At 47.8% G+C, this 69881-nt stretch overlaps 3 protein-coding genes across 6 annotated transcripts; 1 reads left to right on the top strand and 2 right to left on the bottom strand.

Annotated features, from left to right (window-relative positions):
• The first annotated feature begins 14102 nt into the window (after positions 1-14102).
• LOC118222974 (fibronectin-like) lies at positions 14103-45800 on the top strand. Of its 3 annotated transcripts, none has more exons than XM_035408975.1 (47): positions 14103-14477; positions 14973-15098; positions 15398-15535; positions 15644-15775; positions 16145-16282; positions 17295-17453; positions 18172-18369; positions 18563-18745; positions 19207-19383; positions 20710-20865; positions 20981-21109; positions 21385-21528; positions 23537-23658; positions 24852-25020; positions 25262-25438; positions 25718-25846; positions 26180-26269; positions 26399-26593; positions 27328-27606; positions 27856-28116; positions 28763-28857; positions 29151-29319; positions 29692-29778; positions 30300-30491; positions 31936-32208; positions 32713-32796; positions 33158-33349; positions 33493-33582; positions 33732-33998; positions 34138-34254; positions 34580-34744; positions 35586-35741; positions 36251-36364; positions 36813-37082; positions 37788-37975; positions 38452-38539; positions 38712-38891; positions 39813-39902; positions 40046-40234; positions 40924-41013; positions 41736-41863; positions 43007-43145; positions 43550-43708; positions 44168-44293; positions 44713-44819; positions 45085-45198; positions 45684-45800. In XM_035408975.1, the coding sequence occupies exons 1-47, from the start codon at positions 14321-14323 to the stop codon at positions 45750-45752; spliced, it is 7197 nt and encodes a 2398-aa protein (XP_035264866.1). In that variant the 5' UTR covers positions 14103-14320; the 3' UTR covers positions 45753-45800. The 3 variants fall into 3 exon arrangements, with proteins under 3 accessions (XP_035264866.1, XP_035264864.1, XP_035264865.1); XM_035408973.1 differs by having other exon boundaries at positions 41421-41863; XM_035408974.1 differs by lacking the exon at positions 32713-32796 and having other exon boundaries at positions 41421-41863.
• Positions 45801-47583: 1783 nt separating this feature from the next.
• On the bottom strand, positions 47584-58833 carry atic (5-aminoimidazole-4-carboxamide ribonucleotide formyltransferase/IMP cyclohydrolase). 2 transcript variants are annotated; one of them, XM_035408963.1, is made up of 15 exons: positions 58707-58833; positions 57593-57719; positions 57145-57288; positions 56073-56161; positions 55376-55527; positions 53320-53476; positions 52726-52851; positions 51921-52028; positions 51177-51262; positions 50534-50623; positions 49975-50100; positions 49760-49852; positions 49438-49620; positions 48499-48654; positions 47584-47915 (listed from the first exon to the last, which is right to left on the bottom strand). In XM_035408963.1, exons 1-15 carry the CDS (start codon positions 58723-58725, stop codon positions 47796-47798), a joined length of 1776 nt encoding a protein of 591 aa, XP_035264854.1. In that variant the 5' UTR covers positions 58726-58833; the 3' UTR covers positions 47584-47795. The 2 variants fall into 2 exon arrangements, with proteins under 2 accessions (XP_035264854.1, XP_035264855.1); XM_035408964.1 differs by lacking the exons at positions 47584-47915; positions 48499-48654 and adding an exon at positions 49087-49187.
• A 1747-nt stretch (positions 58834-60580) lies between these two features.
• Positions 60581-63737, bottom strand: LOC118222973 (motor neuron and pancreas homeobox protein 1-like). The gene is made up of 3 exons (XM_035408972.1): positions 62843-63737; positions 61977-62137; positions 60581-61478 (listed from the first exon to the last, which is right to left on the bottom strand). Exons 1-3 carry the CDS (start codon positions 63261-63263, stop codon positions 61104-61106), a joined length of 957 nt encoding a protein of 318 aa, XP_035264863.1. The 5' UTR covers positions 63264-63737; the 3' UTR covers positions 60581-61103.
• Positions 63738-69881: the final 6144 nt, after the last annotated feature.

The following is a 69881-nucleotide window of genomic DNA, read 5'->3' as shown; positions in this document are numbered from 1 at the left end:
GCCCAATCTCAGAGATGATTTGGTCGCCCCTTCGCTGACAGAGAGAGAGAGAAAGTTTCCTCTGTGGGTAATGGTGGGGCCACGCCTCAGCCACCGACTCGATTCTCCCTGGGCCTGGAGAAGTGATGCAGTCTGACTGGCAAATATGTCATGGGTGCATACTACAACCTTAATAATAATAATAATAATAATGCCTTGCATTTACTGTATATAGTGGTTTTCTGAAAGTAGATTCAAAGTGCTTTACAGTGATGAGGAAGAAAGCTCACCTCAACCACCACCAGTGTGTAGCACCCACCTAGCTAATGCACGGCGGCCATTTTGCGCCAGAACGATCGACACACATCAGCTGAGGTGGAGAGGGAGAGAAACGTTTTTTTTTTCTTTAGCCCGTAACACACAGGGGGATGATTTGGTGGCAGCTGGGGGACAGACAGATCGGGAATTTAACCAGGGAACGCCAGGAAAAACCCTTACTCTTTTGACAAGATGTCACGGCTTCTTCAAGGACCAGGGTGAGTCAGGACCTCGGTCTAGCGCTTCGTCCGAAAGACGGATTTAGCTTCTGCACGGGTTCCAAACTGGAAGGGGAAATATGAAGACTTGGTGAAAAACATATTTCTGCTCCCAGCGTTAACATTTTAAAAAATTATTATTTTTTTTAAGCAGTGCAGGTTTATTTTGAGACCACTTGGACGCGCTGCGTGAAGATGGCCGTCGGCATGGAGTTGTCACATACCCGCATGCCTTACTTCTGAACTTATTTACTTTGACGGAGGCGATATATGCCAGGACTGTTCAATGCCAAGTTACTGTGGGCACAAACTGCTCTGCAGGAGCCAAACTACCGAGTGAACGCAGATCAGAACAAATCCCCCATTACTTTAACGTCCTTTTCACCCACTTTGTTTGATTATGAAGTTTCCCATCACAGACGTCACCTCCCTGCAGACACCGCCTCACTGTAAAATATATACAGAACTGGACAACTACGAGTGGAAACACAAACTGCTGTTTATTTTTTTGTGCGTGAGACAGTCGACTCATTTCCGTCGCCAAATGTAAACTTTTATTTCCATTTGATCTATTTATCATCTGTTTAAAATCCTTTAATTTTAGTCTGGCTGAATTCCAACGGAAACTTTATCCCTTTGTAGTTTCAAGCAGGCTTTTTTTCTGACTCTCTGACCTTTTCAAGTTTTTTTATTTATTTATTATTTTTGCATCCCCAAATCCCAAAGTCATTCTTTATTTGCAAGGTTGTGCAAACAAGCTCTTAATGACCCTGTGTGGGAGAATGTGCGCTGACACGACTGTAGAGTGTTTTCAATAGATGTTATTTGTACATACCCATGCAGTTGGCATACACTTTCATCACCATAGCTACTGATATAATGATTATCATGTAGTGCAGGACAGTTCATCAAATTTGCATACTTGTGTTGAGCATTGCATTTCTTTTAAACTGACAGATGGTGGAAGGAGATTTTTTCTCCTGAATAATGTTAATTACACTACAAAGTTAATGTCACTTCAAATCATTGACTACTAATGATGTTTTAACCCTTTTTTTTGAATGTTTATTCAAAATTCCAAGTTATTGTTATAGAACTCCATTGCTTTCAGTCGCCAGAAGTGGCTGTAACATCAGCATTAGAATGTTCAGTTAAGAACGTTCCTGTCACATATTGGTGACCTTACACCTTGAAGGGTTAAAGATTGGTGTTGGCGAAGTGATGGTAATTAACAAACATAGTTCTGGAGAGTGTCTGCTCGTTGCTGGAGGGGGGGGGGGGGGGGTGGATGTGAGAGAAGGTGAGCAGCGGCATATTTCACAGGAAATCATTAAAGTGAAAAAAAAGTCCTTTCTGGCACCGAAAGGACTTGGGTTACCTGCGAGTCTCCGGGCAGCCATCCTGACCTGTCGGTAACACGCCCGCCCAGACACCTCAGCAAACAGCGACGGTCGGGTCGGGACGTCTTGCTCAGCACCGCCTGGCGGGAAGACTCCGGAGCCCGGTATACTGAGCACAGGCGTTTTTTGGGGTTTCACAGACGCTACTCAGACTTGCCAGTGCTGGGCGAGGGCTGGCAGACCATTTGTGAATGAAACCGGGCGTTTTTTTTTTTCATTTTAATTACCGCTGGTTCCTGGGCCTTACTGTGACACCCTGATTGCTGGGTTAAAGAAAGATCACCCCGCCCCCCAGTGAAGAAGGGGTTGGTGCTGTCTCCCATTACTGAATTAATCTGCAACATGCACCCTCCTGCCAGGTTACCCCCTCCCTGTGTGTGACAGGAGCTGTTTGAATTTGGGGTTAAGCACCGGGCCCCCGGGGTTCTCTTTCGCTCGTCTTCTGGGAGAAGGGAAGCGCTCCCCATCTCCTCAATGCCCCTACCAGAGATCCTACAGGCCAGACCCACTGTCTAGACAGGAATGTATGACTAATTCAGGAACACACGCGCACCACCGTACCAGCATAGCTCTACAAGACCTTCTAAGTCAAGCGTGTTTTAAAATGTGTTTATTTATTTAATTTGTTCTTTTTTTTTGCTTCTCTTGGAGAGAGAGCTTGGAGCTGTTTATTCCAAGTTCGTGAGTAAGAACATTCACGATGTTAATGATTAACGTTAGCAGGCAGCCCTACTTACGTTACGTGACAATGCTAAACCAACATATGTAATCTACTCACGTGGATCTCCGGAAGACTCATTCGTCCCAAAAGCATGTGGAAAGTGATTATCTTATTCGCAATATGTTATCCTGCATAGTAAGAAAATATTGAAGACTGGTGTAATATTTATCATCAACTAAAAAAGGGGGGGAAAGAGGTGGAATAAAATGGAGTGGAAAAAATTATTCAAATTGTACATTTTTAATCTTCGGGGATCAAGCCAAATTAGATTAATTAATGTGCTGATTTAGTTCTAAAAATACTGCGCTGCAATTGAGCTTTCCCCAGTTTCCATTTATGGCGCCATTGACAGACACTCTCAAGACTTCCGGCATAGTTTGAAAGTATATCCGAAGTGCGCTGCTTTCGGTTGCTACAGCAACATCCCCTCCCACGTTCCTCGGCGCTCGTGTCACCGTACACGCTTACTGGTTTACGAGCCCCGCCTCCTAACCGATCCCGGGGCAGTAAGTTACCATCTGGAAAATGTATGCCTGTTTCCACTGCGGTTATTTTCACTCAATAAACCTCAAAACTTCGCTTCAAACAGTGATGTGTCTTGTGGCCGATTTGCGTTGGCTTATTTTAATTGTGTCTCATACATTAGGCTATAGCTAGCAGCTCATTTAAGTCTAAAGTTTTCAATAAAATTACGGCTATGTGTTTAGTTAACCCGTAGTTTTATTGACAACTTTAGACTTAAATGAGCTGCTAGCTATAATGTATGAGACACGATTTAAAATAAGGAAACGTGTCTGCATGTTTTTGTGTGTCACACTGCCGGTAAAACACAATTACAGCCTGGTCTGTTTTTTAAGGATCCAAAACAAAAATAATTAACAACAAACACTCAATTTTACCCGGACACATGTCAGATGTTAGAAAATTGCTTGAAGACAAAGCAGCATGACATATCAGTAAAAACTTTGGTTGGTCTGGGAATAGATTTCCACCAAAAAGGAAGTTTGAACAAGTGTGTTTTTTAAATAATTTCTAAAAGAATATTCCACTACTGATAATGGCTATTCTATAGATCAAGGCCTCCTTAAATGAATTAAAAAGAATCACTTTCTTTTTTAATTTACATCACCTTGGTTTTGGCTCCTGTCAGAATTACTTGTCAGACAGCTTCATTACACATATTCAGTAGACAAATATGTTAAGAACTGTTTGCAGTGGGGTTTAGTAGACAAACAGATACTCGTGCATAGAACGACTGAATAATGTGTGTTGTTTATTTGATTACATAAACAAGTTAATTTCTTTAGCTAATATCCTTATTCATGGAGAATGTTTTTACAGCATTACATCACACATATCTTCACTGGACTGGTGCACAGCGGGAGAGTACTTTTCTCGACGTCTCGCTGAGCTCGAACTCCGTGACCAACGCCCAATGCTCCTGCAGCCGTTACTCTGAGCTATCTGCGATGTGGATTTACCGTGTAGAGGTGAACTGTGGTGTGAAACCCAAAAAGCGTTTGGGAGGACCTCACTCTTTCTGTCGCCAAAAAATAGGCAGCGGTTTACAGGCCCAGGTCTAACAAAAGTAAAACTGCCAGTCAGCAAAGAGCTTGTCCGCAGTTGCTATTTTAATTCGTTCGAGTCAGGTACTGCAGGTAGTGCAGGTAGTGCAGGTAGTACACCTGCGCCTTCAGTGTCTGGGCCTGAGAGAGGCACCTGTGACTGATCAGCTGGGGTCTCCTTTGATTAATGTCTTACGGGCCTGACTCTGAGCTATGAAAGAAGCTCTCTGTTGCCAATTCCGTCCACCCACCCCGCCCCACCTCGCTCCACCCCACCCCACCTCCCCATCTCAGATCGCAGACTCAATGTAATGTCAGAGATGAGGGTGGGGGGGGGGGGGGGGGGGGGGGCGAAAGGCTGTGGGTGGGGTGAGGTGGGGGTAAGGGTGTGGACGGTTTAGATTCAGCCAGCAGACGAAAAAGCGGTGAGTAAGCGGAACATGACTGAACATCCTTCTCATCCCTGTCACCGAAAAACCTTCGACCGCACACACGTCCCCCTGGGAGTGCTGGAAACGGGCGCAGCTGCCCGCCCCCCGATCACAGTTCCCTTTGTCCGAATGTGCTGATGACACAGTCCACCTGCGCAACCCGCTCGCGTTTTTGACACGTACCTCACAGAAAGCATCACTCCGTGTTTTTAAAAAAAATATTTTTCGTTTTAACGTGAGAAATGTTATGGCCTTGTCACAACGCTATTCAAAACTAAACAAAACAAAAAAAAAAACGAAACCTATCGAATGGTTGACGAGAAATGTTTTTTTTTTTTCAAAATACCAGTCCTTGAGGCAGTGTGCGTTTTAGAATGACCACACAGTCGGTATTCTCTTCAGCACGGATTCTGTAATCTTCCATGCGGCGTGTTCCAGGGTCATTAAAAGTTGCACCATTTTCAGACGTGTTCATCGCCCTCGCTAACTTATTCCTATTGCGCTGAGAGGAGGGTAAATATTAGCTTTCTTGCGTATGAGTTCCCGATCCTTTCCTTTCCTCGCAGTTCCCTTCCCATGACCCTTTGCGCCAACATCTGTCCCGGAGCGAGGTGGCTCCTCGCACCTACAGGGACAAATGTGTGGCCAAGCCTTTGATCAGGCCTACGACTTCCAGCTTACGGAGGGGGGAAAACTACACCTGTGCCTCCACGAATTTCACAGTGTAGACAGCTGACCCAATGCGCTTGAATCCACACTGAAGCCTTTTTTTTTTCTTTTTTTTTTACACCTCTAATTTTTAGAAAATTACAGACAATGTGGAGACCATGAACTGACCACTGACAATGAATGATAAATGTGAAATCAAATAATAAAGCAGGTATGAGCGTAAATAATATGAATGTACATGTCCCGGGGGAGGGGGGGGGGGGGGGGCTACTGGGACAAGGGGCGAAAGACTGAAATAGGGCGGGGTGGGGTTGGGTGGAGGCGTGCAGGCTGGCCAGGGAGCGTTGGTCAGCAGTATAACACCCTGGCGGTTTAACACAGCCCTGCAAAAACACACTTCAGCAGGACTCAGTATGACTCCTTTCAATGCTTTGCAAAACGCGAGAACACATCAGCCTGCGGAAACGATGCAAAAACTTTGGGGGTGCTTTGAAGTTAATACCTGTCATTTTTTTAAACAATCTCATCAATAACTCCAGCATGCACAGACACATGCATAGCAGCAATAACATTGTTCAGCCCCGATCTGGAATGACTGGTGTGTGTTTGTGTAACATAATTGGCCATAATGAGAGGTTAATTTATTCCTCCTTGAAGTCTGGCTTTAAACATGTTATTCGCTGTAATTATTGCTTCCTTCCACCAACACCCAGATCGTTAATGATGTCATCAATTCCGTCCATTTCATTTGGGACAACTTCGCTGTCTTACTCTTATATAAGACACTATTTTAGGCGGGAGGGAAGAAGTAGGTGGGGTATCTGTGTTGCTTATGTAACAGTATCATTTGTAATGCAAGGGTAAAATGAAAAAACCCGAGTGTTTTTTAAATTAAAAAAAAAAGTGCATCCCTTGATTTTTGTCTCCATCCTATCAGTGCTTATCAGCAATGTTTAAAGTTGATTTGAAAACCCTGGTGACTGTTTACCATTCCAGTGTTCTATAATCATTTCTGGGGGGGGGTGGAGCGGGGATGGGTTGGCGGGGGGTAGGGAGGGGTCTGCTTAAACTCCAGGCAGATGACGGTTGGAATAACAAAAGGGCCCCCCGGGATCTCCTTATCAGCTCCGCTGGGTTCCTGCAGGACACACTTTGGCCTCACTTGATCCGTCTGCCCCCCCCCACCCCCACCCCCGCCCTCTCTCTCTCCAGCTGTGAGAAGCCCCTCTGGTGTTAGTCTTTGTGGCGTCCGCCACCCCCGCGGAGAGAGAGAGAGAGAGCCAGAGACAGCCTCGCAACCGCTCTTCGCAGACGGTGACATCATTGTCAAGACGGTTTTTTTTTTTTTCTTCGTCTTTAGCCTGAAGCTCATCGCAGAAGCCCATCAAAGATCGTCATAATCATTAACGGTGATGCTGGCTGAAAGATGGCTGTCAGACGGTTTGACGGTCTTACTCCTTCTGAGATGGATATCCTCCAGCATTATGATGGCAGTGAAGTAAAAGCATATAGTGTAATGTGTTATGAGGACGGCATGCCCCGTATGCTGTGAGATAAAGCATAATTAGCATTACTCTGTTAGCGTGATTCTGAGCGGGACTGCGGGGGGCAGTGCTGGTTCTGGCTGACGGCGTGTGTGTGAGAGTGAGCGGGTTCTGGCCCGAAGCGAGGCACTGCCGGGCCGGACTCGGCGCAGACCTGGCCCGGAGCCGCTTGCCGTCCGGGAGAGGATGACCCAAGGAAGGGAAAAAAGAGCTCCCGGAATGTTTTTTTCCGTTTTTTTTTGACGGAGTCCCAGATGGACCGTGGCGGTGAGGTTGCCTCACCGCGGGGGCACTGGAAAGAGTCCGCGTGCGGGACGCATCCCGCCCCCGCCCAGCCGCCCTCGCCGTGTTCCTTCCCTAAAGATGGACTTCCACAGGCTCGGGGAAGCTCGTGACTCAACTGTTTCGGAGACGCTCCGGGTGCTCATTCGCCTGGAATTCTCTCCATCTGTTTTGAGGTAACCATGGACACACGCGGCTTTTCCCGCTTTTCGCATTACGTGCTCGCGCTTATGGAATCTGGCAGGAACGGCCCGGTCCTGGGGAAAAAAAAAGAAAGAATCTAACTCTTCTGGCTCCACGTTCCTCCCGTCGAAAAACGATCCCTGGCCCAGGTTTCCCCATCCTGCTCAAAAACCCACAGCAGACGTGCTGTGATTCAGAACCTGTTTTTTTGTTTTTGCAGTGGTCCAGTCTCTGAATGATGGTGCAGGCTTGGAGAAATACGCTAAGTCAGCATATAAAAATTTATGCTCGTGCCTAAGGCTCGAGCTTTGTATTCAAGTCCAGGTTTTGTGGACCACATATTTTTTTGCCACCCTTTTCTACTTTAGTTCTTATCTTTTAAGGTGTTTCTGTACTGTCCAAGCAAAAAATGCATACAGGCCCCTGCTTTATTTCTGTAGAACTTCCCAGTTTCTTAAGAGTTGCATTACAATAAAGCTGTTATACATTTGCCATCAGAAAGCACCTTTTAGCATTTATTTGTCTCAACAGAAGGTTCCAAATCTAAACAAGCTGTGACATCACTAGACAAGCTGTGACTCCGCCCCCTTCCACTCCTTGCCCTGCACATCACACTGGGTTGACTGTGCTGCTTTGAGAGGGAAGCACACAATGTTCTAGGCGGTCCACTGCCCAGTCCGTGCAGGTAAATATCCCCACCCAGCCATCCGGCCTGCACCGGCGTCTAACCTGCGCGTCACCTGGCCCCAGGTAATAACCCAGACGTTACGCTGGGAGCACCTGAGAGAACAGTGCAGTGCATTGTGGGGAGAGACACCAAAAATACCTCTCTGAGGACTGCACCTGAGGGGCACTTTATTCAATTAAAATGCCCCCCCCTCCCCCACCAAAAAAAACAGGGTTATTTGTGTGTCTTTTCCACAAGGCTAAATGGGGCTCTGTCTTTGGAGAAACAACAGCAGCAAACAGCATTAATAGAAGCCATCCCGTTAATGAAGTCATACGAATAAAATCAGCTGTTTAGTCTAGAAGTGGCTTAATACTTTACGTCAAACCCACATTCATGTAGTAAAGTGAGTTCTAAGGCTTCTACTTTGTCAGCTTAAAAAGAGGCTGATGCACACACACAGACACAGACACAGACACACACACAAATACAGCCCTCCAAATTAAAAAGCAAAAAAAACATGGTTCACCTTGAAGAAAGATAAAGTAACATCCAAAATGGACCGCGGTTTTGGTGTGGGATCACTTCAGTCGGAGAGAGTTATCAGATAATTGGGAAGTTCAGGAGTTCATGTTCCCCTTTGTTCTCTGGCCAAGCCCAGAGACTGTGAGCTCCAAGGGCAGGGATGCACAAGATGGGCTGATCCGTTTTGGGATGTTCTGCCGTCCCGTGTTTCCGCTTCTATTTATTTCATTAGCTCAGTCCCGTATCTTGATCTGACATTGGTGTAAGCACCAGCAACAGCCACAGGCTGCAAGTGTGGCCTAAAGATTTTAACTGTGCTCAAGAACAGCATAGCTGATTGAGCTGTCAGAAAACAAAAAAAAAAAAAAAAGGTAATTGTTTGGAAGAAAAAAGCAGCACACAAACTAGTTTGGGGGCGGGGGTGGCTCGGGGCCAGATCTGGAGGACAGGAGGAAGAGACAGACAGCTATGTCCCAAACATCATCCTCTGTATCAGAGGTACTGAAATCTGGCCCCCTGAGGCCAGTTCTGCTGCTGGTTTTCCTCCCCTCTAATCAGGAACTGATTTAACCCTGATGCATCAGAAGAGTGTAACCTCGGGCCAATCAGTGACAGTATCAGACTGTGGACTATCAGGGTAAAGCTACACTTCCAATTCTCTCAGGTGATGACATCACTTCCATTTATTTTCAATGAGAGGCTATTTTTTTGCTTCTGCAAGGCATGCTGGGATAGCTGCCGACGCGAGGCCAGCCGGCAAAGTGACCGGAAAGGAAGGGCAACACTTTGCGATAACCAATCAGATCTAAGGTCTGACATTGTCCATAAATTGTTTGCCATTTAAAAATGTATCTACTGCCACAAGCGACCAATTGCAGGAGGCGAGAGCGTCACCGGGCGATCTCTTCATAGGATGTGAGGCTCCGCCCACAGGCAGAAGTGCTCTGAGGCCTTGAGGGCCAGCGCTGTATATAGTCCAGGATGAAAAATCGTCTGGATTTCAGGGTTCTTCAGGACCTTAATGTTGTGGTTTTTGTGCATCAGGGCTGCACACACTGACCCTAAAGCGTCCACCTTGTGCAGACATGTTTATTTAGCAGCCCGAACCCTGGGCAAGCAGGAAGGGGATGGACCATCAGCTGAAGATGTATATATATATATATATATATGAAGGAATTCAAATCTGTCTACATCAGGCCTGTATAGTTTATGAGTCATTCTAATGCAACCCAATACTGTGGCCTGCGTTAGAGATTATAGGAGTCTTGCCAGCTACTGGAGTTCTGCTGATCCTTCAACTTTTCTCTTGTCCTTCCCAGCTTCCTGATCCTCCGATATGGAGTTTGTCCACAAATTAAGATGACTCGCCAGTTTATGTATCTCCTCACTGAAGACAAAATTCTTTCCGTGCTCTACTGTTTTGGAAAGGAAAAAACAAAATGCAACTGCAAAACAATACTGTACCACAAAAAATAAGGGCATGAAAATACAATGCATTTGTAAGTATTCATTTGATTTGTACCTTTTAAAATAGGAACACTTCTTTCGCAAGTACTTTTTGAAATACAGACGTGGTACCAGGAACTTTCAGGAATCACTAGTCCGTGTATAGCTACCTGGTAGAGGAGGCATTTATTTTTTTAAAAGTTTGCATTTATTTCATAAAGGGATGAGTGTTGGTCGCACTGTCATGGAGAAGTGAGCACTGCAGTGATTCAGTTTTAGTGTATGAAGTCCTCATGAAACCACGGAGGTAGCAAGCCCGAGCCAGACAGTCACTTACGGGAACATCACTGCCCCTGTCAGTACCTCGACTGCTGTTCTTGCTCAATGACTCAGTCTGGTACTCTTCAGTCCAGTCTGAGGCTCAACCAGTCCTCTGTTTTGTCCATCAACAATCAGCTTTCATAAACACCATCTTTGTTTTCTTTTTAAATTCCCATTTGCTCCTGTCACTGAAAAGCATTTTTCATACCTGGTGACTTATTTTCGGACGTCCAGCCTAAGCTATGAGTATTTTGGGAGCAAACGTTGACATAAACATGACTCAAGAAAACGGACGCCACTTCAATATGTACTTTTTACATGTAAACACAAAAAACATCTCTATTGGTTAGGAAGGACTTTAGTAATGAACTCGCATGTTCACTACATACATTATATTATTATTATTATTATTATTATTATTATTATTATTACAGGCATTTAGCAGACCCTTAGTAAAACTGATGGCTATTCCAAGTGTGGTTTAGGGTCCAGTGAACGAGACATAGTACTTTTACAGGGATCATTACAGTTTTATGGGGAAACAAGCATCTTTCAATGCACAGTACAGGGAGACAAGTCATCCAGGAGGGACTCACCACTCACCACATCACCCCCCCCGCCCCCCTTCCCCACAACACATACACCCCCCCCCCCCCCTCCCCGCCCCACCCCACGCACACAGGGGAACTGAGATGCTGTGAGTCAGGCATAGGCAATCCAGTGGAGCAGGACCTCATGCATTTGTAGACAGGTGATAAGGTTGGGTGAGGGGGGTGGATATGGTTGTCTGGTGCGTGGCTTAAGGATTAACCCTTACCTTATCATTTGACACATCGTCAGCACTTGGTAATTTTCCACATTCTACAAAAGATCCATATCCTCCGTGTAATAATATTTCTTTTGCACGATCATATGCATCATATTCACATGAATCATATTATACACACACACACACACACACAACATATATTACAACATATATAGTCATACATGCACACTCGACGCAGAACTTTTTCAGTTGCATATCTGTTCCACGTCCATATTTGAAAATAATTAATCTGGCCCGTCACAGAGGGGTTCATCAGGGATGAACCTTTCCCAGGGACTTTCATTAAACAGAGTGGTGAGCTGAAAGCCTACATACTCCCCCAGGGAGTCTCTCCATATTAACCCCCCCCAAAAAAAAAAAAACTCATATCTGAAGCTCCTCAACTCAACACTAGCAGGAAAAATAGCCTCACCCCACAGATGCGTCTCCTCAAAGTCAGATCCAATTCAGCCAGTGAGTAACAGTCAGTTACTGATCACCGGAGTAGGCTATGGGTAGGAGGAGAGGGCTGGTTTGTAATGCAATGGCTCAGGGTTCAGACTCAGGGCAGAAAAACCGTTATTGTTCCCTATAGTGAGGTTAAACTGCTTTACTAAATATTTCAAAACTAATGTAAAAAAAAAAAAGAATGACGAAAGCTGTAATTTATCATAGACAAAGGCAACAAACAAAGCCAACCGATGACATAACAGAATTTGAATGTGGCAGTTGCTGCTGCCAAAGTTATTTTTTTTTTGTTGTTTTTTTTATCTGAAGTAAAAAAATTTTTAAAAAGTTGGTTAATGAAATGCACTTTATCTTCTGGTACCAGGGATTACCAGTTGTAATTTGTTTTGTGCCAGTGAAATAATTCATAATACAACACAAACAACAACCGTTTTTTTTTTTTTTTTTTTTTTGTTTTGTTGCATTATTTCAGCAGTCTTTGGTATGAATAACGTGCCAAACTCTGAGTCTGATTGCTCTGTCCTCATTTAGCGTCCATGTTTTCTCAGTCAGGTACAGAGTACCAGGTGTTTACATGAATGCTGTATGGATGCGTTCATGTAGTCACTCGTTCAGCAGCATGTTCAATGTGCTCAAAGTGTTCATCCATTCACAGCATATCACGGACTATTAAAGGTCACAGAATGCCATTACGATGCAATGTCCTATCAGAGATGATCTTCCACAAAAAGTGACTGGCTACATTCAAAATGACACACTTGCTTGCGAGAGACAAAATGCTTCTGATAAAATGTGCAGACTAGATGTTCTCAAATCATCACAGAAATAGAAAATCACTGAAAACATACCGGTGGTTGTCATGGATCCAGTGACATCATAAGGTCTAAATACTTTCCAATTTGTTTTCTGTCCTCTAGATAAATGTTGGCAAAACACAGTCCTGAGAAACAATAGCAACAAACAAAAAAAAAAACCCAAAGGATTCTGATTTCACAAGATGACACATATTGAAAATTTATATTTGACTTTTCTGAGGCCCACAGAAACCTCATCCATAGAAAGATGGTTTTACAGGGGACCTCATTTCGGGATTTAATCTAATTGGATGCATGTGTAAGATGCGAGCCGAAAGCCCATGGAGATTACGTTGGGTTTGCATGCGGAGGGCAAGACATTGTTAATGGACTGCATTTATATAGCGCTTTTATCCAAAGCGCTTTACAATTGATGCCTCTCATTCGCCAGAGCAGTTAGGGGTTAGGGGTTAGGTGTCTTGCTCAAGGACACTTCGACATGCCCAGGGCGAGGTTTGAACCGGCAACCCTCCGACTGCCAGACAATCGGTCTTACCTCCTGAGCTATGTCGCCCCATTGTTCTTCATGAGGTGCCACTTGCATGGTGTGCTTTAACTCCACCATTACATCATGATAGCCCTGGAGCCATTTGCAGTTCGCAACCCTGGAAGAGGAATTGCATGATTTGGACCAAACAAACAAACAAACAAAAATAATTAAAAAAAACTTTGTTCATCCAGTTTAGAACTGTTACGAATGTGTAATGGCAGGAGGGATGCAATAAACAAACAAAACAAAAATACCACAGCTGTTCTTACTTATCCTAAATAGCAGAACAGTGACCCAAAGCAAATTTGGAAAAGAATATACTGTGTATCCTCATACCCCGTATCTGGGTTTTGCCAACTTCATGATTTTGTCATCAGGTCTAGAAATGTGAAGAGATTTAGAGAAAACACTGACATTCATAGTAAGAACCCCTAATATATATATTACTACGTGAGGGAGGAAAACCATTCACGCTGAGATTCCACTGTTAGAATAGTTACCGTATCATATACGTATCTGGTTACCCATACATACTTATTTGGAATAATAATCAGGTAACTACCGCGTAAAGCAAATATACCCTTTGTGAGACGACCGTTGAGGATCTTAACAAACATCAGGCTTGGAAAATATAGTTATAAGTACTAACCGGTCACTAAAGTTTCTATTCACAAAAAAACAACAACAAAAAAAAAAAAAAACAAACAAACGACAATGATCCACTGAAAAATAGGACTACATTACATGTTTTAGCATTTGAAACCACAAAAACTGTAACGAGCTAGGACATCAAACAGGAGACTTAGTCTTTAGAGATAGTATTCAACTTAGGAGCTAGAAGTTTGACTTCTCGTTTTCGGTGTCTAGCAGTCAGTTATTATGCATCAGTGTAACATCTTGGAGTGTACTAATATCTATAAAACACCTATATTTTTTCAAATGTGCGTAACTCAGGTAATGTGCCAGTTACAAATTTAAGACCGACCGCACCATATGCAAATTGCATTTGTAGCTGTGAAAACAACGTACTCGTTAAATAAGTACTAAAAATACACCTCTAATGAATACACTGTTTTAATGTCAGAAACATTTCTTCTTGTGTTAGCAGATGATGAATAATACCTCTATGACGGTGACGAAAAAAAAACCGTGGCTTGGGCTGGACCCTCCTCCTGAAATGTGTCGGTACACATAAAAGGCACGCGCTACGACTGCGCTTCTCATTGCGGCTGCACAACGGAGGCTTCGAGTAGAACTGGGAAGGCAGCCAGGAGAGTGCGCGAGAAGTCAGAGCAATAGCCTCCGTTACCGAAAAACTCTGCGCCTTCTCGAGTTGTGTATATACTTTCGTTTGGGAGGATAAAAGGGTGGTAAACTTTTTAGATTTTTGTTCACACAAAGAGACTTTCCGTCCATTTTTTCCGTCCCAAAATGACCAGTAGCCCGGTTACTGGGTTGCTGGTGGCACTATGCATCGGCAGCGCCGTTCATTGCATGCCGAAGAACAAAAACCGACGACAGGCTCAGGAACGAGTTTATCCCAGCATGGACGAGGCAGCATCATACGCATCCTCGTCAGTTTCTCAAGGTGAGTAGACCTTCCCATCCACCAGATTCTTGGACATTAAGAATATATATATTGCTATCATAGTAGCGTACCATATTGCCCGTGGAATAATATACATGCATTACCTGTGCATTACCTGATTTGGGATTAAATGCGCTAGCCTATTTGGTTGTCGCATTGCATTTAATTATAGCAAAAGCTGTTAAATATGCGATTTATTCGCACGCACGCACGCAGTTCAAAGCACATTTTATTCATGAATTTATCTTTATGAGAGGTAACTTACTTGGATTTGACCTTAAAAACTCAATTCCATTGTTCGGTTTCAGTGCATAGCACATTTTTAAAGTAGACATATGCATTGGGTACTTACTAATAGTTGAACGCAGACTCTGATGAGATGAGAATCGAGGATGGAAAATAAACTTTCCGATTACCAGCAACTGCGCAGAGGTGTGTGTGTATAAGAAGAGGATGCTTGGGAATTCAGTGTGATCGTTTATCTTTGCCCCGTAGATGGCTGCAACGAGAATGGCCAGTATTATGGAATTAACCAGCAGTGGGAACGCCAGTATTTGGGAAGTACATTGATCTGCACTTGTCACGGAGTTGCTGGAATTAAATGCAAAACCAAACCTGAAGGTGAGCTTTCAGTTCCATGGGTTTAATGTGTTCCAATAGTAACGTAAAGTTTCCACTGCCTCCCTCTCATGGACGTCGTGTCATTCCTGTGCCCATCCCCGTCCCTTCGTCTTTCCGTTAAATAAATGTTAAATATAGGGACAACGGCATTCTGTTCAGCTTTTGATTCGTCGTTGGTTGTATGTGATCGGACAAGTTAAGTCCCCGTCGCTTCCCAGTTTCCCGTGCAAGCGGGGACTGAAGCACGCGCTCCTTTGATTAGTGAAATTCAAAATGAGCTATTTTTTCATTTCCCGCAGCCGAGGAGACGTGTTACGACAAAATCACCGCACGGTCTTACCGGGTCGGGGAGACTTATGAGCGGCCGAAGGACGGGATGATTTGGGACTGCACGTGCATCGGCTCTGGTCGGGGAAAAATCAGCTGCACAATAGCGAGTGAGTCTACCAGTCACACGAAATGGCAGATCCTTTTGGCGGTAGGTGTGTGACTACCTGTGCGGGTTAATAATGTTAGAGAATTAAAATGTCCCTTTCTTTTCTCAGACCGTTGTCACGAGGGAGGCCAGTCCTACAAAATCGGAGACACCTGGAAAAGACCTCACGACACCGGAAGCTACATGCTGGAGTGCGTCTGTTTGGGAAACGGCAAGGGGGAGTGGACCTGCAAACCTGTTGGTGAGAATCTGCACGTGCAGTTATCAACCGTCAAAAGGGTTGGATGTGTGTTTTTTTTTTTTACACATACCTGTGGGTCCACTTCAGGTATCTCTGAAGAAAAGTGGTCCTTACTTCTCCCTGTACCTTTGTTCCTTGGAGAGAGAGAGACTTGTCCGAATATTGCAAATCTCTTAACTATTTTATTTAATAAGTAATCCCTTCCCAGGGTTGTGTGTTCAAAAACACACAAGTTAATCAAACATTCACATGTTCCACATGAGAGGAACATTTTACCATGAAAGTGGCCATCGTTGTCGTTGCTCCCCGACCAGCAGAGTTTAGAGGTTAACCGCGCCTCCCCGCCATTCTCTCCCTCCCTCTCTGCAGCGGAGCGTTGCTACGACAACACGGCCGGCACTTCTTACCTGGTGGGGGAGACCTGGGAGAAGCCCTACCAGGGTTGGATGATGGTGGACTGTACCTGTCTGGGCGAGGGCAACGGACGCATCACCTGCACATCCAGAAGTAAGGGTCCTGCCGCCGGACAAAAAGCACCGGGCCCCTTGATGTGTCGGCGGGCCATTCCCACATACTGCACACATGCCTACGCCCACCGTGCCTGACCAGTGGGGTCCTGTTTTTCTTACTCATTCAGCCCGTTAGAGTTTAACCTGTTGACACAGGCTTTGCAACATCTGGAAGGGAGCGTAGGCGTTCATCGGCAACGTAAACCTTTCGTAACCGATGGTCGGAAAAAAGTACATTCGCTTCAGACCGCTTAGTGATTTTTGTGGTTTTGTCTACGGGGAAAACCATTCAGAAGTGTAGTTTGGTCCTCCTATAGTAAAACAGTCTTTATTCGGTTATTTTGTGTTTTGTACCAGGGACTGCCTAAATGGTAGGACAAGGCCTCTGTGAAAAAGGCATGGCTTGTAGTGTATCAAAATGGCGGAGAGTTCTGCACATTTCACCTTCTACTCTTCTAGACGCTTCCAGGCCACGTGCCATTGTCCTGTAAATAGTTTTGCCTCATTGACATCATAGCCCTAATCCTAGAGACTCTAGTCTTGTGTGCAGGCTGTTTGGGTGGAAAGTGACCGACCGTTGAGCTTCATTTGTTGTCGGTTGCGATGGACACCGTTGAGGTCACTGTACACCTATGGTCGTCGAGACATTTCCGATGGTCAGGGTTCCATTTCCTCAAACTGACCGTGCGACCGTGTCTGAGCTGACGAAGACTCGGTGTCCTCAGTTACTCCTGTGATGTCAGAAACCCCTCCAGATGTGCGAAAGCGGTTTCTGAGACGCAGACTTCTGGATGCCATTTGCGTGTGCTTACGGCTCACGGGGCGGCCCACACACGAAGTTTCCAGCGGGGAAAAAAAAACGAAAAGCAGCCGCTCCCCGCCCCCCCCAGCAGCGCTCCCTCCTCGTTTTTGGTCTCGTGTTGTCGTTGTTGACGTCGCACAGGCCTGACTCACGCTCCCGCCTCTCCCCCCCCCCCAACCCCCAACCCCCCCCCCCCCCCCCACCGCAGATCGCTGCAACGACCAGGACATGCAGGCCTCGTACCGCATCGGGGAGGCCTGGAGCAAGACCGACGTCCACGGGCACGTCCTGCAGTGCCTGTGCACGGGCAACGGGCGCGGCGAATGGAAGTGCGAGAGACACGCCTCCCTGCACACCAGCTCTCTGGGTGAGACCCCGTCACGTCCCCCCCCCCCCCCCCCCCCCCCCCCGCCCCCGCTGACACTGCCCCTGTACCCTTACGCAAAGGTCATACTGCTTCAGTATAAATGCAGCTGCATAAAGGGATACTGAGTGAATGGTCTGTCTTCGACAAAGTTATTTTGTCTGCAAAATGCCTGTGTTAGTCGTAGTTGTACCGTAGTGGCTAAGGAACTGGGCTTGTAACCGAAAGGTCATAGGTTCAATTGCTGGGTAGGACACTGTCCTTGTACCCTTAAGCGAAGTACTTAACCTGAACTTTTTCAGTATCAATCCAGCTGCATAAATGGATACTGAGTGAATGGTCTGTCTTCGACAAAGTTATTTTGCTGCAAAATGTCTGTGTTGGTCGCTGTGGATATGTGTGTCTGCACAATGCTTGTGATGTAATTCTGAGTGAATGGCGTCCTGCTTTGGGTGGCAGTGCAGCGTAGTGGCTAAGGAACTGGGCTTGTACCGGAAAGGTCGTAGGTTCGATTCCTGGGTAGGACACTGCCGTTGTACCCTTGAGCAAGCTGCTTAATCTGCATTGGTTTAGAGTATATATCCAGCTGTGTAAATGGATGCGGTGTAAATGCTGTGTAAAAAACGTTGTGTAAGTCACTCTGCATAAGAGCGTCTGCTGAATGCCTGTGATGTGATGCAATGACAAAGCCTTCATGCCCCCCGTGCTGTGCACCCTCTAGGCACCGGAACACGAGTGGTGACCAACGTCCATTCGGCAGTGTACCGCCCCGTGCCCCACCCCGAGCCCCCCTTGGAGGGCGCCTGCTCGACCGACTCGGGCGTGGCCTACTTCCTGGGCATGCGCTGGATCAGGACGCAGGGCAGCAAGCAGATGCTGTGCACCTGCCTGGGCAACGGCGTCAGCTGCGAGGAGTGGGGTGGGTACCGCCGCGGTTTCCAAAAATTAATACAAATTCGAGAGGGGTGGATAGTGTTTTCACAGAACCTCACAGTGTTAGATTCTCCTGTATCAGTGAAGCAGAAGGGAAGCAGCGAAACGGCTTCTGTGGCTTGTCTTGAGTGCAACTGTTTTAGTTTGAAAACGTGTTTTGCATGTTTGTTGCGGTGCAGACGGCCAGTCTCATGTGTACGGCGGGAACTCCAACGGCCAGCCCTGCGTCTTCCCCTTCGTCTTCATGGGCCAGACCTACTACTCCTGCACCTCGGACGGGCGCAAGGACGGGCAGCTGTGGTGCAGCACCTCCTCCGACTATGAGTCCGACCGCCAGTACTCCTTCTGCACGGAGAAAAACGGTGAGCTCAGTTCTGCCGGGTGGGGGGGGGGACGTTAGGGGGGTGGCTAAAGTGCTATACATAGGGCAGCTGTAAGGATTAATGGTCTTGTGGGGTTATTCTCTGGTTCTGGTTGCGATAGAGCTGTTCTGATCTTGAATGAAGATAATCTCCTGTGTAAGTGGGTAAGATGTCAAATCTCTGGGAGCAATCTGCTAGCTAAAGCAAAAAAAAAATGAAAATATGTGTTTGTTTCCATAAACATGTTAGTTTTTAACCCTTTGAAGACTAGGTTTTTTTGGAATGTTTTTTTTTTTCTCCAAAATTCTAAGTGTTCTAGAACTCCCTTGCTTTCATTTACCAGTAGTGATTGTGACATCAGCATTAGAATGTTGTTCAGTTAAGAACATTCTAATCATGTATTTGTGATCTCACTCCTTACGTAAACCTGACTTTGTCCTGCTTGTGTTTGATTTCCCCAGTGCTGGTGACAACCAGAGGGGGCAACTCCAACGGGGCGCTGTGCCACTTCCCCTACCTGTACAACAGGCGCAACTACACCGACTGCACCGCCGACGGGCGCACCGACGGCATGAGGTGGTGCGGCACCACCTACGACTACGACCGGGAGCAGAAGTTCGGGTTCTGCCCCATGGCCGGTGAGCTCCTCGGAACCAAATTCAGTTTCATTTTCATCCAAAAGAGGGTCCTCCCAACTACAGACTGGATGAGTTGACACAACCTGTCCTGGTCTGTAATAGCCAGCCCCCCCTGCCCCCCCTGCCCCCCCCCCCCCAAACCAACCGCCACTTTCCCAGCAGCTGTGCTCTACCCTTGAGTTATAACTCCTGGTAAGCAAACAAATGGCGGCCGTAACAATGGCTTGCAAACAGGGGGCCTGATCGTTTCATCCTCATTAGGGGCATTTCTGCATAATTGCACGAATGCTGTAAAAAGTAAATGCGTGTGAGAGAGCCACTGTTACTACACCGAGGTGTCAATTACCTGGGCGGGGAATGTCCCTCCCCAGGGGGGCTCTATTGATATTGATAAAAGACCTTTACTTGTAGGGGGGGTCATGAGAAATGGGAAGGGCTTTGTTTAGGGGTCTTGGATGGTGTGTGTCGAGGGAGGCGGGGGGTGGGGGGCTGGGGGGTCGTTTGGAGATCTGCAATAGATTGTTTTAATTGGATGCAATCACCATTTGTCTTAATAGGCCCCCGGGAATTTGCAGGACTGTTAAATGCGGTGGCCAGTAAAGAGGTTAGGGTACAGTCTCAAAAAGCAATTTGATGAATGGGGGGGAATTACCATGAGAAGCTGAGCTGTAATGTGACCTAAAGAGGCAGTAATGGCCCGACCATCAGGAGCTGCCCTTCAGTGCACCATCAGCCATGATGGAGTCTGGCTCCAGCCCAGGGTCTGGCTGCCAGGGAAGTGTGTCTGTCCCAGAGCCCTGTTTCATAAAGCAGGATTACTGAGTTAGCTGGATAAAACTCGGATCATTCCCAAATCTTGAACATGGACTGAAAAAGAGCTGCTCTGGGTGTTACTCAGCGCAGTTATCCAGGCCAGCTCAGTGATCCTGCTTTATGAGATGCCCCCCAGTTCTGCTGCAAGGCACCACTGTTCAGTTTTAACTCCTTAACTTCTTAGGTCTCCTCTGCTGTAACAGACTTTCATAGGTAAAGGTGCTTAAAGCGGAGATGCTTAAACTACCCTGCGATATATAGTGTATTGATAAGATTGTGTCTTTATGCTGTTTAGGCAGACACGGCTCTAACCTTTAGTAGGTGAGGTTGCAGACTGGGGGGTGCGTGTGTCTGTCTGTGTCTGTGTCATTGTGTGTGTGTGTGTATGCATGTGTGTGTGCATGTGTGTGCGTGTTTCTGCGTGCGTGTGTGTGTGTGTGTGTGTGTGTGTGTGTCCGTGCCCCTGGAAGCGCTGCTCCCTGTAACGCGATTGGCTCCTCCGCGTCTCCGCAGCTCACGAGGAGGTGTGCACGACCAGCGACGGCGTGATGTACCGCACCGGCGACCAGTGGGACAAGCGCCACGACGTGCTGGGTCACATGATGCGCTGCACATGCCAGGGGAACGGGCGGGGCGAGTGGAGCTGCATCGCCTACTCCCAGCTGAAAGGTGAGGGGGGAAGGGGGCTGAACTCGTGCCTGACCGAAATTCACTTTCCGGAGCACTGAGAGTGCAGTTCTGTCAGTCATTGTGAGGTAACTTCCTGCTCCGCTTCCTGTCACAGACCAGTGCATCATCGACGGGCTGACCTACGAGGTGAACCAGACCTTCACCAAGCGCCACGACGAGGGCTACATGATGAACTGCACCTGCTTCGGCCAGGGGCGTGGCCGCTGGAAGTGCGATGCCATTGGTCAGTTCCTTGGCTGTTTTTTTTCCTCTTCCTTGTTGTTGAATAATTTTAATCATATATATCTATGCAACCAAATGTCATTTTAATTGACATGCAATAGCAGCTCTGTAAATTTAGAGTAATCTAGGGCGGTTCTTTGCTAAATAAAACCTCACACAAAAATGTTGTTACCTGAAACATTTAGTTCCAACTCAGTCCTCTCCATCACTCATAATATGAGTGATAATATTACTGTAAATTTTATTTTAAACCTCACTTTCCGTTTCTGACCCCAGATCAGTGCCAGGAGCCGGAGACCAGGGCTTTCTACCAGATCGGCGAGTCCTGGGACAAAGTCATCCATGGCATCCAGTACAGGTGCTATTGCTACGGCAACGGCATCGGAGAGCTGAGCTGTGAGCCCCAGCATACTGGCTCTGGTGAGTGTGGTGTACTATAGCACGATTGTCCCAGTAAGAACAGTGTACTATAGCACGATTGTCCCAGTAAGAACAGTGTACTATAGCATGATTGTCCCAGTAAGAACAGTGTACTATAGCATGATTGTCCCAGTAAGAACAGTGTACTATAGCACGATTGTCCCAGTAAGAACAGTGTACTATAGCACGATTGTCCCAGTAAGAACAGTGTACTATAGCATGATTGTCCCAGTAAGAACAGTGTACTATAGCATGATTGTCCCAGTAAGAACAGTGTCCTATAGCATGATTGTCCCAGTAAGAACAGTGTCCTATATCATGATTGTCCCAGTAAGAACAGTGTACTATAGCATGATTGTCCCAGTAAGAACAGTGTAGTATAGCATGATTGTCCCAGTAAGAACAGTGTAAGTGTGGCAGGGCACAGTTTCATTGCGGCTGACGACTGGGCGCCATATGCATTTTACTCATTTTCTCCTTCACCCTGTGTGCCTGTGAATGGGGCCGTCCCATGTGCTGAAGACAGAACTGTGTGTGTGTGTGTGTGTTCAGGGGAAAGATTATAGCCGGCTAATTGTTCAGCCTCCATTCGCAGCGATTGTGTGATCTGCTCATCGACGCTGCGGAAAACCATTTGTCAGATGTAATGTAAACGGGCCTGTAAATTTAAGAGCAGGAAATCCCCTCCCACAGTGGTAGTGGGGGCCTGGGGGGGGGGGGGGGGGTTGACGGGGGGTGCGTGTGTTTGGGAGGTGGTGGGGGGTCTTTGATGTGTGGCAGATGGGGGGGCGTAACAAACGCCCCTTTCCTTTACTCTCTTACCCCTCGTTACCTCTCGGGAAACCCTTTGTTGTTTGCTGTAGTCTGGTGCTGCCGACAGCTGCTGTGTGGGTTCGTTCCCTCCCACCGCGGGGGGGTTTGATGGGGCATGGGGTGTGGGGGGGGCGAGGCTCTTTATTACCTGCCTCGTGTGCGTCGGGCCGTTCTTTTAGGAATCGCCCCCATGTGACAAGTTCGGCCCGCGACTGGGGTCCAAGCTCACAGTCGCGTGTGCTGTTGGGCTCAGCTAGATCAGAGCTATGCAGAGACGGCCGTGTCGTCGTTCCACACCTCGCACGCACGCACGCACGTACAGGCAAAGCAAAACGTTACTCAGGTTTCCAGATTCCCTCTCAGCGCACACTTACCTGCGCTGAATCACACGCAGCCGTTTAAGAGTTGCGTTTAAGAGCGTGTCGGGGGGGGGGGGGGGGGGTGAAGGGGAGTCGGGTGGCCGGAGTGCGTTGCCTGACTAAGTGGAATTTAAATGCTGTGCAGCATAAGATCTGCTTTGCCTGGGGAGTTGTAATTGGGGAAAAATCGAGTCCAGATTTGTGATTAGGATCTGATCTGGAGGAGGCTGTTTTGAGTTCCGGGGGAATGGTGCTTTTGCTCCCACGGCCCTCTTGTCTGACCAGGTACAGAACGACCCAGTCAGCTTATTTATTATGTCGTTAAAAGGTTTATTTTTATTATATAGATATATTTCTTGTTTGTTTGAAGATGTTTGAGGGTCTGTGAACTAGAGAACAAAAGCTGCAGTGACTTTCACCATGGCTTTGCACAAATGGGTTTTTTTTTTTAGTAGATCGGTGCTGTTGATGTGGTTATGGTCTTGGATGTGTATCTCTAAACTCGGGGTTTTGAAGGTTTAACGGTCGCATAAACATACCATCCTTGAACTTTCCCTCACATCATCTAGCACAAACCCTCACAGGAATCTTGCACAGCACTGTCAAGTTTCTCCTTTTTCCCAGAATGCCTTGCAGCTGGTGTTTGAATTTTACACCGGGCCAGTGATGGAGTGCCACTATTATTTGATATGACCCCGATATCCCACAGTGTTAGATGTGTCTTTTCACTGTTGTTCCTTAAACGGCAGATTTTATCAATAAACACTGTGATTTCAAGGCCCATTTATAAAGGGGTAAAAATGGCTCTGTGAACCACGTTGCTTTCTCTATTTCAGGCGGTAATCGCCCCGTCCAGGTGATCATCACAGAGTCTGGGAACCAGCCCGATTCGCACCCCATCCAGTGGAACGCCCCCGCGTCCGCTCACATCACGCAGTACATCCTCAAGTGGAGACAGGTGAGCGCGGCTGTCCCGACCTTTGACCTGTCCTTTCGAGCCTCACCTTCCCCTCTGTCTGTGCAGCGCTGAATGCCTTCAGTCTAATGCCTTCTAAGGTCCCATGTGTTTCTTTAATCAGACCACCCTGGGTTAGTACCCAAGCAGGCGATTGCTATGTTTGTTTCCACAACCCCCCAACCCCCCCCGCCCCCCCCCCTTTCATTAGATAGTCATTCTGAGTATACCAGGAAGGAATGTTTTTTTATTGTTGCCTATTTTGGAAAAGAGTTGCACCTAAACCGTCCGGAGTCTGTGAACGCTTACTGGGACGTTTGCTGTAAACAGGAGAACAGGCGCGGTACAGAACGGGCTGCCAGACCGCCCCAGGGGATTATGGGTACAGCCACACACTCCTCTCTGAGGACAGGATACGGCCGTCTTAAAAGCAGTGTCCAAGTCTTTTTTTTCTTTTTTTTTTTTCCTTCAACTATGGAAAAAATGCTTTTATGGCAAAAAAAAAAAAAAAAAAAAGGGCTCCTTTAAAAATTCTTGTGGGTGAATTTTGGAAGTGATCTTTGTCGGCCATGTGGCTGCAGTGTTTTTATTTTTAATTAGATGCCAGTACATTTCCTCTCACGGAGTTTGAAGATTTATTTATTTGTTTATTTTTCATTTCGATGCCCGCTGCTCGCCTCTCGGGTCGTGAAACGCGCTCAGTTTTTCAGGAGGTGAAAGCGTCTCAGTGTTTCCACTGGAAGGGAGTGGTATTGCATTTAAGCCAGCAACCACACTGCACACAGCTGAGGCTGTGACCTTGGTGAAAACAGCTCTGGACAAAACCTGCATAGAATATCAGCTATGCGCTCAGTGCATGATTTCTGGTCCTTGGGATTGACCAGGTCCCTTGATTAGTACTTGTGATTGTGCGTTCGAGTGACTGAGCAAGGTTGGCATCTATTCAATTAAATTCAATTCAAGTTTTATTTGTATGGCCCTTTTTACAGAGAACTGTCACAAAGACACACAAGATCTAGTCTGCGTGGGATTAAGAATGCTCAAAATGTCCGCTCCTCAGTGCCAGGAGTGGGGTTTTTTCCCTCCCCGCTTTTTTTTTTTTGGACAGGTTTTAAGTCTCTGTCCCGTATGGGGAATATTCCGTTGAGTCAGGTGTGACCTCTGTCTGTCCCTCTGTTCCCCCCGCGCTCTCGCAGAAAAACACGCGCGCCCCGTGGAAGGAGGTGACCATCCCGGGCCACCTGAACTCCTACACCATCGCGGGGCTCCGCCCGGGGATCACGTACGAGGGTCAGCTGATCAGCATCCTGCGCTACGGCCGCCGCGAGGTCACCCGCTTCGACTTCACCACCACCTCCGGCTCCCGTGAGTGAACCTCCTGTGCGGCCGTGGCCCACTTCCTGTTTCTCTGTTCTTCGGGTTCTTTTTTTTCCAATGGTGGTGGTGTGGTGGTGGAGGAGAGTGGAGGTGGGGGGGGTGAAGGCTGTTTCTCTGTTCCTCACTCTTTTTTTAATGGTGGTGGGGAGTTGGGGTATAGGGGTGAAGAGGGATGGACATCATCTCACCAGCTTTTTGGTTGCGCCTCCTCTCTCTCTCTCCTCTGCAGTGGAGACGTCCGAGGGGGAGACCACACCACCCCCGCCGGTGGTGGACATCTCGGAGTCGGTGACGGAGATCACCTCCAGCAGCTTCGTGGTGTCCTGGGTGTCGGCGTCCGACACCGTGTCCGGGTTCCGGGTGGAGTACGAGCTGAGCGAGGATGGAGCCAAGCCCGTGGTCCTGGGTCAGTTCCCCCCCCCCCCCCCGAATCACACTGCCCTCAACCGGAATATTCCTTCATCTCAATATTCCGCTGAAGATTCCTTTATCTCAATATTCCGCTGATGGAATAGCATATGGCTTTCTTATCCCTACTCCATGATGTGTCTAATTTAAAAAAAAATATTTTACAACGGTGGGATGTATTGATATATTTAATTTTCGTGATAATTGGCTGGTCGTAATAGTGTCTTGCTGTTCAGAATCTGTCGAATGTTTTAACTGTCTCGTTTCGGTGCTCCAGACCTGCCCCACACCGCCACCTCGGTCAACCTGAGCGAGCTGCTGCCCGGGCGCAAGTACATCGTGAGCGTGTACGAGGTGACGCCCGAGGGCACGCCCAACCTCATCCTGACCACCTCGCAGACCACCGGTGAGCAGGCCGCCCGCCCCTGGGGACACTGGGGCTCGTATTTCATATTTCAGTTTCACGTTTCATATTCTCATACAGTTTGTCTGAAATTCAGTTCAAGAATTTAATAACGTAGGATTTGTTTTTCCCAAGAATTTCTTTTTTCCAGTCAAAGGATTACATTTTTTGAAATTATTATTATTATTATTAGTACTACTACTACTGCTAATAATAATAATAATAATAATATCTAGTTGAATTGAAATAGACTTGAATCTTTCCCGGTGCAGTGTAATGTACACAACCTGCACATTTTGTTCTTGGTGAGTGATAACTCCTCCCCTCCCCTCGCAGCTCCCGATGCCCCAGCTGAGCACGCTGTGGACGAGGTGGGAGAGACCTCCATCATGGTCAGCTGGTCCAAGCCCCTGGCTCCCATCACAGGTGAGCCAATCCACGGCCTCGTCTGAAAAAAGGGCCAATGGCTCACGCTCATGTTCACGGGTTACCCTAGAGACGCCCTTCTCTAACCCCGCCCACTTTTGTGTGTGTGTTTTTTTTTTTTTTGTGCAGGGTACCGTGTGGTCTACACCCCGTCCATAGAGGGCAGCAGCACAGAGCTCACCCTGCCCGACACCGCCACCTCCGTGACCTTGAGCGACCTTCGACCCGGCCTGCTCTACAACATCAGCATCTACGCTGTGGAGGAGACCCTGGAGAGCGAGCCCATTTTCGTCCAGGTCCACACCGCCGGAGAACCTCTGCCAGGTGTGTGCCCCCGCCGCTGCCGATGTGTGCCCTCAGCCCAAATGTACCCTGTATGTGCGCACCCCCCCTTACATAAGTATAGCTCAATCACTCAACTCACGCCAAAGTCCCCCTTACAAAGTCACTAATGATCGGTTGGATAAAACAAAATTTCAGGAAATCCATTTTAATTCATTACTGATAGTGTTACTTCAAAACACTATTTATAAACCGTTTTAGTCAAGTTAATACCTGAAACCTCACAGACAGAAGACTGGGGGAAAAAATACGGAGTGATTTCAATCACGACCCGTTTATCTGCGTTTACGTTTGCACGTGAATTCAGACAGTAATTCACAGGATTCGCAGGAAGTGTCAGTGAGGAGTTAGTGTCGTAATTCTTGTGAACTCCTGGGGGGGAGAGGCTCAGCGATATTTTTGTCACACGAGCAAAGATGAACTGGCATTAACACGTACGTGAAACGGAGTTGGAGTTGGAACGCCTCCGCTAGCTGTGCACCCTTATAAGGTGAGCTATGAGCAGGGAATGTGTGTCTGTTAACCCAATACCGGGACGCTGAGTCTCCCACCGACCAGACTGGCTTCTCTCCGCGCGGGTTTATACTCTGAGCAACGGGGGCGGTGCGTCATGTGACGCATGACAGACTCACTCCGATCCCCCCGTCCCGCTTTCGCCTTTTTTGTGCGCGCCTCACGCCTGACGCACGACCGCGTTCTCCCCCCCCCCCCCGCAGAGGAAGTCCCGTCCCCGACGGACCTGCAGTTCTACGAGGTGACCGACGTGAAGATCGCCATCATCTGGACGGCGCCCCGCGGCGGGGTCTCGGGGTACCGCGTCAGCGTCCTGCCGCTGGTGGAGGGGAGCGCGCCGCAGCGCGAGATCCAGCTGCCCGTCACGCGCGACGCGTACGCGGAGGTGTCCCCGCTGCAGCCCGGGACGGTCTACCGCTTCTACGTCTACGCCATCAGCGGGGGGGCGGAGAGCAGGCCCCTGGTCGGGGAGAGGGCCACGAGTGAGTGAAGACTCGGACAAGGGGGGGGGAAATTTTAAATATTTTTTTAATATTAATTAATAAAAAACTCAATTTAGTCCAGGACTAAGCTGAATCTGTGCATTAAATATATTTTAATTAGGTATTATATATTCCTTTTTACTAATATATGCCCATTATATATAAATTTAATATTAACATGTAATGGGTATAATAGTGAATATCTGAGGCTGGCATGATGGTGTAACACTAGCGATTGGGTTTTCTCAGAGCCCGACGCCCCCGCCGACCTCCGCTTCGCCAACGTGACCGAGGACAGCGTCATCGTCATCTGGGGGGTGCCCCGGGCCCGGATCACGGGCTACCGCCTGATCCTGACGGAGGGCGCCAACTCCAGGCAGCTGAAGGTGCCCCCGCGCCTGTCCCAGTACACCCTGCTGAACCTGCGTCCCCGCACCGAGTACGTCGTCACCCTGCACTCCGAGGCCGGCGACGTGGTCAGCGAGGGCGTCCGCGGCACCTTCACCACCAGTGAGTCTCCCGGGCGGGAAAAACCCCCCCCCCCGAACGGTTGCTATGGCAGCCAGCTGAGAATGTTGTCAGGCGGGTGGGGGTCAGGAAAAGGGTTTAGTACAGCCGGGGTTTGATAGCAGTTTAAGGCTGAAGGACATTCGTGTCCTGCCCCTTTAAGACTGAAACACAAGTGTGTCCTGCCCCTTTAAGACTGAAACACAAGTGTGTCCCGCCCCTTTAAGACTGAAACACATCTGTGTCCTGCCCCTTTAAGACTGAAACACAAGTGTGTCCTGCCCCTTTAAGAGTGAAACACATTTGTGTCCTGCCCCTTTAAGACTGAAACACGTCTGTGTCCTGCTCCTTTAAGACTGAAACACAAGTGTGTCCTGCCCCTTTAAGACTGAAACACATCTGTGTCCTGCCCCTTTAAGACTGAAACACAAGTGTGTCCTGTCCCTTTAAGACTGAAACACATTTGTGTCCTGCCCCTTTAAGACTGAAACACATGTGTGTCCTGCCCCTTTAAGACTGAAACACAAGTGTGTCCTGCCCCTTTAAGACTGAAACACAAGTGTGTCCTGCCCCTTTAAGACTGAAACACAAGTGTGTCCTGCCCCTTTAAGACTGAAACACATGTGTGTCCTGTGTTCTGCTCCTTTAGCTCAGCCAATGGGCAACGCCCCTCGCATCAGCACTGATGTCACAGACACCTCCATCATCATCTCCTGGTCCCCTGTGCCTCGCATTGGCTACAAGGTAAAAAAAGAAATTTATGCTGTATTTGAGGTCTGGTATCTGATGAAGGCGTCTTTTGCCCAAACGTTGGTCAATAAAACACCGCGAAGAAGAACTCGATTGTGTGATTCTGATTTGCTAATGACTAGTATCTTGGAAAAATAAATAAATAAAGTAAAAGATTTTTTATGGCACAGAAATGCAACACCCCGGCTGTGAAGGCAGTCTGGCTCCTGCGGTGTCTGAGAGAAAGGGGCTCACCCCTGACCTTCGACCCCCTGACCTCACCCCGGGTTTTCCGGTTCTTTCCGCAGCTGTCCGTGAGGCCCAGCCAGGGCGGGGAGGCTCCCAGGGAGGTCACCTCCGATTCGGGCAGCATCCACATCTCCGGCCTGACCCCCGGGATCGAGTACACCTACAGCGTCCAGCCGGTCATCAACGGGCGCGAGCACGGCAGGCCCATCACAAACCGCGTGGTCACACGTAAGAGCACGCAGACAGCCTAACCGAAAAAAACTCTTTATTTTATGTTATCCCGAGTTAACTTTTCAAAATGTGAATTAAAAAAAAAAAGATATTACTGTTTCAAGAATTCAGTTGAATTTGTGTTATTTTAGGTTTTAACTCAAAAGCACGATGATTCTGTACTTTTAGAAATGGTCAGTATTCAAGGACAGAAACTTTTCTCTGGTGAATTTCTTTGATGAGCAGCTGAATAAACAGACTGGGGTAGTTTGTATTACACGCGAGCTGCCCTGGGTTTGGTTGCGCTGAGCTTGAAAGATACACGACGACTTGAGCTGCGCTGTGGTCTCTCCCAAAGTCCTTATGTTGTTCACCTTTGGGTTTGGACAGGCCTGTCCCCACCTACTGACCTCAATCTGGAGTCCAACCCAGGCACCGGGGAGCTGACGGTTCAGTGGACCGACACCAAGACCCCTGGTAAATATGACCCCCCTCTTCTGCCCCCTGCATTCAGCCAAAAATCAGCTGGTCTTTGTTGCACTCTGTGTTGGTGATCTTGGCCCGGTTCTCCTGCAGTGCTGTGCACTCATGTCTCTCAGTTCTCAGTGTTTATGCAGTGAATACAGAGGATACATTTCAGTACTGGTGGAAATTATGGGTTGAGTTCATAAACAGAATGCACCATTCTTTTGTGGATAAAGAGGCCTTTTTGTCTTTTAAGCAAGATACTAAACTTGCTCTCTATTATGAGAAATATAAGCTCTGTAATTTTCCTCTGTGTTAAGCCGTAGAATAGTGTACTGAACAGTACATTGCGTGTGTAAATAAACACAACCACTTACGAGATCACCACATCACCATTTCAGTTCTAGGCCTAGTCCACACCTAGCGTATGATATAATTATTTTTTTTACCTTTTTACTGTTTTTCTATCCCCTTCCTCCTCCTCCTCCTCATCTCCATCCCTCTTTCTTCTGCTTGGCCCTTCCTTTTCGTAGACATCACTGGGTACCGGGTGGCGTGCACGCCCACCAACGGGCAGCGCGGGAACTCCGTGGAGGAGTTTGTGAGGGCGGGGCAGAGCTCCTGCACGCTGGAGAACCTGAGCCCCGGTGTGGAGTACAACGTCAGCGTCTTCACCGTCAAGGACGACATGGAGAGCGAGCCCGTCTCCAGCACCGTCACGCCAGGTAGGGACCGCTCAGGCCACACCCCCTCCGGCGCCGCCTTTCAAACACCTGACACCCCCCACGTGCTCTCTCTCTTTTTTTGGGGGGCGCCCACGCCTCACCCCCGCCCCCCGCCCCCCCCCATGGGTCCTTCAATTCCTAGATCTTTGCTCAACTTTACTGAAGTTTAGCAGGTACTCCTGCCCAGAGTGACTTGCAAACAAGTATATTGCCAAGCGTAGTCCCAAGAAAGACATGGAAGAAGTACAGACTCTGTACAACTGGCATCCTGCCAACTAGCCTATTGAACGTTAAACTATGCAAGCAAGAACAAAACTACCTGAAATAGCTTCCAGCTAAAATAAGGGAACGACAGCAGAGAACTCCTGGCTCTGGAAACTAAATTAGGTAGTCGCGTCTCATCGGGCGTTAGGACTCAGTAAAGAGCTGGAGAGGGTCAAGGAATGCGACTCTTCTTTAGACTCCATTTTATGTGAGGAGAGAATTTCCGGTGAAGTCCACTGGCCAACTGGAGCCAAGAAGTGCTGGCACCGGAACAGCGGAGTCATCTGATATTTAAGCCTCTTTCCTCGATTCTTATCGTTATTACAAGAGCATTTAAGCAGAGCCATCACAAGTGCAAGCTAGTTTTAATAGTCTTCGAAGCCACTGCAATTTATTAATCTGAGCAGAGTGCCTTGTCCTTCCCCGCGATCCTTAAAAACTTGACCTGCCATGTTTCCTGAAAAGAGTTCTGCTTGGCCGGGAACAGTTCTGGTCTTGGCTGCTGCTAAAGGCTCATTTAAATGCCGAGTCATTTTGCTGGAATGGTTTTGTTTTTGTTTTAAAGCTAGCATTACTCTCTGTTTCACTAACGTGTCAATTTGCTGAATTGTATGCATAGCCCGTGCTGCTTCCATAGGTGATATGACCTTACCACACAAGTGTCCTGTAAGCTAGCAAAAAAAAAAAAGATCGAAGACTATTATGAATATTTTATTGCTGGTATGGCTTATTGATGTGTTCCATGCTTCACAGGTTGTTTAATTTAAACTAGTCTGGATATTATTTAATTTAAACTAGTCTAAATAGTATTTAATTTAAACTAGTCTGAATAGTATCTAAGTTAATCTAGGTTGAATAGTATTTCATTTAAACTCGTGTAGTATTTCAGTACATTTTCAATTAACAGGATTGATTTTGGTAGAAGTCCGTTGGAGGTAAAACTAGAGATGACAGTAGTTTGTAATCGAGCTAAACTTGTGATGGTAAAGCATCCCCATATCACACAGTGCTGTCATGGTACCCAGAATGCATTGCTTGTGTAACTCACGATAATTTCTTCTGCTTTTCCGTCTCGTCTCTGTGTTATATCTTTTATGTTTTTTTTTTTTTTTGTTTTTTTTTTGTCTGTTACGTCTTTGGCCTCCTCGTTCCCTGTCTAACCCCCCCCCACTACTACTAGACGTCCCCCAGCTTACTGACCTGAACTTTGTCGATGTCACCGACACGACCATCGGCTTGCGGTGGAGCCCGATTAACTTCACCGCGGTCACGGGCTACCGCATCACCGTGGTGGCCGCGGGGGAGAGCGTCCCCATTTTCGAGGACATGGTGGAGCCCACGGCGGGCTATTACACCGTGCACGGACTGGAGCCCGGCATTGACTATGACATCAGCGTCACCACGGTGACCGAGAGCGGAGAGAGCCCGCCCACCACCCTCACACAGCAGACTGGTGAATCTACAAATCTTTCTTTTTCGTGGCGGAAGGGTCCGAGATTAAGATTTTTTTAACTTCATTTCACCTCGAATCTCCCCAGTTGCCTTTTTAGCAACGTTCTTTGATTTGACTTTTTAAAAATTATTCCCTGAGAAAGGCTAAAAGTATGAGACATTTGTTGTACTTGAATTATACTGCTGATGCCATCCAGTGCCCTTTTAAAATAGCTGTGTTTCATTGTCCTTTTGTTCGTCCATATGTTCCACTGCTGTTAATTGCTTCCATTCTGGGGGTTACATTCAAATGCCAAATTTTTACGGTTGGTGCATGGTAAAGGATACAGCTAATTTCTATAAGAACTATCTCTTTATACTTCAAAATGCCTATCAGCGAATTCGAAATTTTGCCCCTAAATACCAATAGTTACAGTTCCGACGACTACCCAAGATGCATTGCTTTTCCACTCGACTGCACTGCAGCTGGAACATCTGGACGTGTGACTGTGATTATTTATTTCAGATGGCATGATTAGTGGAGATGGGAAAGTTGCGCCTGAAGCGTCGGGGTCTGGGAACGGTTTCCCCGTGGTGAACCAGACGAGATGTAGGCGGCTGCGTCTCCTTTGTTTTTTTTTGTTTTTTAATTTTTTTGGAACGTTATCGCGTTAGTGTTAAAAGGGGACCGTTTCTGGGGACCATGTGGTTTTGTTTTGTGAAACCCCAATTTGCTACAAGTCCAAACTCTTACTTAATCGCAGTCCGCAAGCTGGAGCTCATTTTCCTCCCATTTAATCTTTTTTTTTTTAAACTCCCAAGGCCTTTTTTTCCACTCAAATCCAATGAAGCATTGATGAATTTGAGTGTGTATTTGCCAGGGTTTTATATGCAAGATTTCGTGGAAATCAGACCATCCTCAATTCCTCTGGCTTAGTCTCACTGCTCCCCCCCCCCTTCTCTCTCCTCAGCCGTTCCTGCCCCCACTGATCTGAATTTCGGAGAGGTGGGCCCCGACACCATAGAGGTCACCTGGACCGCCCCTACTGTCCTCACGTCCGCCGACATCACCCGTTTCATCGTCCGCTACCACCCGATCAACAACGACGACGACGTCACCGAGCGCAACGTGGGCGGCAACACCAACAGCGTCGTCCTGCGCGGTAAGAGCGCCTTCGTCAACCGCGTCTGTGTACGCGCGCCGCGGGCTGGAGAGACGGCGGTTGGAATTTAACTGCCGCCTGTCGAGCGGTTCGGCGAGACCGCGTGTCACTGTCTGACCCGCGTGTGTGTCCGCCCTCCACAGACCTGCTGCCCAACACGGAGTACGTGGTGAGCGTGGTGTGCGTGTTCGAGGAGCGGGAGAGCAAGCCTGTCACCGGCACCCAGAAGACAAGTGAGTGCGGGGAAACCTGGGATCCGGAAGGTTCTGTCCGTCGGCGTGGAGGGGTGAAGGAGGGATCGGCGTTCTGTGAAGCACTACGCAACTTATTTACCCGCTACTTTTCTGTTCCCCTCCCCCCCCCCCCCCCCCCCATTCCACAGCCCTGGACTCGCCCACGGCCCTGGACTTCTCCGAGGTGTCCACCAACTCCTTCACCGTCCACTGGGTGGCGCCGCGCGCCGTCATCACCGGCTACAAGGTCCGCTACCAGGCGGCCAGCGGCGGCCGCTCCAGGGAGGAGAGGCTGCCCCCGACCCGGAGCCACTTCGCCCTGACGGGCCTGGCGCCGGAGACCGAGTACATCATCAGCATCCTCGCCGTCAGCGGCTCCCAGGAGAGCCTGCCGCTCACCGGTCGCCAGGCAACCAGTGCGTTTCCCTTTTTTGCCCCGTTTGTGTCCCACGTTTCCCCACAAAGCTGTGATCTATTCTATTTTTTTTTTTTTGTATTTTCCCCAAACTGTTCTCGATTCTCGTTCACTTTATCGTCGTCTCGCTGTTTCCCCAGTTTCGGATGCCCCCACCGACCTGGTTGTGACCACCTCCACCCCCGACAGCATTACCATCCGCTGGGACGCCCCCTCTGTCTCCGTGCGGTACTACAGGATCACCCACGGGGAGACAGGTCAGTGGATCTGATTCTTTTTGTCCAGACGCCATGGTTACTGTGTTACTACCATTTGTAATGTTTATTTGCAATGTCTTGGCGCAGGGCTGTTGCTTGACTTACAGCTCTACTAGGGCACAGACCCCAGGCCCCTGCAATAACCTGGAGAAATGGCTGAAAATTGTAGTTTTTTTCCCCCCTTAGTTGCTTGTGACAGTGATAGTGGTCTCTGTTTTTTTCACCATCCTTTTTTTGGGCCACGTGCCCCAGTACACTTGGTCAGGGAACGCCCCTGTCTTCGGGCTTGTAACCGAAAAACGCTTCCGTCTCTCCCCCACCCCAGGAGGCCACGGTATCCCCAAGGAGTTCACTGTCCCCGGGTCCCAGTCCTCCGCTACCATTCGGGACCTGCGCCCCGGGACCGAGTACACCATCACCGTCTACGCCGTGACGGGGCGAGGGGACAGTCCCGCCTCCAGCACTCCCATCTATGTCACTCACAGGACAGGTACGGGCTGCTTATGATCACACCTGGTCCCCCAATCACAGCCTTACTTTACGAATGCTGATGTCCTGGGCCACCAATCACAGCCTTACTTTACGAATGCTGATGTCCTGGGCCACCAATCACAACCTCACTGTAGGAATGCTGATCTCCTGTCCCCCAATCACAGCCTTACTTTACGAATGCTGATCTCCTGGGCCACCAATCACAGCCTCACTGTAGGAATGCTGATCTCCTGGGCCACCAATCACAGCCTCACTGTAGGAATGGTGATCTCCTGGTCCACCAATCACAGCCTTCCTTTAGGAATGCTGATCTAGAATCCGGTGCGCCCATTTTATGAGCATTTGCTCCTGAAAATTGATGAGTGATAACTGGAAAAATAATTTAGCATCTACTAAGTGGGATGCATTGGTGTGCTCCTAAATTTTTCAGCTTGAGAGCGCATGTGCTCATTGGAAAAAAATGTTAGCGTAGAGCTCTGTGTCCGTGTCCTGACGGTGTTCTTAAGCAACTCCGGGTCATCTTAGGCAAGTTTGCATTTTCGCATACCATGGATACGTGCCCAGGACTTTGTTAATTTGTCATAGCGATGCACTTCTGTCTTGGAGTGCTGTCAAGTGGAGCATTAGCTAGCCGTACAGGAAGTGTAAATCATCATCTCTCTGTCTCGTAGATATTCAAGGCCCCGTCTGGGATAAAAGATGTTTGTCTTGTTAGAGATGCGCTTCTGCCTTTGAGGGCTATCGAGTGGAGACTCAGCTAGCCGTACAGGAAGTGTAAATCACAGGAAGTGTAAATCATCATCTCTCTCTCTCTCTCTCTCTCTCTCTCTCTCTCGTAGATATCGAGTCCCCGTCTGAGATGGAGGTGACCGACGTGAAGGACAACACCATCACGGTGCGCTGGACCCCGGCTCAAGGCCCCGTCACAGGGTACCGGGTCACCGGCACCCCCAAAAATGGCCAAGGCCCCACCTTCTCCGAAGTGGTTGCTCCCGGTAGGATTTCAGCTGTGTTTTTGCCCTCTACCAAGAAAAAAAAAAAAAAAAACGCCCCCCCCATCTCTGCCTGCAATTAGTTTGGGTGAGGGAGTGGAGGGGTGGGGTGGGGGGGGGGGGGGGTTGTTTAGCCATGTCATAATGAGCTGAAAAGGTTAAGAATTTCACGAGCTGTATATATTTTATTATTTGCATACTTACATTTAGGCAAATGCCAAATAAATAAATGTACATATCTGTAATTTAGCAGACTCTATTATCCAGATGGACTTACATTTGTACAAGCATTACAAGCACTGCCTCCTTAGCATTATACCACATTATCCTGGCCTAGCAGGCAGCCATTTGCATGCTACACGGTTCATTAGAAATGCTGGTTGTGGTACACGGCTGAATCCTAAACGGCAGGCACATCGGCCCTGTCTGTTGGCGGGCTGAACGGTACGTACGCACAGAAGCGTTTTCCTGGCCACCATTTTGTTTCTGACGGCCCTCAATCTGTGTTCCAGACCAGACGGAGATCACCTTCTCGGGCCTGATGCCCACAGCCGAATATGAGCTGAGCGTGTTCGCCCTGGGAGAGGATGGGGAGAGCGCGCCTCTGGTGGAGACCGCAATTACCGGTGAGCCCCCCCCCCCCCGCCCCCACTCCAACTCTAAACATTACCCACAATCCCTTGGAAAGGACACTTATAGCGCATTGTATCCTTTTTTGTCTTTTCCCCCAGTAGAATGTTTTCATTTACAGGGATTTTACAGGAGTTCAGTTTTTTTTCCCCCCAACACTGTCAAAGTCGTCATGTAGAATAATGGCATTGACTCACTCTTTAAAGGCCATCCCATAAAAAAACCAGGATTTATAGGTTTTTCCTTCATTAAATGGTTTTTCACTGGGAACACTGCTGCCAGAGTTTTTTTCGGTTTTTCCAGATCAGCACTCTGTTTACGGGTCCAAACCGCCTCAAACTGGCATGCACTGGGGGCCTTCTTTCCCCCCCTCTGTGTTTTGTGGTGGGCGCCCCCCCCCCCCCATGTCTAGGTCCTAACCCCCCCCCTCTCCTCGTATTCCAGCTGTGGACCGGCCCAAAGACCTGATCTTCTCCGACGTGGACTCCACCTCCATGAGGATCTCCTGGGAGGCCCCCGAGGGGGCGGTGACCTCCTACAGGGTCCTGTACTCCAGCTCCGAGGAGGGCGAGGCCGAGCTCCGCCCCGCCCCCGACGGGGAGGCCGAAACCGCCCAGCTGCGGGGGCTGCGTCCCGGGACGGAGTACACCGTCAGGGTCATCGCCCTGCACGACCGCACCCCGAGCCCCGCCCTGGAGGGGGCGCAGGCCACAGGTACGCCTCGAGCGCAGCGTTACGACCGCAGCACACCCAGGGTTAAATCATTTATTTGGGAAATTTTTGCCCTTTTAGACACCATTAAAGCTCCTGCAGAAAATAAAACATCTGTTTTCACCGGTTCCTTCCTTCACATGACTGTAACACAGGGAAGCCCAATCCCTGTTCCTGGAGATGTACTGTACTTTCGTTTCACCCCTGATTTGGCACGCCTGAAGCATCTGTTTTCACCAGTTTTCAGAACACAGTTCTTGAGCGGCCCAATTCGATTCCTGGACATCTACCGTTCTGTATGTCTTCATTTCAACCCTAATTTGGCACGCCTGGCTCTGCTAATTACCAGCTCAATGAGATCTCTCGCTGTTGGTGTTGTTTTTGTTAGGGTTGGAGTGAAAACAGTACGGGCCAGTAGATCACCAGGAACAGGGTTGGTATCCCTTCTGTAGTGTTCAATTACACCTTAAGAACCCACGGAAGTGCTTTCAGATTTTCCCATTCTTCAAGGAGTTGAAGTATTTCAAAGGCATGTGTAACCAAGGTCTAGTGTGTATACTCCAAAAGCTGTCTCGATGTCACAATCACTCTTCAAATCAGCCTGGGTTCTCAGTATTCTAACACAGTATCATGCTTTTGTTTGTGTTTGTTGATGTGATTTTAACATTTTTCTACCAACCCCCCACCTCCACCCTCACCCCCCAACAGCCATTCCTGCCCCCACAAACCTGAAATTCACTCAGGTCAGTCCTTCAGCCTTCACCATCTCCTGGGACGCCCCCCGTGCCCAGCTTTCCGGCTACCGCGTGGTCATCAACCCCAAGAACAAGAGCGGGCCCACCAAGGAGATCAGCCTGGCGCCGGACACCACTCAGGTCTTCGTGCCTTCGCTCATGGTAACGTATTTCCTTTCTTTCTTTTTTTTTCCATATACCTTTTCCATAGTTTTCCAAGTTGACCTTGTCGGAGTGATGATTTGTTCATCATTTGGTTCCCTTCATACTTTTCCAACAGCTGCAGTTGTACTTCTCCAGCATTCTGTGTGGACGGATGACCTCTGTTGATGGCATAATAAGAGACCAAATTGAGTTTCTGTTTAGTTTAAACTCAGTGCTGAGACATGCCCCCCTCCAGGGCTAGCAAAGCCATCATAGACACCAGGCTTGTAATTCCCCGTTGAGTGGGTGGATGAAAGCATGGACTCGCTGCCAACAACTTCAGTCTCTACACTGAAGAGAGAAATCAGAAACACGTGAATTCTGCATTTGCTTCTTCTTTGTCTTGTGGGATTGTTTGTAATTACGATGAGCACGTCCCCACGAAAGACGACACGTTCCCGCTCGATGATGTCATCACCGTTCGTCTTTCGCAGGTGGCCACTACCTACGAAGTCCTCATCTACGCACTGAAGGACACGCTCACCAGCCGACCCCTCCAGGGAGAGGTCACCACCCTGGACAGTAAGTCCGATCTTCTCGTAACCCAGCAGCTGGCCTTAGTGCGGGTCGTTTATCCCATTGCTAGGTTAAGATGTCCCTTTACACTCCGCATTCGTTGTGAAAAGTTTATCACGCTGAACTCCCCACTGAATTAAATTTTTTACATTTTTTTTACACTTCCGTTCCGTTTCAGCAATCAGCCCCCCCCGCCGCGTTCGGATCACGGACATCAAGGACTCCTCCATCACGCTCACCTGGCGCTCCAAGGTGGAGACCATCTCCGGCTTCCTCATCGAAGCCACGCCCGCCAGCGGCAGCCACGCCCCCATCCAAAGGACCATCTCACCCGAGCTCCGCTCTTACACTCTCACTGGTACTATTACCCTCTTATTACACACAGCCCTCTGCTGCTGCGTAGGGTTTATTACATGCTTATAACACTCTGCTCTTACAATCTCACTCGTACTATTACCCTCTTATTACACAGCCCTCTGCTGCTGCGTAGGGTTTATTACCTGCTTATAACACTCTGCTCTTACAATCTCACTCGTACTATTACCCTCTTATTACACAGCCCTCTGCTGCTGTGTAGGGTTTATTACATGCTTATAACACTCTGCTCTTACACTCTCACTGGTACTATTACCCTCTTATTACTCACAGCCCTCTGCTGCTGCGTAGGGTTTATTACCTGCTTATAACACTCTGCTCTTACAATCTCACTCGTACTATTACCCTCTTAATACACACAGCCGTCTGCTGCTGCGTAGGGTTTATTACCTGCTTATAACACTCTCAGTGGTTCCTAACGTGTGTTACTGGAGATCTATTGTCCTGTATGTTTCCACTCCAACCTAACAAAAGACACCTCATTCAACAGCTAGAGATGTCATTCAGCTGCTAATTAGTAGAATGAGGTGTGCCACATTATGGTTGAAATGAAAACCTACTGGACAATAGATCTCAAGGAACAGAGTTTGTACCGTATAAGCCGGGCCTATTCAACTCCAGGTCCTGTGGGCCGCAGTGCCTGCAGGTATTTGCTGCAGGCCTGCACTAAAAGATATGATTTCACTAACAGGCTTACTTCCTCGACCAAGGAGGTAAAATAATTAGCAAAATCTGGTGGTGTAGTGCGTGGTTAGAGCAAATACCTCCGGACACTGCTGCCCGCAGAGAGTTGAGTTGCGCGGGTATAGGTTATTATTAGCCTTCTATTGCAGTGATGCTTCTGCTGCTGCTTCCGGCTAACTGTAGGATGGGCGCATTTTCATTATCAAATGATCTCTTGCAGGTCTGCAGCCAGGTACCTCCTACACCATCCACTTCTACACCCTGAACGGAGATGCACGCAGTGCCCCCTTCACCATCACTGCCAACACAAGTACGTGCCCCATCCCAAAAAAATCCCGAAAAAAAATTGGGTGTAGGCGTTCTCTTTTAAGGGAATGCAGTTTTTTTTTTGTGTGCTGGTGCACAGTGCCTGTGTCGGTATCGTTCAGGTTTGTCCGTTTTTTTTCTTGGCAGTGAAACCGTCGGTCGAGGGCCCCACCAACATCCGCTTCACCTCTCTGACCCCCAACGCCATCTCCTTCACCTGGGACGCCCCGCGCACGCGCATCACGGGCTACTTCATCACCTACGAGGTGTCCGGCGGCTCCCCCCGCGAGCTCACCCCACGCCCCCACGCCGGCATGAACTACGCCACCATCTCAGGTACCAGCCCCAGACACCCCCCCCAACCCCCCCCTTCCCCCAACCCCACGCCGCCCTGCTCCATCAGCACAAACAGCGAGCCTTTCATAAATCACAGAGTAGCACTGCTGTCCCATTAGCCGCTACGGGAGAACAGGCTATTCATGAACTTTGAGCTCCTCCTCAAGCACTCTACTGTATGGAAACATGGGCAGCACGGTGGCACAGTGGTTGGCGCTGTTCCCTTCCAGGTACACACCCACAGGACGTGCGTGTCAGGTCACGTACACTCCTGCCATTGCCCTTGGCCAAGGCACTGGCCTCAGAGCTGGAGTTTGGTCCCCCGGGTGCTGCACTATGGCTGCCCACTGCTCCTAAGCAGCTAGCATGGGTCAAATGCAGAGGACAAATTACCCACACAGGGGTTCAATAAAGTATTTTAAAACAAGCACGGAACCGTCCGGGACCCATGGCGCAACTCACTTCTGCAGACACATTTTAGCTGGCACCACCTGCACATGTGTCCCACAAAACGTCCCTCAAAGGTAGTCCGTGAGTGAGTGAGTGACCACAATTTGCCATGCATAGCCCACGGCGGCAGATCACGCGCGCTGTGGGGAAAACACGTGAAGCATTCTTGAATTTGATGCTAATTTGGCGTCTTTTGGCGACATTCCGTTTGACGTTGTGCCGCTGTTTTTTGCGTCCAGGTCTGAAGCCGGGCACCGAGTACATCATCAAGATCATCGCCCTGCAGGGCTCCCAGCGGAGCACCCCGCTGGTGGGGAAGGCCAGGACTCGTAAGTACACGCGTGTTCACGCTCGCACACGCAAAAACACACACACACACATCCTTTTTTTTTTGCCAAAAATGGGTAAGAGTTGACAAAAAAAAAAGGCGTTAAACCCGGGTCATTTGTGCACCAGAGGAAAGCGTGGACTTAAAAGGTAACCAAAGTGCTCTTGTTTTGCGACAAGTGCACTTTCAGTGCCAGCTAATCTTATGCAAATAACTACTCCTCCAGTGCTTTTTAACAGAGCATTTGCTTTTGAATGGCCATAGATATTCAAAAGGAAATGGCGGCCAGCTTTGCTCAGCGGATCCGGCAAGAGACGGTGATCTTGACGGATTCGCCCCCTGCTGGCGGTGACGTGCTAACGCAGGCCCCTCTAACGCGCTTTGCCTCCTAACCCGTCTCTCCGCTAGAACTCGAGCTCCAGCTGCCGGTGCCCGAGCTGCCCGTCCCCCACCGCCCCGGCCCCGACGCCCTGGACGTGCCCGAGGACGCCGCGCCCGACTTCGACCAGAACCGCGTGCAGCTGGCGGGCACCAGCGGGCACGGCACCCTGGGCCAGCAGGGCCAGCACATCTACACCGAGTACCAGAGCCTGGGCCCCAACGGACAGCCCCAGGGGCCCGACGGCCGCGAGCCCCTGGCCCGCGTGCCCCAGCCGGGCGCCGACGGGGAGCTGGTGCACGTGGTGCGGGTGAATGAAGGGAGCTTTCCCTTTGGTTTTCCAGAGAACGAGACTGCGGTCCCGCAGGAGTCTCAGACCCAGACCACCGTCTCCTGGCAGCCGTCCCTGCAGAGCTCTGAGTACCTGCTGTCCTGCCACCCCATCACCCACAGCAGCGAGAAGGTGTTCCAGGTACATACAAACAAACACCCGCCATCACCCACGGCAACGAGAAGGTGTTCCATGTACATACCCACGCACACAGTCACCCTATCACCCATGACAACGAGGTGTTCCAGGTACATACAAACAAACACCCGCTATCACCCATGACAAGGAGAAGGTGTTCCATGTACATACCCACATACGCAGTCACCCTATCACCCACGGCAACCAGAAGGTGTTCCTGTTATATACCCAGACACACATGCACACAGAAGTTTCCCGAAGGCAGATAAACTGATATACACACGCTCGCTCGCAGACATGAACTCAGGCGAACCCTATCAAGACCGTATACTGTACACACGCACGCACATACGCACTCGTCCAGACGGCCCCCCTCTCGAGAGGCCGCAGCGCTGTCCAAGCGCCGTCTCGCGTGAGGGAACTGGGGCTCCCGCCGACCCCCTCCAGGAGGAGAACGCCATGGAAACTGGCGGCTCTCCTAGCAGATTGCCTCAGCTCTGGGAGGCGTCCAGGCAGCGGTGCTGGGGCGAGCAGCGGGGAGAGACCGCCGCTGCGTTCCAGCGCCGCTGGCTCGATAGCCCGAGAGTCCGTCTGTGCGCTCGGACCACGTGCAGGGGGAGCGGCGTGAGGCAGCGCTCCTGCTCCGCGGGGTAAAAGCCAGGGGAAGGCAGACAGGAAATGACTGCTTCTGTCTGCGATGTGTCCGCCGTCCCGCCAGCGGAACAACCTTGGCCTTTACAAGGCTTCTTTTTTTTTTCTTCTTCTTTTCTTTCTATTGCTGAATCCTCAGTTATATCTGTCTGTCCGCTGTCTACCGTATATGGAGGGGTCAGGCACAGTGAGAGGTTGGGGGGGGGGGGGGCGGGGGGGCGGTTTGGGGATTTAACCCTTTAAGATGTAAGATCACAAATATGCCATTAGAATGTTCTTAACCGAACAACATTCTAATGCTGATGTCACAATCACTTCCGGTGATTGGAAGCAGTGGAGTTCTAGAACACTGATTTAGAATTTTGGGGGGGGGGGGGGGGACCTACTCTTCAGAGGGTTCAGTGCGAAGGAGGATATTGGGTGGCCATTACATAATCACCAGCTGGGATCCCTTAGCATTTCTGACCTGCTCTCCAAACTTTTCTTTCCCTCCAGATGCGCCTCCCAGGAACCTCCACCAGCGCCACCCTTGTGGGCCTCACCTCCGGGGCCTCCTACAACGTCATCGTGGAGGCCATCAAGGGGGCCCTCAAGCACAAGATCCTGGAGGAGATGATCACTGTCAGCAACACCGGTACAGAGCCCGTCAGCCAGCCACACAGTTATACTGCACGCAGATCCTGAAAAAACAGGCCTTAAGCTGAAGCTAATTCGAAAATGAATAACTGCTTACCATTACTCAGGTGAAACTAAAGGTATTTGTACTGAGGTGGTCCGTTGTGTTGATGTGCATTTGTCTGATTTGGCTTTGATTGATTCTTTAAATTGAGGTGGTCCATTGTGTTGATGTGCATTTGTCTGATTTGGCTTTGATTGATTATTTAAATTGAGGTGGTCCGTTGTGTTGATGTGCATTTGTCTGATTTGGCTTTGATTGATTATTTAAATTGAGGTGGTCCGTTGTGTTGATGTGCATTTGTCTGATTTGGCTCTGATTGGTTAATTAAACGGCTGTGTGTGCCTCCTCCCTCCCTCCAGTTCCAGGGAACGTGCCCTCCAAGGACGTGTGCTACGACACCTTCACGGCCACCTACCACGACGTGGGCGATGAGTGGGAGCGCATGTCGGACACCGGCTTCAAGCTCTGGTGCAAGTGCCTCGGCCTCGGCAGCGGCCATTTTAGATGCGACTCCTCCAGTGAGTGGCTCCCCTTTCCCATCATGCACCTCGCGTTCCGGCGCACTCTAGTTAGTCGTGGAACGGCAGGTCTTGCACCACTGAGGAATTGAACCAAGGACATTATGGCAAAAGACCCATCAAAATGTTTGTGTATTGAATTCTACCCATGGTAGCTGTGTGGCGTCACTGTTGTCAACTTACAAACATTGACCCACGTTGCATCTGAGACTAATCCAATGTCAATCGCAGAGATTTGCACTGTCAGCTGCTTCAGCTGTTTAGCTGGCCGTGCAAACACTAAGGCTTGTTGTGTATTTCTCTGGTAAGATATTGTGGTGGCTTCATGGTCACTGGTCATGTGACGGCCGTATGGGACTGATTGGCTCGTACGGTCTCTGCGTGGGGGAACAGGGGGTGGGTATAGGGCGAGTGCCTGACCCCCCCCCTGAGGAACCGTCTCCTGTCCTCCCAAAACAGAGTGGTGCCACGACAACGGCAACAACTACCGCATCGGCGAGAAGTGGGACCGGCAGGCCGAGAACGGCCACCTGATGACCTGCACCTGCCTGGGCAACGGGAAGGGCGAGTTCAAGTGCGAGCCGCGTGAGTACCGCAAAAAACCGGGAGGGGTGGGGGGGGCGTGCCGTCCCGTCCCGAGGGGGTCGTCTTCCACTGAACCCCCGTTAGCATTGAGAACGGTCATCTGCGACATAGCTCAGCGACGACATATGGCGACATAGCTCAGGGGGTAAGACCGATTGTCTGGCAGTCGGAGGGTCGCCGGTTCAAACCCCGCCCTGGGCGTGTCGAAGTGTCCTTGAGCAAGACACCTAACCCCTAACTGCTCTGGCGAATGAGAGGCATCAATTGTAAAGCGCTTTGGATAAAAGCGCTATATAAATGCAGTCCATTTACCATTCATCATAACCCTCTCAGCATGATGATTATGGCCGAGGGGATCTGTGTAGCCTCCTTTAGGCTGTGGATGGTTTGTTTGACGCCCTCCCTGTTGACTCGTCCAGATGAGGACACCTGCTACGATAACGGGAAGGTGTACAAGGTGGGCAACCAGTGGCAGAAGGAGTACCTGGGAGCCATCTGCACCTGCACTTGCTACGGCGGGCAGCAGGTAAGACGCAGTCCACCCGCGAGCGTGAATGTGACTCCACCTGTGAGTGTGAATGTCACGCAGGTGTGACTCCACCTGTGAGTGTGTATGTTATGCAGGTGTGTGACTCCACCTGTGAGTGTGTATGTTGTACAGATGTGACTCCACCTGTGAGTGTGAATGTTGTACAGGTGCGTTTGCTGGAGTGTTACTCCACCTGTGAGCGTGAATGTCGCGCAGGTGTGTGTGTGCGTGTGTGTGTAACCGCTGTGCTGTCTCCTCTCAGGGTTGGCGCTGTGAGAACTGCCGTCGGCCAGGCGGGGGTCTGGACGTGGACTTCGTGCAGCCGGTCCACACGGACCTGTACGAGCGCTACAGGGAGAACACCCTGCGCAAACTGGTGAGCGCCTCTCCTCGTCCTCCGCCTCCCCGCTTCAGCTACTCTTCTGTCACTCTCTCTGTCACAGACCCCACGGCCCTGCAAACTGTATCTGTAGGGGAAGTAGCTGAATTTGACATGGTTAATTTTTCACCAAGTAACTAAATTACAAATGGTAACCTCATATCAAATTAGTCAGCAGTTGACGAAAAGCATCAAGCACCACATCTAATCATGAAACAAAAAAAACAAAAAAAAATGAAGAAAATTTGTGAGTAGTGTGTGATTAGACCAGAAATGTAAAGAAATGGTGAGTGTTTTTGGCCATTTTAGCCTCACTGAAAAGACTGCAAACTAAATGGGGGGGGGGGGGGGGGGGGAGTACTGAAATGCACAAATGTGCTGCACCAGTCACCCTGCTTGGAAATGCAGGTATGAATCATGTGCGCAGGCTGGATAAAAGCAGAAGGGTTTACTGGAACTGACGGCTGTATTACTCCCAACAGAACATCCAGTGCCCCATTGAGTGCCTGAGACCAGACCTCCTCGCAGATGCACAGATCCCCCGAGAGTGAACCAGAAGCCCCCCCCACCCCCCCCCATCCTGTCCGTCCTGTCCCGCCGCCCCACCCCCACCCCCCCCGCCCCCCAGCTACGTACCGCACCGGTGATGTTGAGGAGGCCCTCACCCCAGACTGTACTAACACACCTTCGTGCCTTATTCTCTGGATAATCTGATCAAAGATCTGCTGCTGCTTCACCTCACACTCCTTTCTGCAAAATCAGCTCTAAAGACTTCTGCCCAAAAAAAAACCAAAAAAAAGTGCCCTTTCCCCCCCCCCCAAACAGTTGGTTAGTTGATGTCCTGTTTAACACCCCTTTGAGACACTTTAAAGAAAAACATTCCCTGTGCAGAGTTTCCTGTACGTAGTCCCAAAAGGCCCTGGGGTTTGTAGTCTTTACAGGAAAAGTGTAGGAGGTCGAACCCCCATGGAGACACCAAGGCCATAAAGGAAAGTTTTTTTTTTTTTTTTTACCTCCCTCCATTTTGAGTCAGAGTGACTAGCAATGTTGGTCCCTGTTCCGATTGGTTAGTTCAGATTTTGGAGGCCCCGGATTGGGCAGTGTGCGCCTTTCAGTATTCCTCTAAATGCAACGTTGAGTAACAGCGTGTTAAGTGTTGTCACTTTTCTGTTATTGTACTTTTTTTGTTTTTTAAGAAAAAAAAAAAGAAAATAGAAAAAACATCTGAAATGAAGCACTGTTTTAGCAAACGCAAGCTGTCGAACCCGTGCGCAGACTACGTTCGCTTCCCCGTCCTGAACTGCGTGTTCTTCTTATTTCTCTCCGATAGCTTCTGCTCTCGTAGGGGAAGCACTGTCCGTGACGCTTGCCGATCTCGACCGATTTGTTGTAGTTTTTCACTTTTAAAGAAAAAAAAAAAAACTAGTTTTATTTATCCCTCTCTTCCAAGCATTTTGTGTGAATGCAAATTTTGAGGTGTAAACTTTTTTTTATTTTTATACTGTAGGTGCCAAAGTCTTTACTACTGTGGACAGAAATTCCTTTTAATAAAGTTTTACAAGAACCTCAAAAAACGTCTGATTTTTGATTGCTCTTATTTTCTCCTATTTTAAAAAGGGATGTACGCAGCATAAATACTGTCTCTAACTTTATAGCTCTTGCATGTATATATTAGCATTTTTATATTAGCAAGCAGGTAGGAGTAGTTTGGACTTCATGTCCAAGAGGTCAAAATTATAGGCAGATTATTACAAGTTACAACATTATATACAATTAAGAGGTGCTACAACATTGTAGTTCTACCATTTTAGCAAAGACATTGAAAACTGATGGTGTGGCTGGGTTTCAGACACAAAGCAGCAGGTCAGGATTATTCTACATCTTCAAGCAAGTTTGAGGCAGACCTTCCAAATAATCCTAAACCAAGCTCTGGTTATAATGAAATTCCAGCCTTGGATGACTCAACTACTCAAACTCAGCCAACTTCTAGCTTCTTCTTTGCATTGCATGGTACATCAGATATTCATACAAGTACTACAACAATTCAGAATTCTGATATTGAGCCAATTCTTAATTCTCAGGTGGGTCAAAATGTTAATAATTTGCTGGAGAACAAAAAACATTTGTTACATCAGAAAGTCTGTTGGAAACACGATATGCAGTTTGGCACCATTTTAAATTCTTCCAATGGCTTTCTAAGAAAGGTTATCTACAATACGTTTGGACAATAAGTTCCCATATCTAATCTGGAAAGAATGAGACTGAATACTATTATCGATTATCATTTTGTAACATTGAGGATAGTCACCTGAACGAGCCGCACGCCCATTCTGTACATCTCACTCGGTACAAATAAAAAAAGAACTTCACAAATCACGGGGATTATATCCAAACCCATTTATTTTCCTCATCTCATGGAGGAACCTTAGAAAAACAGTAGCGGTTTCCAGTAGGGAAGGAATGCTCGGAGCGCACGGCGAACGACGCAGAGGAGCGCACGCGTGTGGAAGTGCTCAAGCGCGGAATGAGCGTGGGCGTCGCCAACGGCAACAGGAGATTTAGGGTTGGCGCCGTGCCGTAGGGAACGGACCTCCTCAGTGGTGGAAGAGGCGCAGGCTGGTGTGCGCCAGGCTGATGCCCAGCTCGTTGCAGGCGTCGATGACCACCTGGTCGGCAGTGGACCCCGCGGGCGTGGCGATGTACTCCACCCCGCTCTGGAAACACGAAGGCAGGGAGTCGGTCACCAACCGAGTCAGCGAACCAAAGAATTTGAGATTTAAACGGCTCAAAACAGCTCCTCCACATGGGAACCTCTAATGGGTTGAAGCCAATTCAAAAGGAGTACAAGTGGAAAATTACCACAGTTTAAACCCACAGACAAATGTGCTTACTTTTATGCACTTCAAAAAAAGAAGTGTATGACTTAAATGCACTTTTAAAAAGCTTTTGAAAACTCATCTCTATTGGCATGCTTTTACTCCGGAATCTTTTTTTTATTTTTTATTATTTAGCTCTACGCTATGCTCCAGTTTTACTTTTCACTTAAGTTTCCCTCCTCCGTCTATTGTGGGCTTTCTAACGGTTTGTGCAGAGCTTTATAACGGTGTTTTGTTAAGTGCCAGATGTAAGCAGGACGCAAGGCGGATGTGAGCCGGACGTGAGCCGAACGTGAGCCGGATGTGTGCCGGACGTGAGGTGGATGTGAGCCGGACGTGAGCCGAACGTGAGCCGGATGTGTGCCGGATGTGATGTGGATGTGAGCCGGATGTGAGCTGGATGTGAGCCAGATGTGATCACCCGTTTGGCTCGGTCCACGTTGTCTCTGAAGGGGAAGAAGGCGTCGGAGCCGAGGGCCACGGCCTGCAGGGAGCTGATCCAGTTCCTGCGCTCCGTCTCCGAGAGCGGCTCCGGGACCTCCTCAAACAGGCCCTTCCACACGGCCAGGTCCGGGCCCTGGGGCGGTCATGTGACCAGGGACAGAGAGGCGTGAGAACATCAGTATCGGAGAGCGGCTAGAGGACGTCCTCAAACAGGCCCTTCCACACGGCCAGGTCCAGGCCCTGGGGAGGTCACATGACCGGGAACAGAGAAGCGTGAGAGCATCAGTATCAGAGACGGCTAGAGGACGTCCTCAAACAGGCCCTTCCACACGGCCAGGTCCGGGCCCTGGGGCGGTCATGTGACCAGGGACAGAGAGGCGTGAGAACATCAGTATCGGAGAGCGGCTAGAGGACGTCCTCAAACAGGCCCTTCCACACGGCCAGGTCCGGGCCCTGGGGAGGTCACATGACCGGGAACAGAGAAGCGTGAGAGCATCAGTATCAGAGACGGCTAGAGGACGTCCTCAAACAGGCCCTTCCACACGGCCAGGTCCGGGCCCTGGGGCGGTCATGTGACCAGGGACAGAGAGGCGTGAGAACATCAGTATCGGAGAGCGGCTAGAGGACGTCCTCAAACAGGCCCTTCCACACGGCCAGGTCCGGGCCCTGGGGAGGTCATGTGACCAGGGACAGAGAGGCGTGAGAACGGCAGACATCCTGCACCTTTACAAAACTGATGTGATTTTCAGCTGTGACGCAACCAATGTCACATCACAGCAGTGCGTTTATGTGTGTTTGTGTGTGTGTGAGTGTTTGTGTGTGTGTGTGTGTGAGCGTGTGTGAGTGAGTGAGTGAGTGAGTGAGTGAGTGAGTGAGTGAGCGAGTGCGAATGTGTGTGCGCTTGCGGTGTCGTTACCTCTCCGATCGTCCCGCTCACGTACTGGTCGATGCCGTTGGCCATCTCCGCCCGCTTCACGCCGCTCCTGAACTTCATGGACAGCACCCTGGGGTGGTGCCTGAGCCACCAGTTGTCCGCTTTGTCTCCAGCCAATCGGGTGCAGTGGATCCGCGACTGCTGTCCCGCCCCGATGCCAATGACCTGGACGGCAGGTTAAATCCATCAAGCCCAAACGACACCTTTCACCCAACGCTTTCCCCATCCGAAACACCTTCAGGGACCCACCCACCCCCCCCCCTACTGGTCCACAGTCAAACCCCCTTTCCCATGACCACGTTACCTGACCATCCTTGGCGTAGCACACGGAGTTGGACTGGGTGTACTTGAGGGCAATAGTCGCCACGGTGAGGTCACGCACCGCATTCTCAGACAGCTGTAAAACAAGCCCGGGGGTGAAAGGTCACTGCTACGGCAACCCGAGGACAACCGCGTGAGCGCACGGTGACAAATCAATCAATCAAACCCCTCCCCCCTCTCCCGGGTCAGTGCCTTCACCTTGCCCTTGGTGACCACGTTGCTGAAGAGGGCCTTGTCCACGATGGCCCCGTTCCTCCTCTGCTTGAGGTGCAGTCCGAACAGCACGCGCACCTCAGCGTCGTCAGGCTCGTACTCGGGGTCCATCTGAGGGACACGGGGAGAGAGGCCGTTACTGCTGCCCGGAGAGCGCACACACACACGCACACACACACACACACACACACGCACACGCATACATACATACACACGCGCACACACACACACACACACGCACACGCATACATACATACACACACACACTCGCTGACACACACACACACACACACACACTCGCTCACACACACACACACACACGCACATGCACACGCGCACACGCATACATACATACACACGCACACTCACTCTCTCACAAACACACATCCACACACACACACACGCACACACACTCTTTTAATAAGACCTGGAGCAGCTCAAACCGCCACTCAAGTGGAAGCACCGTTTCTCCCCGCGGACGTGTACCTTCTCCGCGTCCTCAACCGGCGAAATTCTAAATCGGCCGTGGTGCCGTCCACCTCACCTGAAGGACACAGTAGTTGCCGTTCTTCTTCTTGGAGAGAATTTTCAGCGCTGCTTCTTCGTAACCCGGGGCGACGATCCCATCGGAGACCTGAGAAGGAACGTCAGACCCTTCAGTAACACTGCAGCCCGTCTCCTGGGCCCTAATAACCACATTTATTACCGTCAGCAGCAGCAAAGAAAACCGCGCCAGAACAATTGGTTCAAGATGTTTTCAATGTCAAATACCAAACAAGGGAACATAATACTCTTTAAAAAAAAAAAAAAAAGACCGTTGCTTGAGTAAGACGCAGTACCTCTTAAAAATGAACCTCCCAGAATAACACAGACAGACCCCTTCCTTTCCTCTCAAGCTACTGTCCCATAAACCCGAGAGCAGACTTTACGAAGACAAAGCAGGCCTTGCTTGCATTACATTACATCATAGGAATATTAAACTCCTGACCCTTGAACAGTAACCGACTGGAACACTGCCTCAGTGGAAGGGCCAGCAGTGGGGCCTGATCCAGCAGATCTAGAGCCCTTTCCCAGGTTAGACAGCTGGTCCCACTGCCTCAGTGGAAGGTCCAGCAGTGGGGCCTGATCCAGCAGGTCTAAAGCCCTTTCCCAGGTTAAGAGGGCTGCTGCTTCTTCCGCTCACTTGCCTCTCTGGAGATGATCTTGGCGGTGGGAACGTCGCAGACGTCAGACAGGGCGATGAAGTCGCCAAATGAGGACATCCTGTCAGCGCCTGGGATGGAAGGGGGGGTGGGGGGGGTGGGGGAGGGTTCGTCAAAATCATGTCAAACTGAAAGAGCGGTGAGTCTCAACAACCACGTCTACGCTCAGGACCGCTTCGACCGGAACGAGAGCCGCCAAGCTCACAGCGGAAACAGTCAAAATGATTTTCCCTGCTGTGATGTCATCATTCAGAATAATTACTCTTCAGAGCCCTTCAGAATTACAAGTCCTGACTGAGGGAGGCATACAGGCTTCGGAGAATATTGATTATTGATCCAAATGAAAATCAGGGAGAGAAGTCTGGTGGGAAAAGGGGGCCATGACAGAAACTGAGACAGTAATGGGGAACACAAGGGCAGCGCAAGCCTGTTCCTGGAGATTTACTGTCCTGTAGGCTTTCATTTTGACCCTGATTTTTTAGCACACCTGAATCTACCAATTAGAAGGTATTCTACGAGTGAACAGTAGTGAAGTCATTCTACTAATTACTGTAGCTCAACTGGATCTTAAGCTGTTGAATGAGGTGTGCTTGGTTAAGGTGAGAGCGAAAACCTACAGGAGTGTAGATCTCCGGAAACAAAGCTGAGCAGCCCGGGGGTACACAGAAAGAAAAATAAAAACTAAAAAACATAAAAACAGCAGGGACTAAATAAAAGGAGAGACGTTGCCTCTTGCTCTGGCGTAAGCGGTGGCCAGTGGGGTGAGGTCCTGGAGAAGGTCGTTCACCATGCAGACTTTAGCCTCCTCCTCACTCAGCGGAACAGCAACAGCGGCACCTAGTGGACACAGATATACTTCACCGCTCGCAAAAGGAAACGGAGCCTTACTGTTTTACCCGCCTGAGCTCTTAGGCCACGTTAAATACAGTGAAGCTCAGAAGTTCATTTTCTGAAGTGACTGTACGCCACCCTGTGTCCAAATGTGATAATGCACTCCTTGCGGTAATATAAACCAACCTGCATTTTTAATTTCCAGAAAAAAGTAATTAACAATAGATATATAGATACAATAGAATTAATTAAAAAAAACATTCTAGGATTTTGCGCCAACTTCAGCTCTTATCTATTAATTATTTAAATCATATCTTGATCTGACACTTGTATAAATACCAGCTACAGTTGCAGACAGCAAGTGTAACATTTTTCTGTGCTCAACTACAGGACTGAACCAGCTTAGTTTATAGGGCTGTCAGAACACTAAAACAAAAGGTAACTGGTTGGAACAAAGTTGTGCACCCCTGTGGATTACTTCTGCTAGTGCTGGAAACTACATAACCCCAAAATGGGCCCTGGAAAATCTACACAGGGCATGTTTTATAATATTTACCAACAGTAAGCGCTTTTGAGAGGTTCCTAAAGATCCACAGATACAACAATTAAAAGTGGTTAAATCCTCCATTTAAACGTTAAGTCCTCCAATCAGATGTGGGTTGGAAGATTACAAACTAAAATGGCCGCCGGTCGCACGTCTCACCTGCCGGGCTCACGTGCTTGAAGGAGGTGGCGGCGGGCATGCCCAGGGCGCGCTTCAGCTCCCTCACCAGCTGCCAGCCGTTCAGGGCGTCGCACAGGTTTATGAACCCCGGCGACCCGTTCACCACTGCAGCGAGAAAAAAAGACACGGATGGATAAAGGAACGGATAAGACATCGGATTAGGACCGTGCTTAGTCTTAACTGAAGAATCTTATCAGAATCAATCTGATCTATCAATGAACACTGTCGATATGAAGAGTGGGGGGCGACATAGCTCAGGAGGTAAGAGCGGTTGTCTGGCAGTCGGAGGGTTGCCGGTTCGATCCCCGCCCTGGGCATGTTGAAGTGTCACCTAACCCCTAACAGCTCTGGCAAATGAGAGGCATCAATTGTAAAGCACTTTATAATTGCAGTCCATTTACCATTTACCAAGAGTGCACGTGTGTGTATGCGTGTGTACATGTATATGTGTGTGCACGTGTGTGTGTCTGTCTGTGCTTGTGTGAGCAGTGAGGGCCCTCTCTCATATTATTTTTACCCCCCCGCACACATAAATTCCAGATTCTTCTTTGCTGCAGAGCTACGCAGCCGTACCTTTGATGGGAAGGGCGGGGCGCAGGGTGTAGATTTGGGCGGGGGCCTGGTGGGGGTTCATGCCGTACCGCAGGGGCAGCTGGGACACCCCCCCGCTGTACTCCCTGCGGAAGTAGTCTGAGATGGCCTCGTCATACTGGGCGGTGTGAGTGAAGGCCTGGGGGGGAGGGGGGGGGGTAAAAGGGACCTTAATGTAATCCGAGAGACTACATCAGGCCTGCCCTACTCTGTTCCTGTAGACATACAGTTCTGAAGGTTTTCACTCTAACCCTAACAAAGCACACCTCATTCAACAGCTAGAGATCGTGTTGAACTGCCAATTAATACAATCAGGTGCGCTAAATTAGGGTTGAAATGAAAACCTACAGGATGGTAGATCTCCAGGAACAGAGTTGGGACTACATGAACAAACAGTAGATCCCTTCACATTTCAATGACCGATTCTTATTCACAGCATTCAGTGCAAAAAAACAACATGTCCTCCATTTGCATGACTGAAGCCTTCCCTTAAAGCTCATCTTATCAAAAAGGACCCCCTCTGGACCTCCCCAAAACATCACACAACACAGGGAGGAATGCAAAGCCCATCTAAAAATAAAAAATAAAAAAGGTGACCTGGCTTCTTTTTTTTTCTTTTCTTTTTTTTAAACTAAGGGATGCTCTGTCTCCACATCGGGCCACAAGCTGAAGCTGAAGTAACTTTATATATTCACAGTAGCACATTTTCCAAAGTTTATTGATTTTTTTTTTTTTAATTCACCTAGGTTTTCCAAGTCTTGTTTATAAAGTGTACACTGATTCATGACATATCTGTACTTCACTGTTCTCCATTTGGCTACACCTTTTGTTTATGTGCTTCCTACATTTTCACCCTCTAAGGCAGTGCAAATCTTCATTGTAATGTGTTATACTTTAAAGTACTATACAAATAAAACTCTTACTTACTACAACCATTACTACTACTACTGCTGTTGTTGTTACCACATAATGAAAGTGGTGTTTAAAAACAGAGGGCAGGGTCTGACACACAGAGAACAGTTTGAACTCTATACGCAGATGATGTCACAGTGAACCTGCTGCACTCCACCTCTACTGAAACTCCAAAGCACACAGACGGACACTAGCTAAGCTCCTATCAATATAATGGATCCTGTGTGTAATCGCAGACGTGTTTATTCAAACGTGCAAATGTGCTCTGGGTCTTCAACAAACATACTGTACGACAAGGTTTGGCAAACACTGGTGAAATTGGTTTTAAGTGACACTGGGAATTTTACATGCTTGAAAGGGTCGTCTTCTTGACATGTCCAGACACACATTTTCTTTGAAATTCATTTTTAAAAAGCATAATGACTTTCCCAGAAAGCTCCATCCTTATGGAAAACGTCAAGACTAATTGAAAGGTGAACTGCTGGTGTATTTTCAGAAAGGTGCCCAGGGTCATCTTGCAGTGGCCTTCATTACCAGTCACTTTTATCAGAAGCGCTTTTTTTTTTTGCCAAGTATATGACCTGGTGGAGCGGTGCCGACAGCAGACAGGCTAAATTAACAGACAAGATGTCCGTTACGGTGGTCTCCCAGTAACGATTTCTCAGCTTACCGCCGGGGGGGGGGGGGGGGGGGGGGGGGGGGGGTCAAACGGGGCCATTATTTCTAAACCTGCTCTATCCACACAGCACTGATGAAACTTTACACACCTTTTAACAAGGAAACAAGAAGACTTAATCCGAGAAACGCCACCCAAATAACACACAGCAAAGGACAAAAGTGGGATGTGTAAAGAAAAAAGGTCATCTAAATTAGTACGCAAGAGTGAATAGCTTCAACGTTTTCATGAAACATCAAGTACCGGGGGGGGGGGAAACTGGTGACATTTTTGGCCAAGGTTAAATGGGAACACTCCAGTTGTCGTGGTTACATTCAGGGCCAGGAAGACAGGACCTAGTAACACTGTTACAGCTACAATCAGGGTCACAGTTAAATGGAATGCTGCTGTTGTCATGGTTGCCCTTCAGTGCCAGGTTATTGGGACGCACACAGCAGTTGCTAGGGTTACCTTCAGCGCCAGGGTTTTGCGGGTATCCAGTGTGGTGTCCTTGCTGTCGCATGCCTCCATCTCCGTAGCAACGAGGTCATAGTCTCCAGGGTCGCACACGATGGTCACTCGAGCGTGGTTCTTGGCAGCCGCGCGAAGGAGCGTCACGCCACCTTGAAAAAAAAAATGAAAAAAAGGCCAGGTGCTTCACACAATTCTTTTGTAGACACAGGCTAAAAATCAACACAAAATAAGCCAACACAGGCCAGCGGTTGGCTGCTGATGTAGTCCAGATCACTGTTGAAAGACCCCCCAATTAAGTGCTGCTCACTGGGAAACGTTTGTATATATAGAGTCTCCAGCACACATGCTAAATTAGCCATAGGTGTTGTTACACAAAGACAGTGGAGACATTCGGAGCACTGCAAAGGTTCAGCTTAAGCCTCTGGCCTTCCATCCTGGGCAACAGGGCCGAGATCAGGGGTCAAACTGAAGTGTCTGCATGTTTTTGTTTTCCTTTCAAATCAGCCGCCAATTAAGACCTTGAGAACAAGGTGTGTGGATTCCTGAGCCAATCAATGACTTGAGTAAAACACCTGTGCCATGAACACCCCGAAAACCAGCAGACACTGCGGCCCTCCAGGCCTGGAGTTTGACACCTGAGGCCTAGATGTACGTGTCCATGACGACAAGGAGGCCAAAGACACTGACAACTCACCAATGTCAATCTGTTCCACGGCATCTGCCACAGTCACATTCGGGGAAGAGATGGTCTTCACAAAGGGGTACAGGTTACACACAACCACCCTGGCCAAACACAACACCAAGAGTCACAAGCGTTTCACAATGCTCAGGACAGCGGTTTGCAACCCTGTTCCTGGAGATCTACCATCCTGGAGGTTTTCATTTCAACCCTAATTTGGCACACCTGATTCTACTAATTAGCAGCTCAAGGGGATCTCTAGCTGTTGAATGAGGCGTGCTTTGTTAGGGTTGGAGTGGGAAACCTACAGGATGGTAGATCTCCAAGAACACGGTTGAACCACTGCCGTAGGACAAAGAAAAACAAAATAAGAGTATTCTTAAAGAAGTATCCTGATCAGCTAAAAACCAGCTCTTTAAGATGTCTATCCCCATGTGCTGAACTGTAACAGAAAGGACATTAATTCCTTCGGTCTTCAGTGCCCTCGTTTCACCAAATATACTGAGCACAGGCTCGCTGTGTTAAAATCAGTCAGGTGACGTTAGGGCAAAGGAGAATGGTGCTAGTCATCCACTGCTCATTTCAGAGTCCACGTGCATTTCGTTTAAAATTATCGCAGACAATCACAAACATTTTACACGAGCTGCAGACTTGGATACAGCGGAAGTCTCTTAACTATCTGGATTACATTAGACATGCTTAATGCCCCACACAATCCAGGCCCTTGACTATATTGCTACAAATTTGATGCACACCTTAGCAAGGTCATGTGGGGTTTTATTTGGACCACTCGGTCACAAATGAAACTTTTGAAAACATTGACAACCTGGTGAAAATAAAATACCTAATGTCTACTTAACCCTTTGAAGATTAGGTTTTTTTTGAATGTTTTTTTTTCTCTCCAACATTCTAAGTCAGTGTTCTAGAACTCCATCGCTTTCAATTACCAGCTGTGATTGTTACAGCAGCATTAGAATGTTCAGTTAAGAACATTCTTACCATGTATTTGTGATCTTAAACCTAAAAGGGATTTTTTTTTAAAAAGGGGGGGGGGGGGGGAGGAAGAGTGTCGACTTATGTTGCTCACCTGACCAGACTGAAGCCGAGGTTCTCCATGTCAGCTTTATCGGAGGGGGTGTGCCGGGCCAAAATCCCCCCGTGGACCGCAGGGTGCAAAGTCTTAACTCTACCCCCCAACATCTCGGGAAAACCGGTCAATTCCGACACATCCCTAAGGATAAGAGGGGCAGGTAAAGCCATTACACGCGTGAGAGCACACATTCACCAGTAAGTCTTCAACCTGACAGATATTCCTTTGTGCAAAATTTGATGTCCTGACAGCTGTGCGAGCGCACGTGTACATTTACAGGAACGCAGAGATAACTTTCCTTTCAAATGTTCTGGTTCATGGGTACAGTGGAAGAGAACTGTAGCTTAGTCTATCATTTTATTACAGTTCCATCCATTAGTGAAAATATTCATTTGGCAAAAGGGAAAATCATGGAAGAGGTAAAAGAGGAGAGAAAGATGTGTACCTAACGGAGAGTCCTGCATCACGAAGAGCTTTGGCGGTGCCCCCCGACGCAACGAGGGACAGTCCCACGGACACCAAACGCTTAGCAAAATCCAGCAGTCCGGTTTTATCGGACACACTCAGTAGTGCTGTACAGGGGGGGGGGGGGGGGGGAGGGTAGCAACATCAATCGTCATTCATAACGTGTTCACCTGAAATATTTTATGAACCAAAAGCTTCTTCACACAGACGTAATCAGGACCAGTATGCTCTATTAGAAGTTGGCGTCATGCCATACATACGCAATATTGGGAAATTGGGAGTATTGCGAAAGTACGTTGCACGATTTGATCGCCACCACGTGTATTTTAAAATCAAATAGACCGCGTATAACTTTTGATCAATCAATATCGGCCATACCCGAGATTAAGCCCGTTCAACAGCACGCTTGAAACACACCTAGTTTCAACTACAACCATGACTAGCTACATCTAAGACAATGCGATCCCGAAAATTAATAATCTGCACAATTTGTCCTCGAATAGCAACAATGTTATTCCTAAAGATAAACTTCACGAGAGCATCGCTACTTATTCTGCGCACATCACCACCACAGCAGTTCCGGGGTCTGAGACGACATTTGTGCAATACTTCGTCTTAAGCTCAAACGAATTACAACTGGTGCAATAAGTTAACTCATCTCACTGTAGCTACACACACCTGTAATGATGTTCACGCACACTGCAGCGTTAAAAAAACTTAAGTTATCGTTATCGCATCACCTTTTCCCCGTAATCACGGTCTTTATTAGTTTAATTAGCTGCCTTAAATACGATGACTTATTGACAATATAGCTCGTGTTATACCTAACGTTAGCACATCTACGGTACTTAGACCTGCTAACCAGCTAGCCTTTAAATCCACATTTAGCCAAGTTCAATCCAGACCCCAGTGTCACTAGCACGGTCATTGATCGTAAATAACGATGGAACACTACCAGCAAATACAGCTTACTAGAAGGTTAGCCATCTCTTCACAAAAACAACATCATAAAACCTATTCTTATAACTGGTACATGTATAAAAAATTATACAGCAGATAAATTCGTGAAGTAATACAAATAGCAAACTAGATACCAATTTCAGCACAGGCCATCCTGCAAGCGTCCAGGTCTCTTGATGTTGTCCAAAAAAAAAAGAAGTACGGCGGAGTGAAAACACGTGGGTGCGATTTTTTTATATTACAAAGTGCATGCCGGGAAGTTCAGGATTTGTGTACCGCCCTGTCTTCCACAAGTGGCGTTTTCCACTGTTCCACAAGCTTTTGGATGCTGGGAGGTGAAGTCCAGATCGACCGCCACCTGTGAGCACCATTTGACGTTATACACTGTTATATCGTGTGTTTATTATGTGAGTAATTCAAAGTTTTAGCTAGCTTACTTTTTAGGCTCTTCATCATCATCTGTAGGCTATATCTTGCTCGTCGGTGGTGGTCAGCCCGCAAAATACAGAGTTGAAGACAAGGTACCACTTACAACAAACTCAGGACCAAAATGAAGAAAATGGTGGATTCTTGTTATTACATTCTGTATCTTTCTCTCCCAACCCAGTCCGCAAGAAAATAGACCCCTTACTTCCGGCTTATGCTAGGCTATCACTGGAAACTTGCGTCTAAATTAAATACGAAGCGATGTGAAGTCATTAGTCAAACCATAGCTACCAACTAGGTCAGAAACATGGATCACTGCCTATGCGAAGGGTAAACTCTGAAATGCATTTTTTTTAAATCTCAGCGCATTCATCAAAGACTTGACTCCCTGTTGATTAAGCAAACGCTTTTTTTGCACACGGATGTCGTGCATCTTATTTCGGAACGTTAATATAAAACGTGTATACATCAAATGCGAAGTAGAGGGTAGCCTGTACATCCTTTGCTATACCCTGTCTTTTCTGACTCTGATGTACCTAGTGCACTATTTTGAAGTACCACGGACTGAATAGAATAACACCAATGACTACTCGAGTCTCCTCCGCACTCTTTAATTTCAAGTTTCATCTATATTTCTGCCCTTACAGAATTTAAGAGGTTACGTATAATCATCAGCATTAATAAATAGGTTTCCACCTCAGTTTCGTATTTAACAAAACTGCCCGAGGTGGAGTTTGATGCTGAAGTGCTCCGTGATTCAACATGATAGTGTACTGAGTACAGGCCGCCACCAGAGGGAGCACTGACATCACTTCATATTCTCACTCACAGTTTGCCATACCGTGGGTCAGAATTTCCAGGGGTCACATGCGTAATTCGGTTTATGTGACACAAATAAACGCAACCCAATACTGTCAATGTAATGTATGAATATGCAATGGGATGTTTTTTTCATTTTTGACGTGGTGTTGTGAGTGTATTGAGCATCAGGGCACATTACATTACATTACTATATTATCATGGCCTGTTGTAAACTGTGCACACTGACTGTGTACCCACTGAGATCATGTTCACTGTAGTCCACGGTGATCTTCCAGAAAATAAGAACATTCAGTGGATTGATTCTCTAGAATCTCTCCCTGTACTGCTGGTCTGTGAAAGATGGTGGCATTTGAGGGTAGGGTGAGTTCCCTGTTTAAGCAAACAAATTTGGCTTCACCCTGCCATGTCCAACACAGACCCTGAAGCATTTTGGTATAATGCCTTAAAGTATGAACAGGTGACAGATCTCTCAACCAGTAAAGCCAATTGCTCAAAAACATCACATAATCTCTTCGTATTCCTACACAGTAATAGGTAAGCCTGACATTTTTTGTAAATTGAAATGAATGGTGTACATGTATTGAAGCCTTGTGGTGAATGTTATTGTTCTCTACTTATGATCTGAAAAAAATCAATCCTATGCACATTTTTAACAATGTAATCTTTACTGAGGAGGTGAAAGCAGCCTGATAAAACCTCTAGGCCTGAAGATATTGTGTAAAAAAGAATTTCATTGCAAAAGAAAAAACAGTAGACAAGAACCTTTTTGTTTTCTCTATTTTTATAAATACATTTTATACAGAAAATGAGCAGATGTGACAGGGACACAAATGAGAACTGCATCAAAACATGCAGCACGCCTTCCCAGGTGATACAGAGAGTGTTCAGTATTCAGAGAATATCTGAAAAAGCATCACACCTTTAAAAAAAGCTGATGCGTTGGACTTTTTTTTTTTGTTTGAGCCGTGAGTTTTAAGCAAGTGATGAATTTATTTGTCAGTTCTCAGATATTGGTTTGCCTTCATTTTGATAAAACGAAAGAAATGTACCTTAACATGTGTAAAACTTTCTTTAAAATGTGTAGTTCAAAGTAAAGAACAAAGCAAATTAGTTACATTTCGGTGTAGTCTCAGTGCTCTGTGTCTTCTGTGTGACTTTACCACATCCCAGCCAATGAGAAAATGTTCCAAACTGAAGCGAAAATGCAGTCGCTCTCCAGCGAATGGCCCCCTGCACGTTAAAACACAGGGGTGTTCCTCTAATAAGAGGAGAAACGGGCCTCCTCACAGCTCCACTGCGATCCTCCCGTCCCCCCTCGCCTCCTCCAGCTCCCGCCCAGCGCAAGGGCGGCGGGGGCAGTACCGGCGGGGCTCCCCCGGGGACCCCAGGAAGTCCGGTGGGGAGCGGGACGATGACCTCACGCGACCCTTCGTGGCGCATTCGCGACGCGTGTCTTTCCCCCCTTCCTCTTCCTCCTCTTCATCCACCTCCACCTCCACCTCCCCCTCCCCCTCCTCCTCCTCCTCTGTCTCTTCCCCTGCGGTCTTGCCGGGCCGGTCCGTTCGCCCATACCCGCTCTGGGGGTCCGCCTCGCCCCGGCCCGTGGCCTTGCGGCCGCGCTTCCACTTCATGCGCCGGTTCTGGAACCAGATCTTCACCTGCGCACGGAACACCAAACCCGTATTACGACTACTGTGGATCCAGAGGGAGCTCTAAAAAGCCCACCCAAAAGCCCACTCACCAGTCTGTGATTACAATCCCCCCCCCCCCCCCCCCCCCCCCCCCCCCCCCCCCCCCCCCCCCCCCCGTTTGTGATGTCACAGACCCCCCCAAAATGTTCCGAAAGGATCAGTATGCTGGCCCTGCCCGTAACAGCACCCTCCTCTACCTAACTGTCAGGCAGGATAGCACAGGCACATCCACACAGGAGCAAAAGACAAACATTTCAATGAGATTCTATTCTAACGTCCAGGTCCCAAATAAGCAGTTAATAATTTTCATTTTCTCATCTTCTACACCAATTTTCCACACTGAGCCGCCCCTAACCTTTTGGATGTCCTAATATCTACATAGATTCTCGCTTGGGCCCTATCCAGTGACGGGACCCCTGAAAGCTTACCCACCCCCCACCCCCTTATGTGTGGGCCCAGGGTCACCTGGGTCTCGGTGAGCATCAGGGAGCTGGCCACCTCGAAGCGTTTGGGGCGGGACAGGTACTTGTTGAGCTTGAACTGGTTCTCCAGCTCCAGGAGCTGCTGACTGGTGAAGGCTGTACGAGGTCTGCGATTCCTCCCCATCAGCTCCGACTGGGGCCCGGCTGGGGGGGGGGGGAGGGGGGGGGAAGAAACAACAGTGTTACAGGTTAAAATTTGGCAGACTTCCAGGAACAGGTTCAGGCAGCCTTGTCATAAAATTATTCTTCTATTATTATTATTATTATAGTTGTGTTATCATGTGGCCTATCATGTAGTGTGGCATTCCCTGGCCCTTACTGCGTACATGACAACCTGCTGTCTTCAAAGTGAACCCCCATCTGAAATTATATAAATTGTGCTGTGTGTAACGCAGACCACTGACTGCCCCTTTTCGTTTTTTTACCTTATCCAATTGTTGGCATAAATATATTGTTTACCTCTGGTTATAAGTTAACCCACACAGACTGTATCCTGGCTTTGCGTGACCTTTGGATCGACAAGCAGGAACATCACGCACATTTGTAAAACTGGATGCTTCAGTTTTTTTTTCTAATTTTTATTTTAAACAGTGGATATTACTGCAAATGTGTTATTCTTGTTCATGAGCCGCTCGTAAAAGCGCAGATGTGGCGAATATGCATAATATGATTTTTAAAAAGGAAGAAGAAAACAGCATTTCTAGTTCAGTCTTTTAGTTTTTCGATTTAATCGGTTTTCTATTTTGAATAAAGAATTAAAGACAAACAGGCAACACAGGGTTGTATGCTGTTCAATAGCTAACTGGGGTAAAATTTGGTAGACAAAAATCACAGATTTATTAAACTTACTCATGTATTCGAGCAGGCGTGGCACCATACCAGTGCCGATCCAGTGGTCCAGCGGGAAGGAGCCAGACATTCCCGCCACCCTAAAGTGTTCTGGTGTAGCTTGCATTAGTTGCGCGAATCCTGGGTAGAAGTCTGGAAACCTGTCTCCGATGGCGGACATGGGGTACATGGGTGGCGAGTACATCGCACCTTGAGGCGCCAGGCCTTCGCGTGGAAGGTTCTGCGAACCCGATTTGAAGTCAAGTTCGGTCAATAGCTGACCGGCTCCACAAATCCCCCGGGGCAATGGAATCCCCGCGCGCACGCAGGGCACGGGGCTGCCGGCCGGGCTGTCCGAATTCTGTCTTGAGGGGAGGTCCCATTTCCAATGCGATTCGTCCGCCAGGAGAGCATCAATTCGAAAGTTTTTAGATTTATCCATAGCAGCGCTTTCCAGGATCGTAACAAGCCTGTTCTAAATCTTTTCTTTTTTTGCAGAATATTCACTTAAGCAAAATATCTCACATCTCACACACGCTACCCTGTGCTTGATAAAATGAGCGCTATGTGAAATCTGTCTTGCACCTCGAGTTTATCGTGCACGTGGTGATATGGTTGTAAATAGTCCAGAACTCTTCTGAAAAAAAAGGATATCAAAACACATTTATAAATTTTTACATCCTCCAGTTGAGAAACGTCTTGGCAAATGTTCAACGTCAGAAGGTGTTTCTCTTATCTATGAGCAATGACACACTCGCAAATTTTTCAACCCACAGGACAGAACATTCTGTTCACTTTGCGCTAATGTGAGCATTCATTTATTATACTCGGAGCCTATTAACTTCAGTCCTTCTCTTGTATACTTGTTTCTTCCTCTAATTTGTGTTGTTCAGTCTCCACCTCCTTCAGACCGTATTACAACTTTGTGCTACTTCGGTTCTTTATCAGTCACCCAGTGTTCCCCACCCCTCGCGCTGTCCGTGCTCTGATTGGCTCGTCTATCGACCTTATCAAACTTCCAGAGAATTTTTTAAATCAAATAATTACCCATTTGCTGCGACCTCATAGAAGTATTGTGACATGATTAGCATATATTCAGCACCGTATAATAATAATAATAGTATTCAGAGTATTTTTGTTTGTTTGGTTTAGTACCTGGTGGTGGATTCTGTCCTCCACTTTATGTAAACGTTCAAAATTAGTGTGAACAGCCTCTGTTTTCCAATGAATATTCATGCAAAATGCATTTGGACTATATTAATACAGCATTTGCAACCTCATGAGTCACATGTAATAGACAATCTAGTCAATATTTATACATTCATCATTCATTCATTTGTGAATACAGATTATATTTTATCACTTTGCTTATCTGATTGCTGAAATCTTCACTAGGATGACATTGTACCAGCATTATATTCAGTACTTTGCACTCTGGCAAAACAGTACAGTTCCACCTGGCAGAGCCACCTATAGGGTTTTTGTGACCCTAAAGAAGAATGTTGTTGTTGTGGCCCCAAAGTGTTCCCAAAAAATAGCAAATAAACTCCAATTCTGTGGCCCTAAGCACTAAACAGCTGCATAGTCTGTCTTTCGGATGAGACGTTAAACCGAGGTCCTGACTCTCTGTGGTCATTAAAGATCCCATGACACTTAACTGGCTGAATAAATGTTCTCTCCCTCTCCACCTTCGCTAATGTGTGGTGAGCGTTCTGGCGCAAATTGGCTGCCGTGCATCACCCAGGTGGGTGCTACACATTGGTGCTGGGTGAGGTGAGTTCCCCTTCACTGTAAAGCACTTTGAGCATTTGGAAAAGTGCTATATAAATGTAATTAATAATAGTGTTTTTGCTAACAGTTAGCACTGCCACCCGGGTTTTGAACCTTCAACCTGGTTTCATGCCTGGTTGTCTTAGACTGCACCACCCCTCCAGTGATGAGCATTCTCCAGGACACATCGCTACACAGAGTGAGATTACATTACATTACATTACATTCATTTGGCAGACGCTTTTATCCAAAGAGACGTACAAAAAAGTGCATTTCATGATCGTAGACAACTGCTGAACACGGGTTCAGTAAGGTACAATTACTTATTTTGTACAGCTATTTCTAGCTGAGAACAATGAACACTATTCTGGTCTAACATCTGCAAAGCCAACTAGGCAGAAGAATAAGCTACAGTATTAGGACAAATACAAATTACCAAGAAGTGCAGGGATGGGGCAACATGTAACAAGTGACAGGAAAAAAGGTTTTTTTTTATTTTTTATTTTTTTTTAATTATACAGCGTGGTGGTGGTTAGTCTAGGTATAATCTGAAGAGATGAGTCTTCAGGCCATGGTGGAAGATGGATAGTGAGGGGGAGGTTCGGAGAGGGACGGGGAGTTCGTTCCACCACTGGGGAGATCGGACTTACACAACGTTTACGTAGCATATACATTGCAACCATTTACACAGCAGGATGTATACTGAAGCAATGCAGGTAAAGTACCTGTGCAACAGCAGTGTCTAATCTGGGATTCATACCTGTGACCTTCAGGTTACAAGACCAGTTCCTTACCTGCCACCCAGGGCATGTCGCTACACAGAGTGAGATCAGACTGCAGATTTTACCTACAGGCAAAGATCCTCCATGAAACACTGCAATCCGTTCTGCCAGCATATTGTTTGACTGATTTTGACTAGCAAATTTAAATCAAAGTTCCTCTTTTCATAACTTGCACCTGCTGCAGAAATGAACAAAAAGGCTTGTTTAAATAACAAGAAAGTGACAATTGCTTAATTTTTAAAAAAAACAATTTTTACTCTTTTTGTACGAAATATGGTGCGGGAGGATTCGATTCAGGCCTTAACAATAGCCTATCAGCTGCCACGCCCACAGAAAAACACATCAAAAGGCCCCTGGCGTTTCACACAGCGACTCGAACAGGGTTACTGTATGGACCGCAGGTTCAAACGCAGCCCCACAGGTAATGAGCATCTCAGTCCCTCACCTCACTCAGGTGCACCTACAGGTCATCCTTCGGTGGGGTGTCACATTGCGCCACAAAGTCACAATGCTTATCAGTTAATTCTCAGGCAATAAAGTTTTAGTGCCCTGAAAGAGTTGTAGGAAGATGAAAGAGCTCGCCGTCAATTACAGGTACATTTTTCACCCATTATCACAACGCTTAGCCGATCTCCTGGTAATAACGCAATAACTGATTGGCTTTCCAAGGGCTCCATTTTTATTTATTTATTTTTTTAAAAAACAATTCTTTGTCGAAGTCAGCATTTTATTTACTCACTGGCTGGTGCAGAGTTTGTTCGTAAGCTGATGAGCAGCCTGCAGCTATCCTGGAAAATGAGCTTTTTGGGTTTTGCAGGAAGTACCTTGTTGCAGCCATTAAATGCAAATAGTGAGAGTCTGCTGTGAAGCATATTGTGACAAACCTTTTGTGTAATGTGCTTATTCCAGGGGCTGCCCAACCCTATTGCTGAAGATCTACCGTCCTGTAGGTTTTCATTTCAACCCTAATTTGGCACACCCCGATTCTAGTAATTTGGCAGCTCAACAAGATCTCTAGCTGTTGAATGAGGTGCGATTTGTTAGGGCTGGAGTGAAAACCTACAGGATGGTAGATGGTAGACAGTTTTGAGCAGCCTTAAGCTACGCACTACATTTGCATTGAAATGCCACCATGTTCTCATCTGTTTATATCATATTTGCTCATATTCAGCCAAGTCTGTTGACACTTCAGATCAATTTGCTCATTTTGTCCTTGGGTGTGCATCTGTGTCTCTTTATGAAAGAAGTAACACAGACTGCAGACAAAATGAGTCCACATTGCAAATATGAGTTAAATTATTTATCACTCGTCGCAAAAATAATGAATATTTCTATCAACGACCTCTTTGTTTAAGGCAAATTATAGTTGAGTGCGCCCATAGAAATGGACTTACCTGGCATGAACACGTTGGACAGGTGGAGATACAGCACAATAACATTCTGGACGCTCTGTTTAAAGCTCTTTAATGTGATAAAACAACAAGGGCCTGCCATAAAAACAAAAGCACAAAAGGTATGAGAAAGCACCTGAATAGATAAAACACTACACAATCAGTTCAATATTGAGGACCAGGGTCTCCATGGGAACAGATTTGGAAGCGTTTGATAATCAAACTCATTTGAAACAGAGATAGTTAATTGCGATGGAGTTTGGAGGACCATTGATATGTTTCGGGCGTTCCTGTGAGTTCCAGGATGTGTTCATTGTTCCTTGTTGCAGGAAATGCATTGTTTGCGCTTTGTATATGGATAAGAGTTAAACTTAAGTTTGTTTCCCTCTTATTAGTACATTCGCTGCTAAGTGAACTCTCATTGTCATATGTACTCTGATAGAGTACACTTGATCTCAATTAATCCCATATTAACACTAAACATACAGTGAAACAGTACTCCTCTATATCCTTGGATTTAACATATTTTACAGGTGAAACAAACATATTTGGTAATCTTACATAAATGAACAAGTACAGAATATAAATAATTAAAGATAACATGTTAACTCATCAACATGTTGACGTAGTTTACTAGATCAGGTCTTTTAAAAGAAATATAAAATTGTATTCTCTGAAGGGAGCTGAATAAAAATAAATGTAAAGGTAATGAAAGGCCAAATAAATTATTTGCATATATATAATTTTTATATATCCTGTACACTTATTTACATTTACATGTTGCTGATGTTGCTGAACACCAATGTGTTTTTTCAGCTCAGGCAAGAAAAATAAATAAATAATAAACCCTTCCAGACAGACAGAACGCACAGGGAGGTTTATGAGACTGTTAAAGAGACTTTTACAACATCACAAGTTACTGTCCCGCACAGGGGAGCCATTGTGTGTGACCACGCCGATCGCAGGTAATCACTCCTTATCGCCGAGCGTAATTACTCTCACCTTGCTATCCCCCATCACTAAACTGCACATAATCTCACCCCTCCGTCATAAAAAAACTCAATTCCAACGGTAGAACGGACAAACGGTTTCGTTTATCTCCCTCTCTGCTAATAACAAGAAAGGGTGTTTTAGCTAATCATTAATACCGACCTAATTATTGTGATTGTCTTTATCAGGTCATGCACTTGGGTCTTTTATTGATGCTCAATCATGCATTGACTTCAAAGTAAAGCACTGGGCTTTTAGTGATTGTGTACACTGGGGTGTAAAAGTTTGAGCGGTTTCAGTTTCACTTCTGCCTTCTGATTGATCTTTGTTCTCAGAAACCATTTAAGCATATTGAGTGTTTCATTTTTATGTTTGTTTGTGTTGTATGTGTGTGCGCGTGCAAGTGTGTATCTGTGTGTGTGTGTGTGTGTGTGTGGTGTCCGTGTAAGGTTTTCCAATGGAAAGCAAGTTAAATTTCCAGTTTATGAACCACGAAAACGTTGATGAGACACAAGCGCACTGCCCGTCTACAATGTACAGCGACGTACCGCCAGGGTGTGAGGAAGCCACTTAGGCAAATGATTAACGAGGTCCTGGAGCACCCCGTCACCCGCATTCTTCACGACACAAAGCCGTCATCTGATGTCTAATTGGTCCTCTCCCCTCCCCCTCCAATGAAAACAGCAGTAACAACAAAAAAAGTAACAACAGATGCTCAACAAGTCCCCAGGATTGGCCCCCAGGGAAGGGGTGAGCGCCGCAGCGTTCATCACTCACAGACTGTAATAGAGCCGCTCTGCTGCTATTGATACACAAATGTACACTGTGACACGGGCGCTGTGCTGTGCTGTGCTGAGGAGAGAGAACATCCAACTTTCTGCTAGCAGGGCTGTGGTCACTTTTTTTTTTTTTTTAGATGTTCTGCCTATTTAATGTAGTCTGTGCTTTAATGTTTGTTTGGTAGAGAGAAGTGTGTCCAGTTCGGTGGGATATTCCCACGATGTTGTGTTGTCCTTCTCACTGTCCTCACTGACTGCCCTGGTATTCACAAGTTGGGTTTGGATGCAATGACATGTTCTGATAAAGAGGTTGTCTGTGATCTCTGCTGTTATGAAAAGGCTTCAGCTTTGATTTGGGGTCAGCTATGTCCCTCTAATGGTTTTATATAGTTTTTTTTTGTGTGTTTGTTTGTTTGTCAGGAACTATGTACAACTCAGCTGTACCAGAGGGTTAGCTACTAAGCTCATTTACATCTGGAGGTCCCAGTCAACTGCAGAGAAGGAGTTTTAAGAGTTTTATGAGTGCCTTAAACCTCAGAGAGTTGCGGCCATTTTTCGGTCTCTTTTGATAGAGAGAGCTGAGTGCCCAGACACTGACCTGGGCCAGAGCTGTCTGAGTCTAGGAAGAGGGAACATCAGGCCAAAGAAGATGCTTCTGAGGAACTCTACCCCTCCTCCCCCCCCCCCCCCCCCCCCCTTCAAAAAAGCCCCCGATAACAAACGATACATTCCCTGATGGGACCCAAGAACAATGAGCCACCAATCAGAGTGAGATGAAGCCGAAATGACCCCATTGTCCCAGCGTCACCCTTTTCTTGTGTGCTCATGTTCTTCTGAATGAGGGCGGGGTATTGAAGACTTCCTAACCAAGCAGTGTGGGGGGGGGGGGGGGGGGGTAGAACTGACCCCTGCAGGACGTGATTAACGATGACCGTGAGAGTGAGACGTCGGGACAATGCAGGGGGGGCAGGAGGGGAGCGTGCCAGCTGCTGGGGGATGGGGCGGGCATTCAGTGATTGTTACCCACCCCTCCACCCCACCCCTCTGCATTAGATGGAAGAGCACAAGGCGAAGTGCACAAATGACAGTGAGACAGAGAATTAAGAGGATAATTAGAAACGGAGAGCTGTTACACACATCTGTTCCTCTGGGACAATGCGGGACGAGTTAAACTTCTCACACAGCAGACTGCTGCTAGAGGCAGAGTACGTGGGTGGCTTGTGCTCTGCACTGCTATGTACGGAGGCAACTTTCTTTATCGGTAAATGCCCCGTTTTATATTGCCGTTTTTGCATTTTGCATGCAAATATACGTTTAATTTCCACATTAGGGGCCGGTTTTTTCAGAC

This window comes from Anguilla anguilla, chromosome 3, assembly GCF_013347855.1.
Source record: "Anguilla anguilla isolate fAngAng1 chromosome 3, fAngAng1.pri, whole genome shotgun sequence".
Taxonomy (NCBI): Eukaryota; Metazoa; Chordata; class Actinopteri; order Anguilliformes; family Anguillidae; genus Anguilla; species Anguilla anguilla.
Note: the sequence above shows the minus strand (reverse complement) of the source record. Positions and strands in the feature narration are given on the sequence as shown.

Bases quoted from the DNA above. Each gene is read 5' to 3' on its own strand.
- atic (XM_035408963.1), bottom strand. The intron at 56,162-57,144 runs GTGAGCAACATA...GTGTTTGGCCAG, and splicing joins CTCGGCTTCAGTCTGGTCAG to GGTGGTTGTGTGTAACCTGT. The intron at 48,655-49,437 runs GTAACGACACCG...TGACCGCCCCAG, and splicing joins TGAGCGGGACGATCGGAGAG to GGCCCGGACCTGGCCGTGTG.
- LOC118222973 (XM_035408972.1), bottom strand. From the start codon at position 63,263: ATGGATAAATCTAAAAACTTTCGAATTGATGCTCTCCTGGCGGACGAA. The intron at 62,138-62,842 runs GTAAGTTTAATA...CCCCCCCCCCAG, and splicing joins ACGCCTGCTCGAATACATGA to CCGGGCCCCAGTCGGAGCTG. The intron at 61,479-61,976 runs GTGACCCTGGGC...TTCCGTGCGCAG, and splicing joins TGATGCTCACCGAGACCCAG to GTGAAGATCTGGTTCCAGAA.
- LOC118222974 (XM_035408973.1), top strand. From the start codon at position 14,321: ATGACCAGTAGCCCGGTTACTGGGTTGCTGGTGGCACTATGCATCGGC. The intron at 21,110-21,384 runs GTCAGTTCCTTG...TTCTGACCCCAG, and splicing joins CTGGAAGTGCGATGCCATTG to ATCAGTGCCAGGAGCCGGAG. The intron at 25,439-25,717 runs GTCAGTTCCCCC...TCGGTGCTCCAG, and splicing joins AGCCAAGCCCGTGGTCCTGG to ACCTGCCCCACACCGCCACC.